The sequence below is a fragment of the Triticum dicoccoides genome, chromosome 1A, assembly GCF_002162155.2.
Source record: "Triticum dicoccoides isolate Atlit2015 ecotype Zavitan chromosome 1A, WEW_v2.0, whole genome shotgun sequence".
Classification (NCBI taxonomy): Eukaryota; Viridiplantae; Streptophyta; class Magnoliopsida; order Poales; family Poaceae; genus Triticum; species Triticum dicoccoides.
The window spans coordinates 173,740,501-173,812,589 of NC_041380.1; the positions used below are offsets into that span (position 1 = coordinate 173,740,501).

A 72,089-nucleotide genomic window follows, 5' to 3' on the forward strand; every position below is an offset into this window, starting at 1 on the left:
TCTTCGTAGGGTACTGTGATGATTCCGCCACTTCCTGGCATCTTGAGGACATTGTAGCCGTGGTGGGTCACTGCCATGAACTTGGCCAAAGCTGTATACCCAAGGATGGTGTTGTATGGCTGACGGATGAGGGCGGCGTCGAAGTCGATGAGCTCGGTCCGGGTAGTTGTCGTGCTGGCCGAAGGTGACAGGGAGGCGGACCTGCCCTATCGGGATGGTGGAGTCGTCGGTCACTCCTGAGAAAGGCTTGGTAGGCTGCAGCTCATCATATGGCACTTGGAGGCTGTCGAACATCTCGACGGATAGGACATTGAGCCCCGCGCCGCCATTGATGAGGGTCTTGGTGACTTGGACGTTGTTGATGACGGGTGAGCAAAGCATCAGGAGGACGCCAGCAGTTGCCGAGCACTTGAGCTGGTCCGCCGAGCTAAAGGTGATGGCGTACTTGGACCACCTGAGCGGGCGCTTGGCCTCGAGCCTGGGGAGGGCCGCGTTCACCTCACGAGCAAACTGCTTGAAGATGCGCTGGGAAGCTGGGGCCTGAGCACTGCCCAAGATACAGGCGATAACGCGCGGCTCCTGGAAGCCCCCAGACCCCTCGTCCTGATGGTGGTCGTCATTCCTCCTTGGTGGTGGCGGCAGTGGAGGGAGGCCAGGATTGCCCTGAGGACGGTCCTCGCGAGGCTGGTCCCTCCAGGCACCCTCACAAGGCTGTTCCTACCAGTGGTCCTCACGAGGCCAGTCGCGCCACTCCTGGCGGGGGCCGCAGTCGTCCCAGCGTCCTCCACTTCGTCCTCCTCCTCGGTCGTAGCCCCGGTCGTTGCGCTCGGGGCGTCGACCGAAGCATCCATCTCGGATGGCCCTGAGCTCTTGACAATCGTTGGTGTTGTGGATGTGTACGTTGTGGAAGTCGCAGAACGAATGTCTCCTCTTGGAAGACTCGGGGTGGTCCTGGCCACGCTTCGTGTCTGGCTCCGCCGTGAGCATGGAAACTCCCTTGCGCTTCACGTCCTTGGCCTTGGCTTTCTTCTCTTCTAGGTAAGCAGCAGGGAGCTCGAGGAGGGAGAGGCGCCCTTCCTCGGCTCTTGCGCACTTGGTTGCCATGTTGAACATCTACAGAGTCGTGCATAGCTCCTCGTGGATGGAGAGCTCCTCTTTCATCTTGACGTCGCAGACGCCATCGGAAAATGCTGAGATGATGGCCTCGTCCATCATCTTGGGGATCTTGAGGCGAACACTGTTGAAGCGATGGATGTACTTTTGCAGGGTCTTTCCTGGCTGCTACTTGATGCGGCGCAGGTCACCCGCGGCCGGAGGGCGGTCACGAGTACCCTGGAAGTTGGCGACAAAACACTCACGCATCTCGCCCCAGGAGGAGTTCGATCCCGCGGGTAGGTTCAAGAGCGACGAGCGAGCACCATCCTTGAGAGCCATGGGAAACCAGTTCGCCATGACCTTCTCGTCTTCGTTGGCTGCCTCGATGCTCAGCTCGTAGAGCTGCAAGAACTCTGCAGGGTCAGGGGTGTCATCGTAGCGCGGAGGCAGGTCCGTCTTGAACTTGCCTGGCCAAACGACGGTGCGCTGCTCGGGGATAAAGTCTCGGCAGCCTGTTGTGGTCACTGGAGCTCGTCGTGGTGGTGGAGCCCGGTCTTGGTACCCATGCACCGCTAGCACAGGCGGCACGCGGTCTTGACGTGGTGGTGCGGGGAGTGCAGGAGCGTTTTCCTGCGGTCGGGGAACTTCTTGGTAGCTTCCTGCTTCGTGCGCCGGCACACGGCGCGGCGGATCATGTCGGGGGACCGCGCGTCTTGGGGCGAGCACACCGTCTTGATGCGGAGGAGGCGGGGTGCACCGTGAGCCGTGCGTCTTGGTGTGAGGGCGCCGTCTTGATGCGGAGTCGGGGGAGGCGCTCCGTGGGCCACGTCTCCCACGGCTGGTGGCGGGAGAGGCAGCGAGAGGGATGGTGCAGGAGAGCCCCCAGCGGCGCTGACGAGCTCGGCGATGCGGTCCAGCCAGTCCTCGTAGAGGTCATTGACGGGGCGGTAACGCCGGAGATCACATGCCATGAGCAACGCGGCCTGCACATCTGTGGGCGCGCGACGAGCATGGGACGATGAGCCGGCCGGAGTCAGCGACGGGGTGGCGGTGCGGCCGTCCCGCCGCACAAAGGGGTGTAGTGACGACGCTTGCTGCTCATTTGTTCCCAGGCCGGTAGCAGCGTTGGCAACAGGTGATGGAGAACGGCGGGGAGGTCCGCCAACGGGCGCCATCTAGGCGGCGCAAGCGGCAAGGGCGGTGCGAGCTCGGCGCGATCTCGGCGGGCGTTTGACATGGATGTGATTGAGCTGTGGAACGTGGATGGACAAAGGGAAAGCTTCAGCACACCCCTACCATGCGCGCCAAATGTCGGGTTTCGGGTTCCGGTAAAACCCTTAAGGTTCGAACACTGGGGTGCGCACAAAGATCTTCCCCCCAGCTCATGCTCTCGCAACGATCTCAAAACCTAGCTCGCCGAACTCGGAGAACAAGAGGCACAAGAGTTTATACTAGTTCGGGCCACAGATGTGGTGTAATACCCTACTCCAGTGTGGTGTGGTGGATTGCCTTGTAGGCTGAGGATGAACAAGTACAGGGGGAGAATAGCCTCCTGAGGAGAGGTGTTCATAAGCTCGGTGAGATGGTGCGTATGAGGATGGAATGGATCCGATCCAAGATCCTCCCCCATGGTATTGGCTAATCCTATTTAGAGAGGCCCTGATCCTCTTCCCAAATATTAGGCCGGAAGGGATCCCACAAAGGCCAATATGAAGGGGAAAGCTAGTACAAGCTATCCTGACAAAAGGTGGTCTTCGCCTGCCAAAGGCTCTGGTGGTGACGCCGTCGTGGGCTCCGTGATGACCTATGCCCTGCCGTCCCGCTGGTCTTCATCTCGTTGCACTGATATGGAAACCTTTGCCTGATGCCTCGGGACTCCTCGCCTGCGCCTACTCCTCTAGCACCAAAGGGGCAACTGGTGCTCTGCGCCCGCTGGTGCCCGCCTGGCACCTCCTGCCCTTGGTCGTCATGGCTCACGTCACGGGAACCTCATGAGGTGCCCCTCACCTTGATCTCTCCGCTCCTCGCGAGCCAGCCTAGTGAGGCTGCCCCTGAGGAGGTCTTCGGTCATCCGCCTCGCGAGGGTCTTGAGTGTTTGCTGGTGAAGATGGGCCATACCAGGCCGCTAGAGGAGCCACGCCGTGGGCCGCAGGTAGGCAAGTCTGGGGACCCCCGTTCCCAGAACGCCAGCATCTTTGATTCGTAGGATTTCCAAAATGCGGGAATAGAAAAAACATGGGATTACAGTGGAATGTTGTCTTGAATCCTACATGATTGTACAAGTGTTTAATTGTGCATAGAAAAACGTAGTATTCTTTCACAGCGGTTTGAGTGGATGGAATGTTTCCTATGAAATCTAGTGCAAATGAATCCTATGGAAAAATTCCTATGGTTTACAATACTACGAATCAAACAACCAAGATAGGAAAAATTCCTAAGGATTAGAATCCTCCAAAATTCCATTGAGAATCCTCTGAATCAAAGAAGCCCTTAATCTATTTTATGATTCATGGAATTGTGCGTTGTAAAGCATAAAGTAAAAACAAATAATGGCAATTCAACTAGAAAAAAAGTTTGGGCAGTTATCACACGGAAGATTCTAGAACAAATGAGAAGCGCTTGTGTTTTGAGGTTTGTGCATTATGCTTAAGTTCAACCATGGAGTCTGCTAGATTGTACATGTGGCAAAATCTGGTGGGGGCTAGAAGATGGTGTGAGGGGCCAAGTGGAGGGACACTATGAAGGAGTGCACAAGTGCAAGATCGATATTTAAAGAGAGGGGGCAAGAATGTGCGTTGTTGCGCGTAGTGGCGGAGCCATGAAAAATAAATGAGCTAGGGGGCCAAGCATTGCTAATCGTTTACGAGGAGGGCCAGCCCATCAACTTAAACCATTTTGCTAGCAATTGTCTAATGATCACATTCATATTAGCCTCAATATATAGTGATGTTAGGGGGGCAGGGCCCTTACTGCCCCCTGTCTTCGCCATTGTGCGCGCGTCTGAGAGATGAAGCGGAAGGCATGGATGATGAGAGGGGGACGTTGGATATATAATTAATGTGGGTATATTAGCTACGTAATCCTATATAGAGACGTATAGATTGATTGATGTGTACGTGGGAAAGAGGGTGAGACCTCACTAGATATATAGATTGATCGGTTTGTGTGGAAAATTGGGAAAGACCTAGCTATATATACACACACATAGAAGAACCTCGATCGTTGCGCATGCACATGAGAGATAAATAATGCCCGATATGATGAAGAGGGGGAGGTGTGTTTGTGCATGCATGGGAGACCGACCTGAAGAAAAAGATTGCATGTGTGCAATGCATAATGCCGAGTGGTAGTGTGTGTGTATGCATGCACAAGAGAAAGTTAGTGGTACAATTATAAAGAGAAGACGACTATGTGGGTGTAAAAGACTAGGTGAGGTCATAATCAATGTAAAGTTGGATTCAAATATTTGAATAAGATATCATGATGTTTGAAACCCATGCATGCGTGAATATAACTGAGATATGCATGGTGTGGTTTGGAAACGAGCATGTTGTACTGTATACACATTGAACAAAGTCGGGCTGATTTGAATTTGAGATACCGATGGCAGACATCATTTGGCCACATTGCATCCATTCATGGACACCCTATTCTAATTGGAGATGATGGGTGGCTTTCGCATCACATATCTATATCTCTACCCCTATATTTTATATTTTATATTTTATATAGTGTGCGGATAACACTGCTGCAGGATGCTGCTAACACGACACTACAATCAGATAGCCTTCGAGAAACTGTGTGCGGTGCAATAATCACAAACGGTGATGTATGAAAACCATCAGAAATGATGCAAAACATTTGCGATGAATGATACATCAAACACGGTTCAGATTATAGTTGCATGTTCGATGAGAGGCATATTGTTGATCTGCATGAACTGTTTGTGATGAGATAGAACGACAGAAATGGGCAGCCAGATCAAGGTGTGTGCGATATACAGCATATAGTTCGCTGCGATGAACCGTTTGCGATGAGTGAGGTGAACACAAATGATTCGGCGTAACAAGATGTGTGTGATACCTAGCAAACAGGTCGGTAATCAGAATTGTGTGTGATCATTATAGATAGCCCATACGATCTTTTTTGTGAATTGTGTACTCTTTAGGGCACACAGTTCAACAAACCAACATGTTGGCGATAATGTAGAAGATCTCTGTCGAATACATATTACTAACCGTCTGCGATGAGATCGACAGGATAAACAGAGATATATACAGTCTGCTTAATGTAGTCCTTCATCTTCTTGTTGTTCTTGTTGGATGGCCCATGACATCGTCTTGGCAAGGACGCTTCTTGCCGCTGATCATTGGCTTTTCATCACTGCCACCGTCGTCATCGTCATTGCTGTCGTCTTCCTCCTCCTCGTTCGACCATTCCTCCTCATCATCGTCATCCTCTTCTTCGTCCTCCGACGGCTCCTTGTCCATCTAGTTGTCATCTGACGACTCTGGAGGCGGCGTCCCTTCCATGAACCGGATATAATAGAGGTCTGGGCTCGACGCCGGACTCATGGAAGATGAGCGGGATGATTCCGACGTTGACCTATCATCGGGCGCCAGACTGCTGGCCGAACTATCATCCTCGCTATCGCTCGACATGCCTGCAGAGTGTGTGCCAGTGTGTAGCGCAGCCTGCTGGGGACGATGAAGATGGTGGACACTTAAGCGGGGTATGTAGAGAAGAGGAACTACCAATTGAAGCAGGGATTGAAGCGGGGGTTGACGTATTATCTAACCACTGATATAATCAAGCGCAATTATTTGTACCCAGTCGCTCCAAATTCCCGGGGTTGCGCATGACTCCTATTGGCTATTTGGTTGGTTTCCTTTTTTAGGACAAAAACAAGGAACGAGTTTTGGGATTATGCACCGGTACCGGTACGAATGGAGTAGGAGAGTTGGCAAGCAATACATTGAGCTCTTATTATTGATAAAGCCAGTAATAATCAAACTAGAAAGGAAAAGAAAAAAGACAAAGAAAAATATCTGCACGAATCTTCGCGTAACATCAATGGCATAGGACCTAGATGTGCATTACTTACAGCACATCTAGATGTGCTATAGCAATACTGTCAAACAAAACCCCTAATCATCATTGCAAACAACGCATAGAACATGGCTAATGCGACAACCACAACTACACATGCTAGTTCCTTCTTGTCTCTTGCTTTCATATATTACCTGTGATTGATTCTTTATTGCCTCATCGTACTGATTGTACATTCCAGATCAGCCAGTTTCTTCTTTAGCTTTACGTCACTTCTGCGAGCTTTGTGATAACACTCCGAGCCCTGTCATGCCATTCTTCATCCAGCCAGTTAACAAAGGCACAAGCCTCATATCCCTGCCAATGTTAAATAGTATTCTGGATGAACGGTGGCATTAACTGAAGTAAAATGATGAACTTAATTAGCACTAACCTCTAAGGGGCAACTGAGAAACCTCCTACCAATGTCGAATCCCTCCGTGCATACACATCGAGCGGGAGTGTGCCCGTGCACACAACTCAGCTTTTGGTACTTCTCGGTGGCACAAAACTTGGAGTCGAACTCGTGTTGCGGGAGTCTGGAGTCAAGCTCCGGATCCGGTGGCAGATCGCTTTCCTGGGGGGTCATTCAGCAAGGATCTATACTTTGGACATGCTAAAAAAGATCGGGATAGATTGGAACCTGACAGGACGATTCAGATCCGTAGTACACCTACCTTCTGATGACCTTAGGAAAGTGCTCGGCGGCGATCGCCGTCATGGCGGCGATACGAGAAGGAGCAGCCGCACCGAAACCATCAGTACCACTCGTCCGCATTCCCCCAATGTCAGCACCACACGAGGGAATTTGGAGGCTATGTAGGGATTTGGGGGGAAATGGGGAAACTGTGGAGATAAGCTAACGGTCGGCAACTACTAATGGCACTATATATATGTTGTATACGACACATTGTTTGTACATGTCGTTTGTGTTAGGTATTACAACGTCACACACGATTTCCACACCAAACCGTGTGAGAAGAAAATGTAGGTTAGAAACGGTTGTTGTTACATAACCGTATGTGATGTACTACCCTGTCCATATAATTGAGTTATGGTGAGATACCATGTAAACAGCCGCTCCGCAGATATCCGTCAAAAAAATAGCCGCTCTGCATAGATGGTGTCGGCGGCCTAGGCAGCGGCTACCGGAGGGGAGGTCAATCCTCAGTCGGTGGGCGATGGTGGCGTCATAGGACGTCAATCCTCGGTCTGCAGCGGGAGATAGGAGGAGCTTAACCATCAAGGTTGGCGACGGCGTGATTCGAGCACATCCATCGCGGTCGATGGCGGGATAGTGGAGGTCAAACTTCAGGTGGCAACCACACTAAGCTTTGCTCCTCGACCCTGCTGTCTCGGCGTGCCGCTGCATCGCGCTTGTCTGTCTGCTGGGTGGAGGTCGCCGCGCGGCTAATTAATTAAGGTATTCTTTTCGTGAGTGGCTTAATTAAGGTATTCAATTCCTAAGTGTAGTGTTGTACTAGTACTCTGCTTGTAAATTGACTGGCCATTAATTTTTGTCATGGCACGTCTGGATAACAACATGGGGCGCCCTCAGTAATTATTAAAATAAAACCTTGTGATTTATGCACGCATCTCCGGGCAGCAGTTAATCCGTGTATTAATGTTGTTGTTTTGTTTTTAGTTTCCATTTGTCTGCTGCAGATGGAACGATCTCGATGGATGAAGAATCGGAAAACCGCAGATTTTATTAGTGGCATGACAGAGTTCATGAATTTGGCTAAAAGTACAAAGAGGAGAATTGGTGATGTGGCTTACATCATGTGTCCATGTATTGATTGTGCCAATACAGAGTCACATGAAGTTGCTGATGTCCCGATGCACTTAGTCTCTAGGGGATTCATGGATGGATATACACGTTGGACCAGACACGGTGAAGAGGAGGTCATGGATGAAGATACCCAGGGCAGCGAGATCCAAACCCCGATCAGTGTCACATGGATGTTGAATCTAACATCGGGGCAGAGGCGTCAAGCTACCCATGGAACAATGGAAACCTGAAACGCCCACTGGAAAACCAAGACATCCACGCAAATGATGACAATCTTGATATGCCAGATTTTGCTGCTATGATTGCAGATTTCGAGGGCCCAGAAAAGGATATGATTGGCTACAAGGATCTGCAAACCATTGATGCGGACTCCAAGAAAGAATTGTATCCAGTTTGCAAAAAGAAATATTCCAGGTTGAGTGCCACCTCGGCGCTTCTTAGATTTAAAGTAGCAAACGGTCTATCAAACAAGGGCTTCACAGAGATGTTAGGTCTTTTGAAAGAAATTCTTTCAGAAGATAATGTGCTCCCCAGAAGCACGAATGAAGTGAAAAAAATTGTTTGCCCATTGGAAGTTGAAGTACAAAAGATACATGCTTGTGTGAATGATTATATATTCTACCATGGTGAGTACAAAGATTATCATGCATGTCCCACATGCAAGCATGCACGATACAAACGCAGGAGAGCAAAGGACAAGTACAAATTGGACGATGAGATCAAGACAGGAATCCCATTCAAGGTTATTTGGTACTTGCCTTTAATTCCAAGGTTGAGGCGCTTGTTTGCAAACCCTAGAGAGGCAAAGAGGTTGCGATGGCATCATGATGAGCGAATTGTGGATAGGTCTATGAGGCACCCGAAAGGTGGGGCTTAGTGGGAATTAATCGACAACAAGTTTGAAAAATTTGCCAAGGATCCTAGAAGTGTAAGGCTCGGGGAGTGTACCGACGGGATGAATCCTTTTGGCGTTATGAGCACCAATCACAGCATGTGGTCGGTGCTTTTGTGCATATATAACATAGCTCCTTGGTTGTGTATGAAGAAAAAAATACATTATGATGTCAATGATTATCCAAGGTGTGAAGCAACCTGGAAATGACATCGACATTTACTTTAAGCTACTAGTAGAAGAACTACTGACAGTGTGGACAGATGCGTCTGTTGTAAAATGTTATGATGCTTACAGAAAGGAGATTTTTGATCTACATGTGATGCTGGTGCACACCATTCAAGATATGCCGGCATTAGGCAACACATTGGGGCAGAAAACAAGGGGAGATGTAGGGTGTGTCACATGCATGGATAGGACAGCTAGCAGAAGACTTCCCAACTCGTGCAAAACATTGTATTTGCGTCATCGTAGGTTCTTACGGAAAAATCACCCATACCGAAACATGAAAGATGAATTTGATGGTACGGTAGAGGCAGCTAAGGGCCCAAGACCCTATGAAGGGGAGGTGGTCCACAACATGGCTAAAAAAATTAATGTTGTGCTTGGCAAGAACCACCCTTTAACGGTGAAACTAACACCCAAGGATCAAGTGTTTAAGAAGAAATCGCTGTTCTGGAAATTACCTTACTGGGAGAATCTACATGTACGTCACTGCATCGATGTCATGCACATAGAGAAGAATGTATGTGAAAGCATCCTTGGTACTCTTCTCAAGATTAAAGGTAAAAGAAAGGATGGTGACAGTTCACGGCTTGATATGCTTGCTGATCAATCACAACTCAAAAGTGAAGCAGAAGATGATGACAAATTCATCAAAGCTCGGCAGAGTTACAATTTCAGTACAAAAGGAGTAACACAATTCTTCACCTATTTGTTGTCACTTAATACACCCTCTTCCTACTGCGCAAACATTAGAAGTCTCGTGGATGTGAGCTCAGGTAAAATGAAGTTGGGACACATGAAGTCACATGATTGCCACGTATTGTTGACACAAATCCTCTAGGTGGCCATCAGGAATCTGATGGACAAAGATATAAGAAACACACTCATTGACCTTTGTAATTTCTTCAACCAACTATGGCAGAAAGTTGTAAATCCTGAAGAGTTGGATCATATGCAAGATGATATTGCAAGAATATTGTCCAACCTAGAGATGTATTTCCCACCATCATTCTTTGAATTCATGGTCCATCTCACGGTGCACCTTGTCGACGAGATAAAGTATTGTGGTCCTGTGTTTCTTCGCAACATGTATCCCTTCGAGTGGTTCATGGGAATACTAAAGCGCTTTTGTTGGAACCGAAACCATCCAGAGGAAAGCATCCTACAAGGTTATACCGCGGAGGAGGTGGTTGAGTTTTGCACCGAATACAGGAAACAAAGACCTATAGGTTTGCCCCTCTCTCTCCACGAGGGAAGGCTGAAAGGTAAGCCAGTCCTTGCTGGCACGCAAATGGCTGCACCCAGAGAATTGGCAGAGAAAGCCCATTTGACGGTACTACTTAACAGCCCAGTTCTCATCGCTTATGCCGAAGAACACTTGGCAGAGATACGCCAAAGCTTCTTACCAATGGTGCCTTCATCATAAGTGGAGATGAAGGAGCACACTAAGAAGTTCGCCGAATGGTTGAAGAATCATTTGGCACAAGGATCCATCACCTACGGTGTTGACATACCAAGCATATGACATAAATGGATACACGTTCTACACTGAGGAATGTGATAAGAAGACCTCGTATCAGAACAGCTCTGTTCGAATAGAATGCATGACTGTAAATGAAGCTGATAAAAGGGTATACTATGGAACCATCAAAGAGATTTGGGAGCTTGACTATGTGAAAGTTAAGGTGGCATTATTTAGGTTCGCATGGATCCCTCTTGGTCAGCTAAGGATTGATGAGTACAGGAAGACTTGTGTTAATAGGACAATGATGGCATATCACGCGGACCCATTCATTCTTGTCAGCGATGCTACTCAGATTTTCTTTGTGGAATACCTCTTGCATAAGAACGGCCATTTAGTGATGCATGGGAAGAGAAGGGCACTGGGTGTCGACGATGTTGCCGATGAGGACAAGTACGATGAATTTGATGAGTTGCCAACCAAGGAATCGCGCACCCATGTAATAGAGCAGCGTAAAATCATCAAAAAACCCATGTTCATTCGGGGTCAACTTAATGATCCCAGTTCCCCATGTACATGGGAATTAAGCCATGAGACTAGTCTTTATGCCTTCCCTGCAACTTAATTCGTTCAATTTAGAACTGTCGCGTGTACTGAATTTGTGAGTTATGCCCGGTTTTCTGTTGATGTAAGAATCGTTAATATGTTGACCTTGATATGCTGTCAGCTCAGGCAATGAATATGAACTGTTTTTTGTTATTATTATTATTATATCATAGAGGTAGCACACTCAATCAATCTCACTACAGTATATATGAACAAAAATATGCAATCTGGTTTGCGAATAGCACACGGTTCGTTGATGAAAGTCGTGTGCCGACCAAACCCCGCCACCTCGCCCATGATCTGAGTCGTGCTTTCTGATTGGCCACAACCCAAACCCTACGGATCGTACGTCTGCACCATTGGATGCTCCCAGATCGAACGACGATCCTCATCCCTTTTGACAGCACATGCAGTTCCGGTTGTAATTTTATTTTTATGCACAAAATGCACATTAATCTCAAAAAATGTCTTAAATATAGATAATGATACCTGAAATGCACTAGAAAATTGAACCTGTGGTATAATGGTGATTGCGTACCGTGGAAATTTTTATGAGGTCAAACGATGAAGTCACAGGCCACCGGAGTTTGAATTAACATGTCTCCTTTTCGAAAACCATGATCCTTCATGTGAGATGCTCCGGTTTGGAAGGAGCGGTCATCAAAACGTGTGCCAAACTTTACCAATTTTTTTCCACGGGGTCGTGAGAGCACGCCACAAGCACACATCGATTTTGATGATGTCCGAACTCCATCTGAATTTTCTGTAATTAAAATACCAACTAGGCCTACGCCACTACCCGCACCTCGCGGCCGAAATGTTTGAAACTTCTCCCCGCTTCTCGAACAAACGGATGAAAACTCACAAAGCGACGCACAAATGATCTATACACCTTTGCTAGGCTGATAGTAAGGGGGTATCATAGCTAGTATCATGCATGCCAACTAGGCAATTTTGATGAGCTGTCATGGAATTAATTAAATGAAGAAAGAGAGGGTTAAGTATCATATCATGAAACCGTATCATGATAAATGTTATGATACTATGTGTCATGCATGACAATATAAATAAAGTACTACATGTGATACTAGCTACTCCATGATACTATGCATTAGAGCAAGTAAGTACACAATAGAGTGACATAAGACTAGCCACAACGGGTAGTAACATAGAATGTTACTAGTCTATGTTACGTCAAGCGAGGAGAAAAGACTAGTTTGCAACATTGGCTTAAATGACCATTAGTTTCTACCTTGGTACCTGTAATATGGGTTTGTGGCCTTGTATACAAAAATGGAGGAAGTACTATAGTAAGACTATACCCACAGTGGGAGTAACATAGGTAGTAACACCACGCATATCCACTTTCCTCCATTTCTTCATTTATTGCTTGCCACATCATCTATTTTATCTAGATATGTGTGATGTTACTACCTATGTTACTCCCACTGTTGGTAGTCTGGCTATAAGGAATGGAATAATATATATGTGCTTATTAGTTGGAGGAAAGAGAAGAGAAGCGGGATCTTGGTTAGTACAGCCAGCTGCAACACGAGACCCAAGACACTTTGTGAGGATGTAAGGTGGGCCAACTATTGATAAACTAGTATGTATATAAAAGTTATTATTGTACATGCCAGATAAGAGGTTGGATGTATATGACATGGCAACTTCCTATAGCCGACCCTTGGCTGTATTATTAACCATGCTCTTAGTGAAGTAGCTAGTATATCATAGACGACTAGCTAGTATCAGACTAGCCACACTGGGAGTAACTTCAGTAGTAACACCGACTCCAACTCAGCAAACTTGCTTATGTGGCAATAAGTTAGTGAGGAGAGATATAGTTTCAGTAACTTAGCTAGTTACTATAGCATCACATGTCCTAATGCAATATGAGTCTGTAACCTAAGAAATGAAGCTTTGCATGACACTACACTTATGTTACTACCCACTATAAAGGTAGTAACATACATAGTCTAGGGATATGTGTATGTTACTAGTGTACTACTCTCCATTGTGGCTAGTATCATACTCCCTTCTTTCCGGTTTATGCTAGTTCTATTGGTATTATCATAAGCGGTATCATGCATGCCAACTAGACTTTCTAGATGATGTGGCACACAAGAGAGGATGTGGTATCATATTGTAACTCCCGGATAATTAGGCTACAGTAAATCTCTGCTAAATATGCCAAGTCACCTCCGTCATTGTTTAATCTCGCGTCGGTTTGAAAATTTTCAAATTCAAAATTTAAATCTCGCGGTGCCGCTCGAACGGGAGCGCCGGCGAGGAGGGCGGCTGCGGCGCGGGCGGGCGGGGCTGGGCACTGGCTGGCCAGAGCAACGACGGCCAGTGGCGTGGTGGTGGTTGTAGGTGGCCGTGATAGCGGGCGCTAGCGGGGCCGGCGATGGTGAGTGTGGGCTGGCGGGATGCCCAGGCGCAGGCCGGCGTCCTTCGGCGAGCAGCGAGGCGCGGCCGGATGGAGCGGTCGGGCCGGCGAGCAGCTAGCCACGGCTGGGCAGGGAGGCGCGAGGGGTGGCGCGGTTGCAGCCGCGGGCAGCAGTAGCGGTGGCAGCGCGACAGTGACTGCAGGCCGTAGCAACACGAGACGCGTGAGGCGCGCGGTCGAGCGCGGTGACCGCGGTGCAGGGGCGAGGTCCGCGGTGGTGCGTGCATGCGGCACACGAGCACGCAGTAAGAGCGAGCCGGGCGGTGGCCAGTAGAGGCAGCAGCGCACGGCGTGGGCATGTGTGGGGGAGGTCAGGGCGGAGCGGCCCGTGCTAGCACGCGGGGATGAATGGGAGGCGGCGCCGGACAGAGAGGAGGGAGTGGAGGTCATGGCCTCACCGGGGTCGTAGGGTCAGGGGCAGTGGGGCGTGGGGAGGAGACGGAGACGACGGTGACGCGGTGACGAGTTGCAAGCCGACGAGGAGGAGTAGGCAGGTCGGCGAGGTGGTGATGGCGTTCGATGGCGATGTCGTGATCCTCGGGCGGCGGTGGGCGCGGTTGACCCGGGCGGCGTCGGGGTCGGACCCCTCCCCAATCCGGATGAGATCGAGAGGAGAGGGGGAGTGGGAGTGAGTGGGGTGGGTGTCGGTTAGGGTTTCGATGGTCTGAGGGGGATAAGGGGAGTGGGGGGCGCCTGGGCCGGTTTGGGCCGGCCTGGCTAGCAGCTGGGCCGACTGGCCTAGTGCGGGGGTTCCCTTTTCTTTTCTTTTGTTTTGTTTCTTTTCACCTTTTCTTTTTCTTTATTTTCTTTTCTGTTTTAAACCATTTTAAAATATTTAGGCATTTTCTAAAAAAGTATTCTCTTCACAATAATTACCTATGTAATATTTGAAACCCACCGAACATTTATGATTCAATGTTTGAAACCATTTGTTGTTTGACATTATTTAAATTTTGAATTTGAAACATTTCGAACCGACGCGAGATTAAATAATGCGGAGGTGACGTGGCATATTTAGCAGAGATTTACTGTAGCCTAATTATCCGGGCGTTACAAAACTCCTCCACTACAAGAAATCTCATCCCGAGATTTAGGAGGTAGAAGGAAACAGTGCGGGGTATTCATCACGCAGGCGATCCTCGTGTTCCCAAGTGGCTTCTTCTTCTGAGTGATGTGACCACTGGACCATGAGGAATTTGATCGCCTTCTGACGTGTGCGGCGTTCAGCTTGGTCGAGAATGTGGACCGGATGCTCTTTATAGGAGAGGTCCTATTGCAATTTGAGCACTTCATGATCCACTGCTCAGATTGGGTCCTTGAAGCAGCGGCGGAGCTATGACACGTGGAACACATCATGAACCTGAGAAAGGTTTGGTGTAAGCTCCAGTTGATATGCCACTTTTCCACACCTTTCGAGAATAGTGAAGGGGACGATATAGCGAGGAGCTAGCTTGCCCTTGATCCCGAAGCGATGAGCACCCTTCATTTGTGTAACTCGAAGATAAGCCTTTTCGCCAGGTTGATAGACCATGTCTTTGTGATGATGGTCATACTGGCTTTTCTGACGTGACTGAGCAGTCTTTAGATTCTCGCGAATAATACAAACTTGTTCTTCGGCCTATTGGATGATATCCGGACCGAAGAGTGGACGTTCCCTAATTTCTGACCATTTCAGAGGGGTCCAACACTTTTGTCCATATAACACTTCGAAGGGGGGCATCTTCAGACTAGCTTGATAGCTATTATTATAAGAGAACTCGGCATATGGAAGTGATTCCTCCCATTTCTTGCCAAAGGAAATTACACAAGCTCGAAGCATGTCTTCGAGAACTTGGTTAACACGTTCAACTTGTCCTTGCGGCTGAGGATGAAATGCAGTACTGAACGACAAATGAGTTCCCATAGCTTCTTGGAAACTTGCCCAGAATCTTGAAGTGAACAAGCTGCCATGGTCTGAGCTGATAACTAGTGGAATACCGTGAAGTGAAACAATTCTGGACATGTAGAGAGTTGCAAGCTGACTAGTAGTGATTGTTTCTTTGATCGCTAGAAAATGTGCAACTTTAGAAAGCCGGTCAATGACGACAAGACTAGCATCATTACCTTTCTGCGATTTGGGAAACCCAGTGACGAAGTCCATTTCAACATGGTCCCATTCCCATTCTGGTATAGTGATAGGTTGAAGAGTTCCAGCAGGCCTTTGACGCTCTGCTTTGATACGGCGGCAAACGTCACACTCAGCAACATAACGAGCAATTTCTTGCTTCATATTAGACCACCAGAATCTCTAACGGATGTCTTGGTACATCTTTGTACTACCGGGATGAATAGACAAAGGCGTATCGTGAGCTTCTTTCATAACCTTTTTAGTCTGATCCAGGTTTTTCCTTGAACATGGTACCACTAGGAGGCCTTTGAAGTACAAGGCGCCATCATCGGCGATAGTGAAGAATGAGGGCTTTCCTTCTGCGAGATGGCGTTTAATCTTTTGGACTTCAGAGTCATAACCTTGAATAGTCTTTATACCGTCTACGAGATCTGGTACGACAACCAGGGTATTTAGAGAACCCTTGGTAACAACACGAAGATTCATCTTTTGGAACTCTGGGGAGGGGGAGTGAGTGCACCAGGAGGAACAATATGAAGGTTCAGCTTTCTAAATTCTTCGACAAGCGAGGGCTGAACTTTGTGAACCTGGAGGTGGTTGCAGTAAGACTTGCAGCTCAAGGCATCAGCCATTACATTAGCCTTGCCTGGGGTATAGGATATATCCACGTCAAAGTCTGCAACAGTCTCCATTCATCTTTGCTGGTGGAGGTTCAGGTCTGGTTGAGTAAAAAAATACTTCAGACTTTGGTGGTCGGCGAAGATCTCGCAATAATTACCGAGAAGGTAATGTCGCCACTGCTTCAGAGCATGAATGACAGCAGCAAGCTCGAGGTCGTGAACTAGGTAGTTTTCTTCATGAGGGCGCAGTTGACGAGAGGCATAAGCAATCACTTTGCGCTCTTGCATTAGGACACAACCTAATCCTTGACGGGAAGCATCACGGTAAATGATAAAAGTCCTTCTTAGTATCAGGTGGAGCAAGCACTGGGGCAGAAGTCAACTTGTCTTTGAGCGCCTGGGAACTTTCCTGACACTTGTCTGTCCATTGGAACTTGATGCCCTTATGCAACAGGTTAGTCAAAGGCCTGGCTATCTTGGAGAAGTTCTCGACGAATCGATGGCAATAGCTGGCGAGACCGAGAAAACTTCGGACTTGCTTGACATTCTTTGGAGGAGTCCAATCGAGAATAGCCTGGACTCGTTCAGGGTTGACGGATATACCATCATTGGAGATGACATGCCCGAGATAGGTTACTTCGGGAAGCCAGAATTCACACTTGGAATACTTAGCGAAGAGTTGATGCTCTCGAAGCTTTTCCAACACAAGGCGAAGATGTTCCCTCCATTTTTGTATACAAGGCCACAAACTTGGATTATAGGTACCGATGTAAAATTTAATGTCTGCTTTACAAGTCAACTTTTCTTCTTGTTTACTGGGATCATTAATACTCCGCATGCATGCAAAGAAACTGAGTGGAGGAAGTAGTTGACCGTCATTATGACTGCATGCATGCAAGTATTAAACAGGTTGTTAGTACGAGGAAATAGCATTTACTTTTCCTCGATTACTGTTGTGGGTTTGTCACGGCAGATGTCCTTGTGAAAGGACTTAGTCGTGGAGCCATCACAACGGGTTAGCTTAAAGGGGTTAAACCGGACAAGGGACATGGGGAGTTTATACTAGTTCGGCCCCTTCAGTGAAGGTAAAAGCCTACGTCTAGTTGTGATTGGTATTGCTAGGGTTTCAAAGGCCAGGGAGAAAATCCGCTTTGTCTGGCTCTCAAGTTGTTGTCTGTCGTCCCTAAACCGCTGCCGGGTCGTCCCTTTATATACATAGGTTGACGCCCGCCGGTTTACACAGTCCCGAAGCCGGATCATAAACGTGTCCGGTTCAGTCTCTATCCTTCCTATCTTACAATGCAAGTTACATAACAAGGTCGGTTTACATCTACAGTCCTTAACTCGCCTCTGGGCCTTGGCCCTTCATAAAGCGCCATCATCCTTACGTCTTCATGGGCTTCTAATCTTCATAAGGTTAATCCGGCTACCCCTGGCTGGTTTATGTCCAGTAGTAATATCCCCAACATTAGGCCCCAGATTGGTTTGAACTTGTTCATGTCAATCTTCAATACTTAGAAAAATTCCTCCCTTGCATCTTCACCTTGATCTTGTAAACCACCGTGACGTCATACTTCAGGATCATGATAAACTGCCCTGACATCATCTATCCATTGAAGCTGAAGATTACCTTCATTAATGCATATCCAGTCATCGAAGCGGCACCATTATTAACTATCTGTTTTTGAGCTCCTCGATTCCCGCACTTGTCGCCTTATCGCTTCACCTTATAAATAGGGCCACGAGTCCTTATCATTTTTTCCCTCGTATTGTTCGCTTCTTCTTCCTCCTCATGACACCTCCGCACCTGAGCGTCGCCGCCATCGTCAAGCCTCGCCTCTGCCTCACTGTCGGCCGCTGCATCGACCTGTTCGTACCAGAGTTTCGCAGCACACCTTCGCTGCTTCTACGGCCGCAGTAAGTCCTTTCCCCCTTCCTTTGTAGATCCATTAGGGTTTCCTTGTTCTTCGTGGTTCTTTGAAGTTCATCGGAGCTTCAGTGTTGTTCTTCCTTAGACTATAGATGAACACCTCACACTTGATGTATCCTATGCCATGGCTAATCTTCTGTTACCATCACAAACCCTTATGTGCAAAAGACTGATCTAGTCTTTTATGAACTGTTTTGGGACCAACCTTTTTTCCTTTTAGGTCTAAATCTTTTTCTTTTCCCTACTTGTGGTAGATCCAAAATGCCCCTATGATCCTGTGAAACATGTTTTTACCTTACTTAACCCTCTTCGCCTTAGATCTGTATCTTCCTTACCATCTAGGCGGTTTACCTTTGTAAAAACAATCTATCTCATACCATTAGTCCCCTAGTAAACCGGCAACCCTTCTGCACATTGATGGTAATAGCCCAGTTTAACAACACATGTATGCCCTTTATATGACCTTGTCATTCACTTTTATATTAGTCTCCAGTTTATGCAAATTCACATACCGGTATATGTTTATTCTGTTGCATCTTTGCTCCTCCATGAATGACTCGTAACCCGACATTTCCTTTTCAGCTTTTCATTTCACAATGGCCAAACAGTTTACCGCTTGCAGCTAGGCCCGCTCCCGGATCACCGAAGATCAATTGAACGAAATGGTTAATATCGACACCTTGCCAAAGAAGACGGAGATCCGGCGGTGAGTTCCAGGAACAGAGAATCCTCCTACCCCGAGGCAGGGTGAGGTTGTGATCTTTGTCGACCACAAAGGTCGTGGCTTCAAACCGCTAGGGTCAAAAAAATTCCAGGGTGTTCTTGCCAATTTGCAACTTCATCCTCATGATATTGGACCCAACTCGGTGTCCAATATAGGCAATTTTCAAGTTTTCTGTGAAGCGTACCTGCAAGAAGAGCCCACTGCTGAGCTTTTCCGGGACTTTTTTCATCTGAACCGGCGTACATAGTTTATAAATGGCCCCAATACTGAACTTGGTGGTGTCTTGATCCAAAAACGGAAGGAAGTTGAATTCCCTCATGCCAAACTGCACATCCACCCTAAGGAATGGAACCAAACTTGGTTTTACTGCAGAGATACTTCTCCTAAAGATGAGAATCCCCTTCCGGGCTATCGTGATCACCGGCTTTCCAACACCCATCCAATGTCGCAATGCATAAGTTCTACAGAACGGGCCAAATATGCCCCTCAAATCGCCAAGCTCCGGGCCTTTATGGCCAACGGTTTAACAGGCGTTGATTTCGTGCGCTGTTGGATATCTTGGAGCGTCTTGCCGCTAAGCCACCGCCCCTGTTTAATGTGTGAGTACACCGGTGATGTTGAAGACCCTCAGTGCCATATCAACATTCAGGTGACCGATGAAGAGGTTACTGAAAGCGTAAAGAAAATTTTGAATGAATCAGAATCAGTCTGTAGTCAAACCGGCTTGAACCCCTTCTATACTAAGAACAAACTACCTGTTGTAAGCACTATACTTCCTTTGCATCTTTGATATCTTTAACTTGTTCAATTAATAATCCTTATTCTGTTTATGTATCAATAGGGTGAAGATCCCTTCCGGAAACGGAAATTCGTAGATAAAGCGGTAAAGGCAACCGGGGATAAAGCGGTCAAACCATCTCGTCCCAAAACCAAAGCCGTCAAACGGACCTCAAAGCAGAAAACGGCTGACGGGATCAACATGGAACTTGATGAAGATGTTGACGATCCGGAAGTTGAGGTAGAACTTGACTCACTTGGCTCCCTTTTCATGCACCTCATTAACAACGATCTTTATCAGGAGGACGTAGAAGGCAGCCAAGCTAATGATGTAGAGGTAATTACCCTTTCCTCTGGTTCAGACTCTATGCCAACACAAAAAACCCATCAAGCAGTCCAGAAAGTAAGCTTTTCTCATCCTCTTGCTTACTTGGACCCAACATTTATTTCGAAGACACAGCAGCATGGAGCTCGCCGGACAACCCGGCATAGTGGCCAACAAGTCACTTCAGCCGGTTTACCTGATACCCTGGTTCGGAAGCGCCGGTCTGAGGTCTCTTCCACTTCTGACCATTCTTATCCCAAGGCAAGTTATTTCAAACAACCTCTTAATCCGTCTGATTCAAATTATCAGGTGACACCTCCCTCATCCTCTGTTGAGACGACAGCAACCCAACTCCCTCCTCTAAAAACTGTGGTTGGGTAAGTTTTCAAACTCCTTCTTCCAATGCCTTACAAATCTTGAATAAGATGCTAACCCTCTTTTAACTTATTTGCAGAGCCAAAGCCAGACCCAGCAAGAAAGCTCGGGTCAACAATCCGTCAGAAGACCAGGCAGTTTTTGAAGAAGAGTAGAGAGGTGAACCGGACCAAACTCGAGGGTCATCATCCTGAAGCCGCCTCTGATGAACCGCCCCTTCAAGATTGGAATACTGATGAACCACCAGAAGCTGACCCTGCCGTGCCTGACACTGAACCGGCAACGCCAAACCGGGCTAGTCCGATGAAAGATACTGAAACTCCGTCATCACCCACAAAAACCACTGAAGGCCAAGGAGATGATGTTATCGTTACTGGCATAGGCCACAGTTCTCCTGGCCATCCGTAATCTTGGCCCAACATAGTGCCAAAGAAGAGCGTGCTGCTAGGGAAAAGGGCAAATGGAGTACTGACTTATCAAGTTATGCCCATCTGAACGCTGAAGAGCTTCACTCCGGTTTCTTAAACCGTTTGCACTCAAACCGTGACTATGAAGCCGGTTTGGTTAATTTGATGAAGGAACGCTATGAGGTATTTTCATCTCCTTTTACTTCTTACTTCCGAAGGTGAAATGCTAGCCCAAGTAGCCCCCAAGGGCCGTTTTAGGATGTTAATCATAAACCGGGTCATTGTAATACTTTAAGTCTCTCCCTCTGACCCTCAAGATGTTAGATCCTTAGCTAAACCCGAGGCCGATACTTTACCAATGTATAGCTTTTCCCAGGGTAGCCCCCAAAGGCCAGTTTAGCTTTGCAAGGTAATCCGGATTTTAATCCATACGGCCATTTTGAACAGATGTACATTAGCCCCCAAGTGTCAAGGATAATGCTTGCATTTTTCTAGAGACTTTATAAAGGATGTAGTGAAGCAGAGCAAATAGGCATTAGCCCCCATGTACGAAGTGCATAACTTGTTATACGCTTTGTACTTTAGAAAATATATATTCTATTGTTTGACATTTCTACACTGTTGTAGGCCGAACTAAGCAATAGAGATGCCCGGACCGCTGATTTGCAAGAGAACGTGAAGTCCCAACAAGCAGAAGCTGCGAAAGCCAAAGAAGAGCTGACCAAAGCCCTCGTAGCGATGGAAAAGCTGAAAGAGTCTTTTAACAAAGACCATGCTGACTGGGAAACCGAGAAAATCGGTTTAACCAAAAGAGCTGAAGATGCCGAAGCAGCCCTGAAACCATTTGTAGATGAACTAGCTGGTTTGAAACGGCAAATCAACGCCATGACTTCCGCTGTCTTTGGTAAGTATCTCCTTGTGCATTTTATCCAATTCATTGAACCTTATCATTGATCAGAACACTAATTTTAAACCGTCACAGGCACTCGTATTACTCATCTGAGCACAGATATGCGGATGAAGCTTAAAGCAGCGTATACTTTGATTGAACAGTTGTACTCCGGATCCCAGCAGGCTATTTGCACTGCGGCTTATAATAAACCGGCACCATCATTGATAAAGGAAAATCTTGAGAAGCTGGCGATGTTACCAGCCCGGATTACCAAACTGAAGAAGGCAGCTGTAAGAGCAGGCGCATTAACCACACTAATCCAAGCCAAGGCATGGATTCCAGACCTTGAAGCAGAGGACATCATTAAAGGATACCCAGGTGTAAAGGAGGATGGTTCAAACTTCGACAATGATGACCTCCGAAGGATGACCAAAGAAATGCGGCCAATAGCTAGCAAATTGGCAGAGGACACAGACTTGTCTCATTTCCAGCCGGCTTATGACGCTGAAGGGAAGAGACAGCCTGCTGAAATCCATGAAGTCGAAGAACTGGTGCCTCCAATCTGTAAGCATACCTTTGCTCCTGATATTAACCCCTCCAGCCTTATCTATGAAGAAGCCGTGTTTCAAGCTTTAACTGGAATTGATTGGTCAACGGTTGATTTCCAGCGTCTGGGAAGGGATGAAGAAGAAGTGATCGCACCAACTGACCCTCAACCGTCAAACCGTCCAGACGAAGCATCTTAAACCGGCAGCCGGTTGACCAGTTATTGCGTGCCAATGTTTAAGAACAACTATTCAATTAGAGCCGTTTGGAAGCTTCATGTAATAGGATAGCAAAACTCCTTTATCTGTCATGCCATCGAGCATGTTTGGTGATGCTTTGATAATGTGAAAACTTGCTCTACTTTTGGGATTAATTTATGCTTAACCCAGAAGGAGTTGTGTTCCTGGATACAAGAACTTGAAAAGTGTCCTAGCGGTTTACCACTGGACGGGTTATGATGCTTCAACAAATATACAATACTTAGATGAATGATCAATGTTTTTGTATAAAAAGTAATATGTGCAACATACCTCGTTGGTTGACCAACTACTTGTATGGTAAAGGTGTTTAACACCAATCTGAAGTGTTGATAACTCCGTCCTTATTTTGCCGGATTATGATAATAAACCGTACTGGGATATAAGAATCACCGGGTTTTCTTTATAGCACTGGCGATTTAGTCAAACCAGACCGGGGTAAAGAACACCGGCTTGTAACTGATCATTTACTGACAACGTGTAGTTGAAAGTCAAGCCGGGCCAAAGACACTAGTTTATCAGAACATATTATGAACCTCAATAAAGGCAGAAAACTTAGCAACTAAGACTCCAACAAAAGAAACATGCAAGGCTTTTTACGAGCTGCCAGGCTCCAAATCCAGGCTTTTCATGGGCTGTCAGGCCTCTGAGTTAAACCATTTAACAAAGCCTTTTAAGATGGGCCTCCAATTAACCAATCGTCGTTTTAACTTTGACAAGTTCAGGGACTATAAAAGATTGACTTATCAAACGTTCAGCGGGTCATACTAGGATTACCTGGACATGAGTGGATTACTTGATGAAGGTAGGTTAACCCGGGGTTTTAGGTGAATACACCAGGCTTTCGAGCCGTGGCTTGATAACCAATTACAAGGGTCCTTTCAAACTCTTTGTTGCTTTGCACAAAGAGCCCCCTAGTAACCTTGTGAGCTATGCTCAGTGGGTGCCCATGTTTGAGTTTGTGCTTTGTGCCACACTCTCTTTGGCCCCACATAATTTCCTTTATGACTAAACACCTATCAAGAGGTGTAGCTATGGTGCGATAACAACCAAGCCCCCTAGTGATATCCCTTTGTGGTTTCAAACCGATCAAGAGGTGTAGCTATGGTTCAGATATGACTAAGCCCCCTAGTGATTTTCTTTATATTCGTGCAGCTGTAGAGACCGGTTTAACAAAAAGCTCCGCTTTGTCAGTAGAAACTCTTGTAAGCACACACATGATATAAAAAGAACAGAGACCTCGCTTTAATGGAGGCTCCAGTTTATTATATAATATATACATTGTCATAAATATGGACATATGAAGAGCCTATGGCTCAAGTATAGTAAGGCCGAAGAAGAGCTATGTTACATGGCCGCTTGGTCTCCTCCTCCGATTTACATGAGTCTTGGTGCTCTCGAACATCAATAAGGTAGTATGACACGTTGTGCAGATTCTTGCTGACCACAAAAGGTCATTCCCAAGGTGGGGATAATTTGTGTATATCAGTTTGATCCTGGATGAGCTGGAGCACCAAATCACCCTCTTGAAAGGTTCTGGTCTTAACCCGGCGGCTGTGATAACGTCGGAGATCTTGTTGATAAATCACCGAACGTGCTGCTGCAAGATCACGCTCCTCATTTAACAGGTCCAGAGAATCCTAACGAGCTGTCTCGTTATCCGCTTCAACGTAAGCTGCCACACGGGGTGAGTCGTGATGGATGTCACTAGGGAGAACCGCCTCCGCTCCATAAACCATGAAGAAAGGTGTGTAACCAGTCGATCTGTTAGGCGTGGTGTTGATGCTCCATAACACAGAAGGTAATTCCACCACCCAATAACCCGGTGTCCGGTTCAAAGGAACCATAAGCCGGGGTTTAATACCTCTCAAAATTTCTTGATTTGCCCTCTCTGCTTGACCATTAGATTGGGGGTGAGCCACCGATGCTATATCAAGCCGGATGTGCTCACGTTGGCAGAACTCCTCCATCTCTCCCTTTGACAGATTAGTACCATTATCAGTTATAATACTGTGTGGAAAGCCAAACCGGAATATCACCTTTTTGATGAATTGAACCGCCATGGCCGCATCACACTTACTGACTGGCTCTGCTTCCACCCATTTGGTGAATTTATCAACTGCCACTAACAAGTGGGTCTTTTTGTCCTTGGATCGCTTGAAGGGTCCAACCATATCAAGCCCCCATGTCGCAAACGGCCAAGTTATTGGAATCATCCTCAACTCCTGAGCCGGAATGTGAGCATTGCGTGCGAATTTTTGACAACCGTCACATCTCTTGACTAAATCCTCCGCATCAGCATGCGCTGTTAACCAGTAAAAGCCGTGGCGAAAAGCTTTAGCCACCAAGGACTTTGAACCGGCGTGGTGACCACAATCCCCTTCATGGATTTCTCGCAAAATCTCACAACCCTCCTGAGGAGAAACACAACGCTGAATTGCCCCTGAAACATTGTAACGATGCAATTCTCCGTTGAGTATAGTCATCGATTTGGAACGCCGGATTATCTGCCGAGCCAAGGTTTCATCCTCTGGTAACTCGCCCCGGTTCATGTAAGCCAGGTATGGGATTGTCCAATCCGGTATAACATGCAAAGCTGCCACCAATTGAGCCTCCAGGTCAGGAATAGCTAACTCCTCCACTGTTGGTACTTTGAACGATGGATTATGTAGCACGTCAAGAAAGACATTTGGTGGGACCGGTTTACGCTGAGAACCAAGGCGGCTTAAAGCGTCCACTGCTTCATTCTTTCACCGGTCTATATGATCCACCTGATAACCCTTGAAGTGACCAGCCACTGTGTCCACCTCTCGTCGATATGCAACCATGAGTGGGTCTTTAGAATCCCAAGTGCCAGACACATGTTGGGCCACAAGATCTGAATCCCCAAAGCACTTAACCCGTCCGGCTTAAGTTCATCACCTTAGCCATCCGAAGACCGTGGAGCAAGGCCTCATATTCAGCTGCATTGTTAGTACAAGGGAACATTAAATGGAGGACATAACAAAACTTGTCACCTCGTGGGGAAGTTAGTATGACTCCAGCCCCCGAGCCCTCCAACTGTCTGGATCCATCAAAGTGAATAGTCCAATACGTGTTATCCGGCTTTTCCTCTGGTGCCTGCAATTCCGTCCAATCATTGATGAAGTCCACAAGTGCTTGGGACTTAATTGTTGTATGAGGTATGTATTTGAGCTCGTGAGGTCCAAGCTCAATAGCCCATTTGGCAATCCGGCCCGTTGCTTCTCTGTTTTGAATGATATCTCCCAGAGGGGCCGAACTGACCACTGTGATAGGATGGCCCTGAAAATAGTGTTTAAGCTTCCGGCTTGCCATAAACACTCCATACACCAGCTTCTGCCAATGCGGATACCTCTGCTTTGACTCAATGAGCACCTCACTGATATAATAAACCGGCCGTTGAACCGGATATTCCTTGCCAGCTTCCTTGCACTCCACCACAATAGCCACGCTAACAGCTCGGGCATTAGCAGCCACATATAGCAATAACGGCTCCTTATCAATCGGTGCTGCAAGCACAGGCGGTTCAGCTAACTGCCTCTTCAGATCCTCAAACGCTTAATCAGCTGCCTCGCTCCAGACAAAAATATCTGTTTTCTTGAGCATCTGATATAGAGGGATAGCCTTCTCCCCAAGACGACTAATAAACCGGCTCAGAGCTGCAATCCGGTCGACCAAACGTTGAACGTCACTGATACACGCCAGTTTAATCAAAGATGTAATTGCTGAATTTTTTTCCAGATTAGCCTCAATGCCTCTATTTGACACCAGAAAACCCAAGAGTTTGCCTGCTGGAACACCAAAGACACACTTTTCCGGATTGAGCATCATCTTGTAAACCCGGAGGTTGTCAAAGGTTTCTCTCAAGTCATCTATCAATGTTTCCTCTTTTCTGGACTTTATCACAATATCATCCACATATGCATGAACATTGCGCCCAATTTTCTTATGAAGACAATTCTGAACACAGCGTTGATAAGTCGCATGGGCACTCTTAAGCCTGAAGGGCATGAAGACATAACAGAAGGCTCCAAAGGGAGTGATGAAAGCTATCTTCTCATGGTCCTTAACTGCCATTTTGATCTGATGATAACCGGAGTAAGCATCCAGAAAAGATAAACGGTCACAACCCGCCATAGCATCAATGATCTGATCAATGCGAGGGAGGGCAAAGGGGTCTGCAGGACAAGCTTTGTTCAAGTCTGTGTAATCTACACACATACGCCAAGTGCCATTTTTCTTAAGGACCAGCACCAGATTAGCCAACCACTCTGGGTGGAAGACTTCCACGATAAACCCTGCGGCCAACAACCAAGCTACCTCTTCACCGATAGCCCTACACCTTTCTTCATTGAAGCGACGGAGAAACTGTCGGACCGGTTTAAACTTAGGATCAATATTAAGTGTGTGCTCAGTGAGTTCCCTCAGTACACCTGGCATGTCAGAAGGTTTCCATGCAAAGATGTCCCGGTTCTCACGGATGAACTCGATGAGCGTGCTTTCCTATTTGGGGTCCAGGTTAGCGCTGATGCTGAACTGCTTGGATGAATCGCCAGGAACAAAATCAACCATCTTAGTATCTGTGACCGATTTAAATTTCAACACTGGATCATGTTCCGTAGTTGGCTTTTTCAAAGAAGTCATATCTGCCAGATCAACTTGGTCCTTATAGAACTTCAATTCCTCCGTGGCACAAACCGACTTAGCATAAGCCGCATCGCCTTCCTCACATTCCAAAGCGATTCCTGCTCCCATGTACTGTGATGGTCCCCTTATGACCTGGCATTTTAAGCTGTAGATAAACATAACACGGCCTCGCCATGAACTTAGCATAAGCCGGTCGCCCAAACAAAGCGTGATACAGACTTCTGATTTTCAACACCTCAAAAGTCAATGTTTCTGACCTTGAATCATAGTCATCTCCAAAAGCCACCTCTAAGGCTATCTTGCCTACTGGATATGTAGACTTGCCAGGCACCAGACCGTGAAAAACAGTGTTTGATGGTTTAAGACTCTTATCTGTCAACCCCATACGACGGAAGGTATCATAATATAGAATATTGATACTGCTTCCCCCATCCATGAGTACCTTCGTGAATTTATATCCCCCAACTTAAGGGGCCACCACTAGGGCCAAGTGACCCGGATTGTCAACCCAGGGTGGATGATCCTCTCTACTCCACAAAATGGGTTGCTCGGACCACCACAAATACTGAGGCACCGCCGGTTCAACAGAGTTTACTGCCCTCTTGTGAAGCTTCTGATTACGCTTACACAAGCTAGTGGTGAAGACATGATATTGCCCACTATTTATCTGCTTAGGATTGCTCTGATAACCCGACTGCTGCTGCTGCTGGTTCCCCTGATGGTTGTAACCTCCTTGGTTGCCTTGGTGCCCTTGATTGATGTGTCTGGTTTGATTACCCTGAAATCCTGAACTGGAACTGCCACCTTCGTAACTCGGCCCGTGGAAACCACCTCCTGAACCGCCAGGCAGGCCATTATCATACGGGAACATATTGGAGTTCTTGAAATCTCGCATGATAAAAAAATCCTTCCAAAGATGCGACGTTGGCTTCTCCTTTGATCCATGCTTGGGACATGGTTGATTTAACAGGCACTCCAAATTGGGGCCTGAACCTCCACCCCTCTAGGGCTGCTTGCCCTTACGGCGCTGTCCATTGTCCTGAGCATTGGTGTTAGCGACAAAGTCCAAGCTGTTGTCAGCTTTGCGCTTACCACTGTTCCCATGGCCTGCCGGATTATGCTGCTGACCCTTGGTGTTGCCGTTCTTTTTCCCTTTCCCCGGTTTATCCTCCTTTGAGTCAGGGTCTTTGGTATTATCTGAATCGGCGTACTTAACCAAAGTGGCCATAAGCGTTGACATATCATTGCAGTGACGTTTGAGCCTTCCTAACTTCTGTTTGAGCGGCCGAAAACGGCAATTGCCTTCCAACGTTAATACTGCGGTATCTTCATTGATACGATCCGATGAATGCAGAATAGCTGAGACCCGCTTGACCAAATGGGTCGTGGAATCCCCCTCCTCTTGGACACAAGCGGCCAGATCCACAATTGACATGGGTTGCTTACAAGTATCTTTGAAGTTCTGGATAAACCAGTGCTTCAATTCGGCCCATGATCCGACAAAGTTAGTTGGCAAGCTCTTCAACCAAGTACGAGTTGTTCCTTCCAACATCATGGTGAAGTATTTAGCACATACCGCTTCATCCACATCTAGCATCTCCATTGCCATCTTGTAGCTTTCCACCCATGCTTCTGGCTGTAGATCGGCGGTATAATTGGGTACCTTACGAGGCCCCTTGAAATCCTTGGGCAGTCTCACATTACGCAAAGCAACTGAACACCACACCTGGCTCTACTAAAGCGGTAGGGTGAAACGGAGTAGGTTGACGGGCTCCGTGCAGAGCTGCTAACTCGGCCTCTTGATGCGCGCCACCATGGTCTACCACATCCTGTGCATTAGCACCTCCCCCTGCTGGGTTCTGCCCTCGTGGAAGATTACGGTGACGTGCGCTGCTTGATACGCCCGGTTCCTCCTCAATGTGTCTGCTGTAGCTCCTGCTTGGGCGGGGGGTGGAATGAATCCTCTCGCGGCTGTGTGAATACGCCTGCTGCTGGTTTAGAGCTGTTTGAAGGAGATCTCTGGCCCGTCGCGCCTCAATTGCAACTAGTGATTCGCCGTCGGTCGGGATGGCTGCCAATCTTGAAGCGGCGGCCACAATGTTGTCCAATGGGTTGGAGTAATACCCGGGAGGTGTTGGAACATACTGTGGCACAATGTTGTTCTGAAAGGGCGGGTCCATCGTGTGCGGCTGAACCAGCGCTCCTGTTCCTGGCGCCTCCGTCTGGTTTAATATTGGTTGGTTACTAGTTCCTGCTCCTGGTGTATTGAAGAGATTTCGTGGCTCATAACCCGACCGGAGATGTGATCGGTACCTTCTTCTCATGACTTCTTCGGAAGCGTTCTGATCCAGCCTAATCCGGTAGGCCTGGGCTTCCAACTCGGCCTGTTCTGTAGCCATCCTAGCGTTCTCTGCCGCTAGGTACGCTTTAGCCTGAGCTATCTGATCCTTCACCTTTGCAATCTCCGCGTTGTGCTCATCCCGGGCTGCTGCATCCACCTCTGCAGCCATCAATGTTGCCAAAGCGTCGAACAAGTCAGACAGGACTTGAGCCGGAGGCGGCGCAGAACTCCCTGCCCCTGTCGGCGTGGCCGTTCTTGAACCGGAGAGTATTGCTGCGGCAGCTGGCGAATGAGGCACCGACTGTGTACCGGCCATGAAGATGGCGGCCCGGTTTGGCAGATCAGGGGAGTCCGAAATACTGTTGCCCTAGGATCCTCCACCAATCCGGTCATCCTGCAGCTGATAAAGTGATTCGGTCTCTCCGGAAGACTCATCATCGGAACAGACAACGGATTCTCCATCGGACGCTGGTCCGTCCTCGTATTCTGCTCCATGGATGACGCCTATGAAAACATGCTTCGCCACGGGCTGAACCAGCGAAGGGCTTGCACGCTGAGCAGTCTCGATGATGTCGGTGCAAATGTCCGGCTCAGGGGCCGGTTCGCCAATTTTGCCGATGAAGACGTGAATCCCACCAAAGGGGACCCGGTACCCGTATTCGATTGAATCGGCCTCGGGACCCCATCCTGCATTATCGATGTAGAGCTTGCCGCGACGATCTTCATCATCCGGCCCACAGCGTATCCCTTGAGTCCATCAAAGCTGCCCTTCAAGAACTCGAAACCATCATGCGAGAGCCCCACGGTGGGTGCCAACTGTCGTGGGTTTGTCACGGCAGATGTCCTTGTGAAAGGACTTAGTCATGGAGCCATCGCAACGGGTTAGCTTAAAGGGGTTAAACCGGACAAGGGGACACGGGGAGTTTATACTAGTTCGGCCCCTTCGGTGAAGGTAAAAGCCTACGTCTAGTTGTGATTGGTATTGCTAGGGTTTCGAAGGCCAGGGAGCGAATCCGCTTTGTCTGGCTCTCGAGTTGTTGTCTGTCGTCCCTAAACCGCTGCTGGGTCGTCCCTTTATATACATAGGTTGACGCCCACCGGTTTACAGAGTCCCGAAGCCGGATCATAAACGTGTCTGGTTCGGTCTCTATCCTTCCTATCTTACAATGCAAGTTACATAACAAGGTCGGTTTACATCTACAGGCCTTAACTCGCCTCTGGGCCTTGGGCCTTCATAAAGCGCCATCATTCTTACGTCTTCATGGACTTCTAGTCTTCATAAGGTTAATCCGGCTACCCCTGGCCGGTTTACGTCCAGTAGTAATATCCCCAACAATTACTGTTGGTGGCCTTGTATAAATGCAAAATGTATATTCCATATTGGCCTTGTGTATAAAAATGGAGGGAGTACTACTACTTTGTGTGATGCATGACAATTAGTAAGGCAACCTAAGATGTTAACTTATGATACTATGCATTATGGAAGTAGTATCCTAGCTACACTATCATATATATGCATGATACTACTACTACTATATGTATATGTGTGTGTGTGTGTATGATACTCCCCATTACAACCAGCCTTCAATTCAAAAATCTCACCAACCAAGGTAGATGGTGAGTGGTGGAATACTTTTTGTAGTTTGCAAAAACACCCAATTAATGCTTTTGTTTTCCTCAAAAAAAATATGTTTTCCAATGTATTAATTGCAATACATGCATGCATATATAAAGTACATGCATTGGTTAACTTTATCTTAATACTTGCATGCAATGATTTAATGCACCGTGGAATCTGGACATGTGATGGGGAACAACCAAATTGAGCCTTATAAAATGGAAAAACTAAAATTTGAGATAAGCCTATAAACCGGAAAGGAGGGAGTATATATGCATGATACTAGTATATGATCGGCAATACCTCAGTAATGCGCGCATGCATAGTATCATAAGTTAGTATCTTAGGTTCCTTATTAATTACCATGCATGACACAAAGTAGTACAACATTTAATATGATATGGTATCATGATATGATACGGTATCATGATATGATACCACACACCCTCTCTTTCATCATTTAACTGTGTGCCACGTCATCCAAAAAGTCTAGTTGGCATGCATCATACCACTTGATACTCCCATATTACGACCAGCCTTATTAGGGTGGCCATAGTGGTGGTATCATAGCCGGTATCATGCACCCGGGAATAGAAAATATGATGATGTGGCAAAGAAGCTGTTATTACCATGGAAAAAATATCATGGTGGTCCGGGAAATAGTTAGGGTATTCTAGCTGCTCTAACATTCCTTCTGAATGTTAGAGGATCTGGTTAGGTAAGATATTAGTTGCATGTTATATTAGGTCAGATATATCTGTTGCACGTTGGTATTTGGTAAGATATCAATTATTTTTTCGTGGGAATGGTAGGATATTAATTACATGGAAGATTTTAAGGGATAGCGTTGAGTCAAAATATGTTTATAACCAATGGAAGTGATGGGTAATTAGAGTGTTAAACATGTTTCGTGCTCAACATTGGAGCGATTTCAACCGCTAGATAACATGATTTGACGGCCGAGATGGTTTGGATCTGCCCATTTGGGTCTTTTTATATTGGTATAGATGTATTATACTACGCGCTATAATTAATTAAAGGTAGTATCATACACTAGTATCATATGTACTGTATATTGATGATATTAGTATATGACACTCTCCACTACACTCATGATTTCTTAGCATGGAAAAAAATTGGAGGCGAAACGATGAACTCATGTTTTCATTCGAACAAAAATATGATGTTAGGTAATGTAAATGTTTTCAAAGAGCACACGGTTCACTCACGAAAGCCGTGTGTCCACTAAACCATGGCCGGTGCACCCCACCCCCACCCCTCTGCCACGTGCGCGATCTGAATCGTGTGTTTTGATTCACCAGAACCCAAACCCCACGGATCGTATGTCTGCACCGTTGGATTCTCCTTGATCGAATGGCGATCCTCATCCATTTCGACAGCACATGTACATGTTTTCAAATAGCCCCTCCCAATTTTTTTCAAATAGCACACGGTTCACACACGAAAGCCGTGAGCCTACCAAACCGTGGCCGATGCCCCCCCTCCTCACTGTGCGCATGATCTGAGTTGTGCGTTCTGGTTGTCCATAACCCAAACCCCATGGATCGTATGTCTGCACTGTTGGATGCTCCCAGATCGAACAGCAATCCTCATCCCTTTCGACAGGAAATGCAGTCCGGCTAGGAATTGATTTATATGCCAGCATGCACGGTAAATGCCAAAAAAATGTCTTACATATAGCACACGAGACCTGAAATGCGTCGGAAATCAAAACCATGGTAAAATTGTGATTGGTTTATGTGCGAAAAATTTAGAGGCGAAACGATGAACTCGCGTCTTCATTTCAAAATTAGTACGTCTTCCTTTCAAACGAAATTATTCTGTTTGTGCACATGAGCGCTTAGAGGCAACCATTTGCATAGGCCTTTTCGCGCGCGCGGTGACCGGGGATATTTTTCACCCTTTTCACCTAGGCCGCCAACATCCCCCACCGTTCGCCCGCGTTTCACCCAACTAGTCCACCCAATCTCCTTCGCCAGCTCCCCCATCCCCCAGATCCATAGCAGAACCCTCTCCAGCGCCATCGTGCTCACTCCGACCGTGTGCCCGCTCTTCGGCGTCAAGCCTACCTCCACTGTCGTTCCCAACACGCGGTGACCCACGCCTCGCCGTCTTCGTTTGCTCACCAGCCACCCTCGAGCATATCAATGTAGTAACCCTCGCCTCTCCTATGGTCCGGCCGGGTTTGCATTAAGAAGCCTGTTAGTTACTGCTCTCCATCGTAGTGAGGCATATTTCCTTGCAATCCCTCTACCAATTTCGTTTTGTATGTCCCCAAATTGGCTATTAAATAGCGAAGAGCGTATATATGTTCATTATCTACCTTCCTTACTACATATAAGATGTATTTGTTCCAATAAGTTACTGCCTATTTACAGATCGCGGGCGCCCGAGTCACACAAACTTAACAAATTAGCCGTACATTTTCTAAATTATTGCATGGCATGTTTAGAAAGCTTGATACCAAGTTGTTAGTTTTATGCTTATCCTCCTTTCCTCAGTTCCGCATGTGTTCTCTGTAGATGCCGAGTAGCAGCGACAGCACTCATTCAGGCCATGTATCTTCATCTGATTCGGACAACCCCAGGTCTTCAGCAGATTGTGAGGGAGCAAGTAGTCTTGAACGGGATAGAGCTACAGCAATTACCCTTCCGGTCAGGACACGGAGGAACGCTCCAAGGAAGCCTTCATGCATGAGGTTTAGGAGTGTGTGTGGATTTGTTGGCAGGGCAAGGCTCAACATTAATCTGCCGGGGTTTCGGAAGGCTGACACAGAAGGACTAATTTCATAACCAAAGAAAATTACCATGCTGTTCTAACTGACTCTCAAAATAATATAAGTGAAGCATGAGAGATCAATAATTTCTATAAAATAAAACCACCATCGTGCTCTAAAATATATAAGTGAAGCACTAGAGCAAAATTATCTAGCTCAAAAGATATAAGTGAAGCACATAGAGTATTCTAATAAATTCCAATTCAAGTGTGTCTCTCCCAAAAGGTGTGTACAGAAAGGATAATTATGGTAAATTAAAAATCAAAGACTCAAATCATACAAGGCGCTCTAAGCAAAACACATATCATGTGGTGAATAAAAATATAGCCTCAAGTAAAGTTACCGATAGAAGAAGACGAAAGAGGGGATGCCTTCCGGGGCATCCCCAAGCATAGGATTTTGCTTGTCTTGAATTTTACCTTGTGGTGCCTTGGGCATCCCCAAGCTTATCCTCTTGCCACTCCTTATTCCATAATCCATCAAATCTTTACCCAAAACTTGAAAACTTCACAACACAAAACTTAAACAGAAAATCTCATGAGCTCCATTAGTATAAGAAAATAAACCACCACTTAAGGTACTGTAATAAACTCATTATTTATTTATTTTGGTGTTAAAACTAATGTATTCCAACTTATCTATGGTTCATAACCTCCGATACTAGCCATAGATTCATCAAAATAAGCAAACAACACGCGAAAAACAGAATCTGTCAAAAACAGAACAGTCTGTAGTAATCTGTAGGTTTCGTATACTTGTGTAACCCCAAAAATTCTAAAATAAATTGCTAGATGTGAGGAATTTGTATATTAATGATCTGCAAAAAGAATCAACCTAATCGCACTCTCCAGTAAAAAATGGCAGCAATCTAGTGAGCGCTAAAGTTTCTGTTTTTTACAGCAAGATCGCAAAGACTTCCCCCAGGTCTTGCCAAAGGTTCTACTTGGCACAAAAACTAACTAAAAGCATAAAACCACATCCAAACAGAGGCTAGTTGAATTAATTATTGAATAACAGCAAGGAAAAATATTGGGTTGTCTCCCAATAAGCGCTTTTCTTTAAAGCCTTATAGCTAGGCAAAAGATTTCAACGATGCTCACATGAAAGACAAGAATTGAAGCACAAAGAGAGCATCATAAAACACGTGACAAACACATCTAAGTCTAACATACTTCCTATGAATAGGCATCTTATAGGCAAACAAATTATCAAGGAAAGCAAAAACTAGCATATGCAAGGAAGCAAAAAGAAACAATAGCAATCTCAACATAACGACAGGTAATTTAGTAACATGAAAATTTCTACAACCATATTTTCCTCTCTCATAATAATTACATGTAGGATCATAAGAAAATTCAACAATATAGCTATCACAACACATATTCTTAACATGATCCACATGTATGCAAAGTTGACACTCTTCCAAAATAGTGGGATTAACATTAACTAAAGTCATGACCTCTCCAAACCCACTTTTATCAAAAACTTCATAAGATTGAACATTCTCCAAATATGTGGGATCTAAAGTTGACACTCTTCCAAACCCACTTTCAATATTATTGTAAACATTATAATCAATCTCATATTCATCATGGGGCTTAAATAAAGTTTCAAGATCATAAGAAGAATCACCCCAATCATGATCATTGCGACAAGTAGTAGACATAGCAAAACTAGCATCTCCAAGCTTAGGGTTTTGCATATTATAAGAACAATTGACATTAATAGAATTTATACTATCATCATTGCAATCATGCTTTTTATTCAAAGATCCCTCATGAATTATTCCATAAAGTACTTCATCACAATTTTCAGATTCATGAATTTCAAGCAAAACTTCATAAAGATAATCTAGTGCACAACACTCACTAGCAATTGGTTCATCATAATTGGATCTCTTAAAAATATTAGCAAGTGGACGCGGATCCATAGATCTTAGGTTCTCTGTTTAGCAATAAATAAACAACTATTCCAACCAAACGAGCAAACGAGCCAAGTAAGACATCAAAGCAAATGGAAAGACGAACAGAAGAAGGGAAAATAAAATGGAAAGGGTGAAGTGGGGGAGAGGAAAACGACAGGCAAATGGCAAATAATGTAATGCGAGGGATAAGGGTTTGTGATGGGTACTTGGTATGTCTTGACTTGTGAGTAGATCTCCGCGACAACGGCACCAGAAATCCTTCTTGCTATCGCTTGAGCACTGCGTTGGTTTTCTCTTGAAGAGGAAAGGGTGATGCAGTAAAGTAGCATAAGTATTTCCCTCAGTTTTTGAGAACCAAGGTATCAATCCAGTAGGAGACTACACGCAAGTCCCTAGTACCTACACAAACAAATAAGAACCTCGCAACCAACGCGATAAAGGGGTTGTCAATCCCTTCACGGTCACTTATGAGAGTGAGATCTGATAGAGATAATAATAATAAGATAAATATTTTTGGTATTTTTATGATATAGATTAAAATATAAAGATTGCAAAGTAAATGGTAATAGAAATAGCTAGTTGACAGGAGATTAATATAATAGAGGATAGACCCGGGGCCATAGCTTTCACTAGTGGCTTCTCTCAAGATAGCATAAGTATTATGGTGGGTGAATAAAGTACTGTCGAGCAATTGATAGAAAAGTGCATAATTATGAGAATATCTAGGCATGATCATGCATATAGGCATCACGTCCGCGACAAGTAGACCGAAACGATTCTGCATCTACTACTATTACTCCACATATCGACCGCTATCCAGCATGCATCTAGAATATTAAGTTCATAAGAACAGAGTAACGCATTAGGCAAGATGACATGATGTAGAGGGATAAACTCAAGCAATATGATATAAACCAAATCTTTTTATCCTCGATGGCAACAATACAATATGTGCCTTGCAGCCCCTGCTGTCACTGGGAAAGGACAGTGCAAGATTGAACCCAAAGCTAAGCACTTCTCCATTGCAAGAAAGATCAATCTAGTAGGCCAAACCAAACTGATAATTCAAAGAGACTTGCAAAGATAAAAAATCATACATAAAAGATTTCAGAGAAGAATCAAATATTGTTCATAGATAAACTTGATCATAAACCCACAATTCATCGGATCTCGACAAACACACCGCAAAAAGAGTTACATCGAATAGATCTCCAAGAAGATCGAGGAGAACTTTGTATTGAGATCCAGAGAGAGAGAAGAAGCCATCTAGCTAATAACTATGGACCTGAAGGTCTGAGGTAAACTACTCACACATCATCGTAGAGGCTATGGTGTTGATGTAGAAGCCCTCCGTGATTGATTCCCCCTCCGGCGGAGCTCCGGAAAAGGCCCCAAGATGGGATCTCTTGGGTGCAGAAGGTTACGGCGGTGGAAATAGGGTTTCATGGTGCTCCTGGATGTTTTCGGAGTATATGGATATATATAGGAGGAAGAATTAGGTCGGTGGAGCCATGAGGGGCCCACGAGGGTGGGGGCTCCCCTCCTTGCCTCGTGGCCTCCTTGTTGATTTCTTGACGTCCACTCCAAGTCCCCTGGATCACGTTTGTTCTAAAAATAACTCTCCCAAAGGTTTCATTCCGTTTGGATTCCATTTGATATTCCTTTTCTGCGAAACACCGAAATAGGAAAAAAACAACAATTTGCAATGGGCCTTGGGTTAGTAGGTTAGGCCCAAAAATAATATAAAAGTGTATAAATAAACCCATAAACATTCGAAACAGATAATATAATAGCATGGAACAATCAAAAATTATAGATACATTGGAGATGTATCACTTACACATTATGAAGGTACATGAAAATGTGCAACAGCCTGGGTTTGCCCACCCTTCTTGGAAGATGGCCTCTTCTTGGACAATGTGCCATTGAAGTCGGGTTGTGTGAAGTGCTACATGACTGAAGTAAAGCCTGGATTCAATGAATTTTCCCTGAAGAATGTCCTAGGAGACTTCAATGAGCAAAGGACCTTGGGAGAAACACTGTTACATCACATCTAGTGGCCACAAAAGGAAATAGAGTTCATCGATGAGATTCATGAAGCCCCGCCAAGAGCAACCACTGTTGCCACTCAACTTGTGATGCTCTCCTTGCCACAGCAGCTCTCGCGGGCTGATGCATCAACCTGTGATCAGCCGGCCCGACTTTGTGGCGTACAGGCCATGTCATCCTCTGCCCCAAAGCAGCCAGTGGAAAGGCCTACAACTGCTGATGATGCACCACCGGTTCAGATGCCGGCCGCTGAAGCAGCGGGGGAGACCCAGCTGCAACACATGCTCAGCAGACCAACCTGGTGGAATAGACTGCTAAGCAGTCTGATGCTTCGGAACCGCCTGCTAAGCAGTTTGTAGGTCCAGAACCGACTGGTCATCAGTTTGTCGATCCGCAGGCATGTGATCAGCATACCAATGCGTTAGCACTTCCTCCTCAGCAAACCAACGCATTGGCACGGCCTCCTAAGCACACCAACAAGTTGGCACCACCTGCGCAGAAACCCAACATAGCTTCAACGCATGGTCGGCAGTCTGATGCCTCTGCTCCTACAGTCCAACAGTCCATCACAGCAGCACCGCAAGCTCAGCGGTCTGGCATAGATAAACCATCTGCTAAGAAGTCTGTCCAAGCTTCACCATCTCCTCGGCAGTCTACCTTGCAGGCAACTAGATGTTCTGTCACAAATGCTTCAAGTACCAAGAAGGAAGTGGCCAAAAAGGCTACAACCACGACCACAAGGAAGGGCGGCGGGAGAGTGAAGAGGAAAGAGAACGATTGCCTCTTACTTAAAGCACTCATCGCCCAGAACCAAATTAACAACAACTTGTTCGAATCGGGCAGTAATATTATTTCTGACGCCATGGATGATGAAGAAGTAGAATTGTTGCTTGCTAAAAGAAAGCAGGCGTACTTGAAGAATGCAATTACGTCCATGGCCAGCCATTTCTTGTTGGTGAATACTTTGATGAGTGCAGCTCCAGTTGCCGTGAGTTACATGAATATTGCATGGATCAAATGTCAGCATGTCATCATGCTTTGCTAGTCCACTACAATAGAGATCATCTCCGACACAATGCTGGTTCCATCAATGTGAGTTTCGAGGACTTACATCTCTTCTTCAACTTCAACGTGCTCGATGCCACTCTTGTTAGATGCCTGATTTTGTAAGTACTTAACAAACTCTGATCAACTTCTCCATACAAAGCTGTAAATGATAAACAGCTAACTGCATTTTATTTCTCTTAGGGGGCTAAACACGCGGAGAAGAATAAGGGAGAGTGTGTATTTCATAGATCCTGCATTAGCAAATGGCACAACATTACATGGTAAGGACCGACGGGACTAGGCCGCTAACACGGTCCTCCATATCTTCGAAAACATGTCCCATGCACAATCATTTCTCTAGCCATATCATGAACCGTAAGTCAAGTAAACAACCACGCATACACTGATTGTCTTTCAGATTTCGACATCATTCGTAAGTTCATATCTTTCTTAATATGTAGCAATCACTGGATATTGGTATTCATTGTTCCAAACAAGAACACAGTTACTACATCGATTCTCTCAGAGAGTCAACAAACGCTCAGAATCTGACGCATGTTCAGCAATTCTTGGATAGGTATTGAATTCTATGATTTTGAAATTAATTTGCATTCATATATGGTTCAACAATTGATGTTGTCAAAATTCATCATCATTTGCAGTGTGCTCGCATTGTGGAAAACTAAACCAAGGAACCTATTCTAGATGGAACAACCCGTGCAGCACGAGATCGTTTCTCCGGTAACACACCGAAATCCATTATTTTTGGAAAATTTATCCAACAGTCTGCAAATACCTTTCCTTACGCTAGTCAAATGTTCAAGCTTCTAAATAAACCTCTTTCTATTTTGTCCAAAGAAAAAATAATACATCTAACACGGGTTAGGTTGTTCCAAACAGCACAAATACATGACTAATTTTGTACAAAAAATTTCAGTGTCCTCAGCAAGAAGCAGGGACCAACCTTTGTGGATACTATGTTTGCAGACTCATGATCTTCATCTGCAAATCTGCTAATAGTTGTGATGATCCTCATAAATTAGTACCAGTAAGTATATCTTAATTAATATCTTCTACTCCACTCATATGGCACATTCTGATCTTAAAAATACTGTAGCTCATCTTAAAACCAAGGACCCCTGAACCGCTCCCGGCTGGTGAATTGCTGATGGTTAGAAGATTTATCAGGGACTTCTTCCTAGATCACTACATCAATCCCACTGGTGATAATGAAGATTTCAGCATGCGTTCTCCTGAAACATTGAGTAAGAGTTAGCCGCTAAACATATAACACATGGATCCATTGTTTTCCATCTAATGAGGTCTTCGTATTTCATACACTATGATTAATTATGTAAGGCGTATATGTGTGGACAAATCATTGGAATTTAGCTACCATATGTTCAATTGCAATTGTTGTGAAATCTGATGAATGTTCTTCTGGTGAACACTATTTGTTCAATTGAATATTGTGGCGAATTTGCTTTTTGCGTGCCAATTCAAAATGGGGTATTTTTGTTTATTTCTTCAATTGAATATTGTGGCAAATTTGCTTTTTGCGTGCAGATTCAAAATGGGATATTTTTGTTTTAACCTGGCAATTGATCTACACACGGTTCAAAGAAATGAGTGTGTGCGATCCACATCGAAAAGCATATGTCAATCGTAGCGGAACCGTCGGTGATACACAGCAGATCGCAAACGATTTGTAGCGCTACTACATGTGTGTAGGTTCTCCGGAACCGTTTGTGATATCGCGTTATCGCACACGAGAACTGGGAGTAAGCCATGCCCAATGCAAAATACAATACCAATCGTAATTTTTTCAGGAAACGTGTGGGATCCCAAACGAAAAGCACACGTCACTCTTGCGGCAACCGTTGGTGATACCTAACAAATCAGAAACGGTATCCAGCACTTGAATGTGTGCGAAGGGACTCCCAAACCGTTTGTGATAGAACATTATCGCAGACGGTAATTATTGGAAAACATGTGCGATGGAATCTAGCATGGAAGGCGGCTTACACAGAAAACTCGTGTGTGATGGGGCACAAATCGCACACAGTTCATATGTTGGCCTCTGTGCCCTACATACTGTTTCCCAAACGGTTCGTTACGACAAACCGTATGGTTTCACTGTGTCCTTAGAAACGCTTAATCACCGATACCACACGTGCGAAAGAATTTAGTGTGTGCTGCATCGCACACGATTACATTTTGAAAGGCCTCTAGATCAGTGCTCCATATCCCCGATGATTTATGGGTGGTGTGGGAAGGACCCCCTTATCGCCCACACTCACTTGGCGACGGTTCCAAATGCCATCGTGGAAAGGGGTTAAAACCGTTTGTTTAGGACCGACACGCACCACTGTAACTTTAACTTTGAAAGATGGTCGTTGGATGAAGCCAATCCGATGGTGCAGAGATGGCAAATTCGAGCACTATTGGCCATTGGATATCATCTAGATTCCACCATATTTTGCCACATGTACAATCTAGAAGACTCCATGGTTGAACTTAAGCATAATGCACAAACCTCAAAACACAAGCACTTCTTCTTTGTTCTTGAATCTTCCATATCAGAATTGCCCAAACGTTTTTCTACATGATTTGCCATTATTTGTTTTTACTTTATGCTTTACAGCGCACAATTCCATGAATCTTAAAATAGATTAGCTTTCTTATAAAAACTATATGATTTTGAATGAAATGAACTATAAGATTTAAATGAAAATCTACTTCATGCATATATGACTCAAAGCTTACATGATATAATGTGGTATTTATTCATAATTTGGTTGCCAAATCTCATGCATGCAATGCACGTGTACCTTACTAGTCTAAATGGTGTTTGCTTGTGTGTTGTGCGTGTTAAACACATTGTACATAGTATCATACATGGTTTAGATTCCGAACATCTAGCTAGAGCATACATGTACTATGATTTGAATTCAACATAAAATGGATACATATATTTGAATTTGAGATCGTATGTACATGTAGTTCGTATTTATATAGGAATTTACTTCTCCTATATTCATATCATGTGTTGTGAAGATAATATTTAGATGGTTGTATAACTAACCCGAGTACAATCCCATTCAAATAGGGAAATTATACTCAAATTTAGTCCATATGCTAGGCGTTATGTTGAGGGAAGTGCCAATTGTTTTGGTACTGTACCCGTTATGTTTGTTGTCCCGATTTTTTTAGTTTTGTTGTTGTTATATTTGAATGCATTTCTAGTAATATAGTAAAACGGGACATGGCTCTCTCTAGTGATGAGGTGCGAATTGTCTTTTCTTTGGTACATGTTAAGCTTGTTCTCCTGAAATTTCAAGTCGCGCCTTGTTATGTCGAAATTTCAAGTTAGCATCTATGTCTATCGTGTCGTGAAACTCCCGCCTCTTCAACCCACACCTTGTTACACTGAAATATTTAAGATATATCTTTGTCTCGTTGTGCTCCGAAAACTACCTCCATCTCAACCCGCGCCTTGTTATCCCAAAATTACAACGCGTGTGAAAACTCCACCTCCTGCGATATCCTAACACGTGACATGCCCGTAATACCCCTGAACCAAAAGAACCGCCTAGCTCAAATCGGTGGGGGTACTTTTGTAACTTACCCCACATTTCAGACAAGCATGTCCCTAAGCCATGGTTCCCCACTCCCATCTCATCCGCCCACCCATTCATGCACCGAGGCCGCGAAATCCCGCGAAGCCCACACCCTCCTCCATCCGCCACCCAGCCGGAGCCTCTTCCCCGACGACGTCGTCCACCGCAACACCTCGACGTCCCTCATCCACCATACCGGATGAGGATCCGTCGTCGATCTCGTCGTCTCGCCGGTTCAGCCACCCCGTCCACCACCTCCAAGGAGCTTCCCTGACGTTCCCCTCATCTTTCACGCCACCTCCATTCCTACACTGTTGTCTTCACCTGCACCACTGGAAAAGAAGCATCATCACCGTTTTCTCGAATGAAGCTGAGGCCTAATTGGCGCCACCAAAGTGGTTGTACACTAATCGCCACATTTTCTTCTTGATTCGATCTCATGGTGCTGCCGGCGCTCGGTCCCGAACCAACATGGCGCGGCTCCATCCATAGCGGCATCGTCGGCCACTTCCTCCACGGCGGCGACGTCCACATCAGTAGAAGTTGCTGCTGCTTTAGCTTTCACTCGCGCTGCTGCTCTGCTCTTACTCTTGGTCCCCTACCTGGTCTGCTCTTGCTCTTGCTCTTGCTCTTGCTCGCGCTGCTGCTCTCGCTCTTGCTCTTGCTTGCGATGTTGCTCCGATTTAGCTACACTTCAGTCGACTGAATCGACTTCTGGGTTAGTCGATTTTCAGGGGGTGGAGGGCTCGCCGGAGTTAAGGAAGAACCAGACACAGTGGGGAGGGGGACTCGCCGGAGAGGTACCCCACTATCTATCTTAGGGTTCAGGGTGGGGCAGTGGTCGCCAGCGGTGGTGGGGCGGTGGTGTGGGGATTGTCGGAGAAAAAACTCGGCACGGGGGGCCTAGAGTGATGGCTGGGGCGGCGGCGGATCAGCGGTGGGGAGTGGTTTCGGGGCGGGTGGGGCGGTGCACTGCCGGCCGAGGGCGGCGGGGGCGGCGGTTTGGCCAGTGGTGGCCGGCGGCTCAGGGGGGGAGGTTGAAGATGAACTGCAGGCCCTTGATTTCGTATCCAATGGCTGCAAAATCGATTGACGAGAGATGAAAAAGTCAGTGACTGACGTGTAGCCTCACCCTGATGCTGCTACATGACCAGCTGCCCCGGCTCTCGCACGCGTTGCTGCTCCGGGCGCTGCTGCTGCTACTGCTTTTCTGCTACTAGTGTGTTAAGTTTACAGTAAAATTCAGTTTTGACAGCAAAATTCAATTTTGAAAGTTAAATTCACTTTCGACAGTTAAGTTCGGAGATGAGCGGCTGATGTATTTTACATCTAGAACTTGTGTGGTTATGTATTTTACGTCATCTATTGGAGATGCTATTAGAATTCCACTCAGGTTAACGTTGTCTCTCTTGTCCTGCGTCAGCCTCGGCGTCGTACAACTCACGGAGTGCTCCAATGATGAAACCCTCCATCACAGCAGAGCAGTACCCCGGGCTCCATCTCCAGATGCCTAAGATCTTCTTCCCCTCCTCCGACAGCCAAGTCAGCTGGAGCATCCTCACCAACCAACCCAGTCACGCTAAGACCGACATGGCTTCGCCAAAGAGGTTGTACACTTGTTGAATCTCTTTTTACTCTACATGGTATATATATTGTCCACTGAGCACACATAGTAATGTGAAAAACGATTATTTTATCCTACTATATGATAAGTACTGAGGTACCAGGCAACTTAGCTATCCGTGATGGACTCTCTTCAACGCCATCATTATTTATCTCTACGTGTTTGAGCTGTGCATTTGTCGATGGGACTGGGAGTTGAGCTAGTAGGGCAGTGGCATGGGTCCAAAGTAGTAGAAGTAGCACAAAAACATTTTTTGAGTGTAGGCTTTCCCTTGCTCAAGCCTGCCTACTAGAATCGCCAGTGCTTGAAAGGAAAAGTGAAGGGAAAACATAGTAATTGGAAAGTTTCCTATGGTACTACTATTCATGCATTTGGTTCAAAGGAATGGAGCAGAGGAAAATTGTAGGATTGTTCCTTTAGTGTCTCCTTGAAAAAAAAACAGTAGAAATTTTAATATCCACTTGTCCTCCTTTTCAAATTCCTATTCATGAAGCACAAGACTAAGAGATACTAGCATCATAGCATTATAACCGTACATTTTCTTGTGGTTTGACTTAATATCACCATGCTTCTTTGCATCTTGTGATCTTCCAATTCTTGTAAACCAAACACCCAGATTGGCAGAAATCATGTGTTTTTTAAATTCTTTGTTTTGCTCGTGCATTCCTGTATATTTCCTATCCCTGCATTGTTAGAATCCTCGAATTCAAACAAGCCCTTACACAATTACTTCTGTTACAGATATGTGTTAAAGAAAACCTTGTGTGGTTTGTCCAACTCCTGCTGCGCTGTGTTCCACCCCAGCTCAACTGCTTCAACGACGGAGGGGTTCACCACAGCAGGGATCCGCTCTCCAGACTGTCTTTCGCCGCCTCAGATCTTCTTCCCCGCCACCGGCAGCCACGACAACTGCATTACCATCATCAACTGAGCAGATGACCTTGAGGAGTACACGGGTCCGCAAGAGAGGTCGCACTCTTTCATGTCTGCTTACGTTATCCATCACTTAATATGATGACATGCTACTTTATCGTCGTGTTCACCTATTAGACTCCGAGTCAGGTCCAAACTAATGTTGAAACTTGAGTTCTTAAATGGTTGTGGGGTTCATATTGGGGCAGCAATCAGTACTATCTGTCTACTATCTGGTTAATCTCGAGTGTCTACTATGAGTTTCATGTTGGGTGCAAACAAACATTAAAGGAGCAATTATTTGTATTTTTAACTAAAGCTATTATCTGCCTACTATCATTGGTTTTGGGTATATCCATAGTTTGCTACCATCACTCTGGATTTGTGCATGCCCTCCTTACATAATCTCACTATGTTTTACTCATATGCATGTCAGTTATTGTACACAATGGAACTGAACATGTAGAGCAAAAGAGACAAGCCTTGCGTGGCAATAAAATTTCATGCAGACGTCGCTCCATGGTGGGTGCAAAGGCAGCCCCCCTCCACCCATTTCGGATTGTAATCAAGAGGAAGATAACTATTCTGAGGGGGATTCGGAAGGAGAAGACCACTCCTATTTACCTCCTAAGGTCTTCACTCTAACTTGGCATGCTGATGTTGGTAATATCATGCATATGGTGCCTTGCATTACTTACTTTATACATCAAACTAGAAGGGTCACCCGCGCATTTGCGTGGCTAGATTATTATGTGTTATATTTCCTTCCTAAATATATCTGATTACACAATTAACTATCTTACAATGTAATTCAAATACACAACACATTGACACTCGATTGTATGCTGGTCGAGATATTTTGATAAATATTATTGGGTTGATGGTGAGTAGCAACAACAAAAATAAAGAAAATTTTATTATTTGGGTCGTCATCTTGGTGTTTAAAATGATGGTCTTTCATGTTAGATCTTTATCTTTCATACTTACACATCGCGTCCTTCGTTGTCCTGGTTGGTATATTGTTCTTATGTTTTTTACGAACATTGTGCTTGTGTTTATTGTCCGGTATATTGTGATTACATCAAATTCATACACACATGTTGTTTTAATATGAATTATATTCTCGAGCACAACCAAAATGTCTTAATACGTATCTAAATGGTTTGTTGCTTGCAATTTCTTTTTTGCCAAAACATTTACCCACATCACAATCATTAGAGTTCGTTATTTTTGATCGTAATGGTCCTATTTCACTTTATCATCTATGGCAATGTAATTATTGATGATAAAGTAAGCCGGACCAAGGGGACTTAAAATTTGTATCACATGGCGACCAAATACTTGCCCATCGTCTGGGTTTAATTAGCATGCACTCAAAATTAGGCTCATATTTTATCGTACCATGACGACAACCCCTACTATTTTGCTTCTAAAATAAAATGTAACCGTGGATTAATGTTTGTTACGATTTTTCAAAAACAAATCGTATTTCATGAACACTTGTCATCACCGTTGTGTACCCAAATGCACAACCAAATTATATTAATATATGTTTATATTGGAAAAATCATTTATATCTTATTCCTGGCTCCATTATATGCTCTATCAGGCTGATATCAAATTGTCCACTAATATAATAGACCAACGACCTATTGTTGTAAGTATTTTCTTTTACAAAATACTATACTCCAGAGTATTTGTTTTCGGTCGCTCCCCACAAGTCACAATGGGTTAATTAGTCAACTTCATTTGGAAATGGAGGCTAATTGGTCAACTTGCTTCCCGTCTCTACATCTTCTGTTCTAAAAGGGAAAATAGATCCCCTTTCCCTTTCTATGCTCTATCGTGGTAGTCTTGGAAGTTTGGCTGTATACCAAATCGGTGGCATGCCCTGCACCGAAGCTTTCGAGGAGATGCTAGGCCAGCTCTGAGCGAGGAGGGGACGGGCGTTCAAGCCGCCCATCTTGCGCCGCCCACCGGCGAGGTCGCATCTTGCCGGTTTGGATTTGGTGAGGCAGACCGGCCACCAAGGAGTCCACAGGAGAATATGAGCGATAACTACTTGTTAGCTTCCTCAGTTTTCTGCTCTCCTACTCATGGCACCAGGAGTGAGATATGTGTCGTCGGGCTGGATGACCATTTTCTCTGTCGTCGTCTGAGCGGAGCAGAATGTGAGGCTATGAATCTCTTACTACTCTCCCAATACTCTCTGCATTCTCCTCTTGCCTGGCAGTATATATGTACTTTGTAAGTTGCTTTTACATATTTGACACTTAAATTAATAAAGAGTTATGGATGATATACTCTTGTTCTGCTAAATTATAATTTAGGAGATAACCTCGTACATTTTGTTTTCTTGTAAGGATTAGTTATACAATAAAGATTATAGTTACTTGACTTGCTATGGATGTCCCTGTTGGCGCCGCATCCTCGCGTTGCAGCGCCGCTCTTCTTCTTCGTCTATCTCACACAACTCAACTCTCTCTTCTCTGTTGCTTTGTTCTTCTCTCAAGAACACACGAACGCACACGGTGGGAAAAACTCATAAACTCATACACACACACACACGCACGCATATATCAGGGAAGAACACATAGCTTTGCCAAGTGACTCTCCCTTGGCTACCACGAAGGCTACATTTTGCCACTGCCCTCTCAGCCTCATTTCTCATTCCTTTTCTTGACTTATATAGCAGTACAAGAGACTCATGTGCGCACGACGCTAGCCACCAACATCATGACCTGCCCACTAACTAATTCCTAGCTACATGCATGCCCACAACCAGCACTTGCGCAACCTCCAACGGCCACAAATTCTGGCCATGCACTCAGGACTCAACAACCACTAAGACCTTTTCTCTAGGCCACTAACAAACTCCACGACTTGGCTAATCCTGCACGCACTAACCAACACTACTAGCTTTCCATGCAAACGTGATCACGTCTCTACGTTGGTACACAGCCGCAGCTTTTAGTGTCACATCTCAACTACATGCATGACTCATCAATAACAAGATTAGTTCTAACATTCACTTCTCTAATCTTGTTAGCTTATTTCTCTCTTGAAGCACGTGGTCGTTAATGTCGTCGGTGCAACACCGAGATGGCCGCCAATGCCATCTTGTCACACCGATTGCCGCCGTCGCCGCGAGCTTCAGCGAGAGCCGCACCTCGTGCGCCTTCACCACGAGCGCACCGCCGTACGTGGCACGCTCGCTGCCGCATGTTTGCCACCGGTGCCGCAACTCGCCGGTGACTCATCTCCATGTTGTCGACGATGACACACCTTATTGAAGACTCGGACATGGAACTTCTTATGGCGATGGCATCCACACATGGCCATCACCACCTTGCTGCCGGTGACACAACTTACCGGGCAGCACCTCCTTGCTGCCGGTGACACAACTTACCGGGCAGCACCTCCTTGCTTTGTATTTTTCTAGGAAATTGTTCTGTTGGCATTCTACCTAGATTTTGATTATTGTCTCTTCAACACTTCCATAATTATTATATGAAACTTCATATAGCACAAACATACTCACTATATCCATCTACTATGTATAATTCCAATATTGTAAGTCTTGTTTGTGATTATTACCATATAATCATATATACAAATGAAAGCAGTTTTAGAATGTAGTAATATGCATTTGTGATTAGTCTCTTTGCTTCTATAGAGAGTCTGCATGTGGAGGCGAGCTATGGGCTTCCTCATTGTTGGTGTTGTCGGCTTCCAGCTATGTAAGGTGCTACGGATTTGAATCATTCCTACTTCCTCCATAGCGGCTGATTGTCTACAGGTATTTTTATTTCTTGTTACCATATATTAGCAAGTTATATTACTTATATGTGTATTAAGTCCAAGAAAGACGGCTTACATGTACTAACTGAAATATGGGTTCATGCAATGGATTTTTCACATGTGCTGGCTATATGTGGGAGCTAGCTTTCCTCATGGTTCTGTTGACCTGAAAAAACCGTGGGAGAGGTGAACTGTTACGAGGAACATAAAACTCATGAAAGTGCATGTCCCAATGTATTTAAATAAATACAATGTGGCATGCGTCTAATAGTGCTTATGTTACTACTGTTATCACAGTTTTGGCCTAGTTTTCTGCTGATTAACTTGGCAATTCTCTTCTGCTTGATTAATTGATTGAGGCCTTTGGCCTCCGCTTTCGAAAATAAATAAATATACCACTGTTATCTAATAAGTCTTCCTTATATTAATGGATGCCAAGTACTCCTACTCTATATAAGTAAATACAAATAGTATGTCTTCCTACTTACTTTCAACAATTAAGATATAATCTTCCGCGCTTCTTCAGATTTCACATCCAATGAGTTCATCAAGTTCAAGACAAATGTATTAAGATTCTTTTATCACCCTCATTAAAGAAATTGAAGCTTGTAGTAGTTGTACAACCACTAATTTGGAGTTGAATACTAAGCCTACGATACAATTATATTTTGTGCAAAAAACTATCACCACATGGCATATACCAACATCAAATATATTTTTGTAACATATCTATTGTAGATATTGGCACGGATGCAAAATCCTGAGTAAGTTACGCAAAAAATTAAAGTTAGCAATCTGAAGAAGTTCAGACACATTACTAAGTCGAATATGGCTCCATAAGGTTATAACCTCTGTTTTTAAGGCGTCCGTAAGGCGTCGCTTAGGCGACGCCTAGGCGTCAGGGCGCCCTCCAGGCTCAGGGCGTCGGCCTTGCCTTAGACAGTCGTGTAAGGCGTCCGCCTTAGGCTGTAAGGCGTCTGAAGCGTCCGCCTTAGCGCCGCCTTGCACGCCTCAGACCAAATCGGACGCCTTAGCTTGTCAGGCAGGGAAACAGAGATTGCAGGCGGGAAAACTGACCTGGGCGGGAACACAGGCGCGGGAAACATTGGTTCAGGTGCGACCAGTTATGAGAAGGGGAAAGAGAGAGTGAATCGACGCGAGAGGTCTCTCCTGTCTCCTCTCTGGACCATTGACGGAGGCTTCCTCCTCAGATCTGCGGCAGCCGCCAGCCTCCTCCCTCCGGCCACAGTTCCTCCCCCTCCTCTCTGGCTGCAGCTCCTCCCCATCCTCCTCTGGCGCAACCCTCTTCCAGCAGATCAGCACCACATCAAGGTATGAATTCAGCCCTCTCTTCTCCCCCCTTTCCCCCTCTCCTCTTTCTTCCATCCAGCAGTGTAGCTTGCCATGCTTGCCTGCTCTGCTATGCACAGCTCCTCTACTAACTGTTAGGTGCTGCCTCTCTTATGCACAGCAGTGTAGCTAGATGTGCTTGCCCGCTCCTCATCTGCATCTGTTTCTTCCCAGATCTGCTTCTCCACCCACAAGGCAGCAGCCCCACCACTGCTTCTCTCCTTCCCCATGCTTGATCTGGCTGCTCTAGTGATTTGGCTCTTCTCTCTTTTTCTTTGACAGTAGCCAGGTGTACCTGCTCTGATGGATCTAGCCAATGATCCTAGGAGAAGAGCTACATCAGATGATCCAGCCTGGAAGTATGGGTTCTGGCCAGATTTAGAGAGGAAAGATTTACTCCAGTGTACATTGTGTGGCAAGATAGTCCATGGTGGAGTGAGAAGGCTAAAGCAGCACTTTTCTGGGGGTTCCAGTGATGCGGATAAGTGTCCCGAGGCATCCATGGAGATTAGGATAGAGATGCACAATTCCTTAAACACTAGAAAGTTTAAAGCTATGGAGCGATATATTGATGAGGAGGATGAAGCTGAACTTCAAAGGCGCCGTTCTGTCATATACACAAGATGATTTGAGGCCTATGCTTTGGTAACAGTTTATATGTTAATGTTAGTTGTTAAATCTCCTAATTGGTGGCCATCTATTATATATGTATGTACAATTTATTAAGTTAATGCTAGTTGTTAAATCTCCTAATTGGCTGCCATATATTATATATGCACGTGTCTAAGGCGTCGCCTCGCCTTATGCTTTAGCGCTTAGGCGGTGAGGCGCCCCCCCAGCGCCTCGCCTCGCCTTACCGCCTTAAAAACATAGGTTATAACTGATATAACTCAATTGTTCGTACAGGTCTTAGAGTCTTGTTGTTCTCGAAAAGTGGTGATATCATATCTTAGAAGAAGTCTGATGCCTTACCTGATTTGCTTGGTTTCCATGCGCCATTCCAGTAAGTTCGTTAAAACATTTGTTCTTCTGGTGTACCTTGCATACTTTTCTATCTATCTCGGTCATTTTTGGCGAAGTTTCTTCTGCTGAGTGTCTCCATATATGGAGTTAGTCAAGTATAACTATTAGTTTACATTGGTTAATAAAAATGAGTCATGCTTCATTAGTTCATAAATAATAAAAGATAGTGTTCCATACCTGCTAAGAAGTTTGTGAGTTGCAGATATATCTAGATCTGTATATACTTGCAGCAGTGGTTGACTTTGGGCAATATCCTATTTAACCATGAAAAACTTTTTAAAAAGTAACAGAAGATGTTGTGACTTTATTGGACTTACTGCTAAACTCCACCATTGTGGATGTCACAATAAGGATAGTTTGGCTGTCGACTACATCCTCATTCAAAAGATAAGTAGAATTTCCCCATAGTGTAACTCTGAGTTTATCACTCATGAAGAGTTTAAGCTGGAAAAGATAATGTTAATGCAATGATGGAAGTCAAATTAAAGTCTTTGTTATTATACACTTACTCTGTCAACGTCGCCTAAATAGTTCATCTCCCATACACCCAATTCTCTCAACATGCAGCCTTCCACATCACCAATATGCCAAATCAGCATTTTTATTTTTATTCTTCTATTTTTTGTGCAGACCTATCGTCTTGATTCCACATGCTTCATTTGGGCGAGTAGTCCAAAACGGCATGTGTAAAACTGGTGATTAATTACTCCATAGCTAGAAAGATTAGTTATTTGAGTCTTATTTGGAACTATATAGTATAGGTAAACCTGAGCATTGCTTATCTTTCCCGGCATGTTCTTGTACAGTTTCCTTGGAAGCAAACTCGAAGTAGTAATCAGGAAAACATTCTGATGATCCTTACCTTTGTATTTCATTGGTCGAATGGTGATACTTTGTTGCTTTCACAACTTTAAAATTGTAAATGCATAAACATAATTATCTTTTATCTTTGATCAACAATTGTGTATCAACCTCCTCCACATTTATAGTATCATGATCTTTTAGGGTCACAGTAAAATGCATTGCTTGGCCCTGTCAAACATTTACAATATATTAGCACTTGTGGTTCAAAACAATAGAACAATCAGCATGTAAATATATACTCCCTCTGTTCCTAAATATAATACCTTCTAGATATTCTAATATCTTCTACATACGGAGCAAAAGGAGTGAATCTACACTCTAAAATATGTCTATATACATCCGTATGTAGTCCGTATTGAAATATCTAAAGGGATTATACTTAGAAACGGGGGGAGTAAATATATAAAGATTTTCATCCATCGAAGCTCATACGCTCATCAGTCGGAGGATTGATTGAATATATATTCTCGTACTTTCACTTGAGTGTCGTTTGTCCTATCATTGTTAAGGCACTAAGATTCTTACACGCCATGGTGCTTTGGCTGCAAAACCGTTTGAAAATTGTTTGTCAATTGATAATATCTCATAGATTTTATCCTCATTAAGTGAATTCACTAAATAATATTTATGAACCTTGATTATTCAGCAGAGGCAGCAACTCAGAAGGTTTGCCTGGCATCGTGACATCTGTCATAGTTTTGGCTGATTTGCGTTGCATCGTTTGTTTCATCATGGCGGCAACTCAGAAGGTTTGGCTGGCGTTGAGACATGTTCTGTCACAGTTTTGGCTGATTTGTGTCGCATTGTTTGTTTCATCACGGCATCGGCAGATTTCTATATTGTAGGTGGTCTGTTTGTCGGGCAGATTTTGCTTCCTGGATCTCTCGCAAAAAGCAGCCCTATATCTATGGAGCGAACTTCTGGATGTACTTTGTCCATCATGATGCTCTCCAGCACAGTCCGGTCCTACCCTGATTGCATCCATTGCACTTTGGTGTGGTGTTTGCCATGCTCTCGGATGCCGTCCAATCACGCCCTTTTTGCATCCATCACACTTTGTCATGGTGTTTAGTCTCACGTGGAGCATGATATGGATCGTGCCCGATCTCACTTGTGTTGTAGTACATGGAAAAAAAGTTTTGCCTTCTTGGGCGTTGTGACGCCTCGAGACCGTTGCGCCAGGTGTCTCCCAGTTGTTCGCTGTTGTTGCCTTGTCTTTTGCTTGCGTGTCGCATCTTGTCATGTCATCATCCGCATTGCATCATCATGTTTTCAAAATTTGAATTCGTTCGGGTTCCCAGTTTCGTCCGTTGTCCGTTCTGAGCCCAGTCACACTTGTACACGCCCACGGCACGTCCGAAATATTATTTTATAAGTGGTCGGAAAATGTTTTTGGAATGGGTTGAAAATTGGCGTGTGGTCTTATTATAGTGTAGATAGGCCGCCTACCAAGTTTCATCGCATTCGGAGTTCGTTTGATAGCCCAACAGATAACTACAGCGACAATATAGTCGGTCAAATCGTCGGACGTTTTTGGTCTCCGAAAACTGTTGTCAGTCGTTTCCTCTCTTTCCTCTCTAGACCGTCTACAAAGTTCACTATCTATCGCCAGGTCAAACCTAACCTCTCTCGTCAGCCCGCGGCCCTCCTCGCGCGTGCGTCTGAAAGTTGTCCCGTACCCGACTCGGACTGTCCCTACCATTGTGTTCGGATCATCCCCAAATATCTACAAAACATCTTCGTTTTTCTTTTTGGACTCCCTACCTATTTTTTTCTCGAACGTCCGATTTCGATCGGAGGGACGAGCTAGCCCCTACCAAAAATCCATTGGCTATATATATATATATATATATATATATATTCGGTCCAACCCTATATTTTAGGCGAGTTGTCCCATCTTTCCCTCACTTGTCGCTGCCACACTCCTGCATCCACCTCGGGATCCTCCCAGATCGGATCGATCCAATCTGTCAGATTTCGGGTTTCGGCTGACCCTTGAGGTTCGAACACTGGGGTGCGCGCGGAGATTTTGCCTCCTACCTACCTGCACCCCTCCGCCTCGCTAAGATCTAAACTGTGGAAAGAACAACACAAAAGACACAGGGTTTATACTGGTTTGGGCCACCGTTGTAGTGTAATACCCTACTCCAGTGTGTGGTGTGGTGGATTGCCTTTTGGGCTAATGATGACGAACAATACAAGGAAGAACAGCCTCGCGAGGGTCTGTTCTTGGCTGGGGCGATGAACCGCGGGGAGGAGTTCAGTCACACTTCTCTCTTTCTCTGATCCTTTCTTTTTCTCTCCTCCGAACCCCCTTGCTCTGTGGGTGGCTGGTCCTATTTATAGAGGCCCTGGTCCTCTTCCCAAATATCGAGCGGGGAGGGAGCCAACAATGGTGGGCTAATTTGCAGGGGGATAGCTAGTATCAGCTATCCTGACAAAAGTAGTCTTCGCCTGCGCAAAGCTCTGGTGATGACGCCGTCTTGGGCTCCACGGTGACCTCCGTCTCGTAGTTCTCCTGGTCTTGGTCTCGTTGCACCGAAATGGCAACCTTTGCCTGACGCCTCAGTACTCCGCAACTGCGCTTGCCCCCTTTGCGCCAAAGAGGAAGGGAGGACACTGCGCGGGCTGGCACCCGCCTGGTGCCCTTGGTCGTCATGGCTTGCGTCACGGGCACCTCGTGAGGTACCCCGCCTTGATCTCTCCGCCTCCTCGTGAGCCAGCCTGACGAGGCCGTGCCTGAGGAAGCTCCGCGTCGTCCGCCCCGCGAGGCTTGGCCCCTCGCGAGGGTCTTGGGTTTGTGTTGGTGAAGATGGGCCGCGCTGGGCCCCCTTTTGAGCCACGCCGCAGGCCGCAGACAGGCAAGTCTGGGGACCCCCGTTTCCAGAACGCCGACAGTAGCCCCCGGGCCCAAGGCGCGCCCGGACTTGACCCTGCGAGGAGGCGGAAGGGCAAGAGCGAAGCGCCGCGGGCCCTAACAGCCTGCGGCCTTGGGCGCCACATGGCGGTTGATTGGACGTGGGCGCCTCCACTTCCCCATGGCGCCTCGGCAACTGCACGGATTGGAAAAGTCCCTGCATGCAAAGCGGGTCATAATTACCTGTGATCGTGGGGGCCGTTGGTTGGCCCTCGCCAGCTATAAGTACGGACCGGCGCGCGCCCTTCCAGTTCATCCCCCCTTGCTTCTCCTTTTTCCTGCATAACAAAGACAGTAGTGTGGAGCCCCGCGGGGGCGTGTTTGGGTTATTGCTGTTAATTATCGTTTTTCTTTCGTTATCGTACCTTCCGGCTACGTGCCCGCGCGTGGATAATCCCCGGCCCCGGCCGTGGGGGGCGACCGACCCAGGCCCTTTGTTTGTGTCGCGGTGCCCGTGGGGCACGGACTGGAGGGGTGCTCCTGTAATGGGCCCAGGTCGCGAACCCTTTGAATGACTAGGATAGGAACACTCGCGAGGGCGCTCGGCTGCGCCCCCTCGCGAGGCCTTGCACAAGAGAAATCGAGGCAGGAGAGTGAAAAGTCGAAGAACCACAAGCCAAAGACGGCAACAACTTCAATTAAATTTCGAATGAGAAGGAACAAGCCAACTGCGGAAAGCAAATGAAAAGCCGCGTCCGGCACCTAATCTAGTCTTCGACGTCTTCTCACCAGCGCGGAGCTAAGTGCTGCCACTGGACGTGGGAGGGATCCCCAGGGCCTGAGGCCGGCGCTCCTGAGACTCCGGGGCGTGTACAGCCCCAACTCATTATTACGTGAGAGTGTCACGGGCGGCGAGCTTCACAGGCGTTGGCCTTCTTCACAGGCTCCGGGCTTTTTCCAAAACGCGATAGCTTCACAGGCATTCGCCTTCTTCACAGGCTCTGGGCCTTTTCCAAAACGCGATAGCTTCACAGGCATTCGCCTTCTTCATAGGCTCTGGACCTTTTCCAAAATACGATAGCTTCACAGGCATTTGCCTTCTTCACAGGCTCTGGGCCTTTTCCAAAACGCGATAACTTCACAGGCATTCGCCTTCGTCACAGGCTCTGGGCCTTTTTAGGGGTAGAACCTCCGGAGGTGCTGGATGTTCCATGAGTTCTGGACTGGCACCCTCTCCTGAGTCTCCAAGCGCGCGGAGCCGGGCCTGGAAACATGAACAACTTTGAACGGGTCCTCCCACATGGGAGAGAGCTTGTGTAGCCCCTCCCTGGAGAGAACCCGCCTGAGCACGAGGTCTCCTACCTCGAGAGTTTTGGGGCGGATGTTGCGGCAGTGATATCGCCGCAGTGCTTGTTGGTACCTCGCCGCTCGTAGCGCGGCTTCTCGGCGATGTTCCTCCCCTAGCACGAGGTCCATCCCCCGCATGGCGTCCTGCTGCGCCTCGTCGAACGCTAGGACCCGCGCGGAGCGACTACTGACCTCGTGAGGGAGGACCGCTTCGGCTCCGTAGACCAGGAAGAATGGGGTCTCTCCAGTCGGCTTGGTCGCGGTTGTGCGGATGGACCGCAACACGGACTGAAGCTCGTCGTACCAACCTCTGCCGCAAGCCTCCAGCTTCTTCTTGAACGTCCTGGTCTTGAGGCCCCTCAGGACCTCCGCGTTGGCTCGCTCGGCCTGGCGGTTGCTTCGGGGGTGCGCCACCGAAGCGTAGCATATCTGCGTTCCAAGGTTAACACAATATGTTTTGAAGAGGTTACTAGTGAACTGCGAACCGTTGTCCGTGATGATGCGATTTGGCACCCCGAACCGGCTCATGATGCCCTTGATGAACTTGACCGCGGAACCCACGGGAATGGTGCGGACAGCCTCCACTTCAGCCCACTTGGTGAACTTGTCCACGGCGACGTAGAGGTAGCGGTAGCCCCCGGGCGCCCGAGGAAACGGGCCTAAGATGTCCAGCCCCCAGACTGCGAATGGCCATGAAAGGGGGATAGTCTGCAAGCCTCCTGCTAGCTGATGGATCTACTTGGCGTGGAACTGACAGGCCTCACAAGCTTTCACTAGTTTGACGGCGTCATTGAGCGCGGTGGGCCAATAAAACCCACTGCGGAACGCCTTGCCGATGAGGGTCCGTGATGATGAATGATGTCCACAGTCTCCGCCGTGTATATCTTCCAGCAGGTCCTTCCCTTGCTCCCTGGAGATGCAGCGCAGGGATACATCGTTTGGCCGCTTCCGGTAGAGCTCTCCATCCTCGATGCAGTATGCCGTGGCCTGGCGTGCCACTCGCTCCGCTTCCTCCTCCTTCTCCGGCAGGGTCCCTTGCGTTAGGTAACTCCGGAGCTCCACGATCCAACATCCCTCTTGAGGTTCCATTGTCAGGAACAGGCGTGCTCCTGAGGCCGGGCCACAGGCCGGAGCCCTTGAGGCAGGTGGCTGGGGGAGCTCCTCCCGGGGCTGAGCCGTGTTCGATAACGACGGAAGGGCTGAGGGCTTGAAGAGCCGCTCCTCGAAAACGCCAGGCTCCTGAGGTAACCGCCTGGACGCCCGTTTGGCGATGTCGTCGGCCTCCTGATTGGTGCCACGGGGCACATGCTGCAACTCCAACCCCCAGAACTGCTTCTCCATCCTGGGGACCTCCGCTAGGTAGGCTTCCATGTGCTCATCCTTCGGCTCGTACACCTTGTTGGAGAAATTGACAAGGAGCTGCGAATCGCCCTTGATGGTGAGACGTTTCACCCCCAGGGCAGCCGCGGCCTTCAAGCCCGCTATTAAACCTTCATACTCCACTATGTTGTTGGAGACCTTTTCACCTTGCTGGAAACAGAGTTGCACGGCGTAATAGAGCTTGTCCTGAGTGGGCGATATAAGCACCGCCCCAGCCCCCGCGCCATGCCTGGAGAACGCCCCATCGAAGTACATGACCCAGCCTTCTGGCGCCTCGCTTCCCGGGGACAGGGACCGATCCTCGTCGGCCTTGAGGCCTGGCGCCTCCGTCCATTCTGCCACAAAATCCGCCAACGTTGCTCCCTTGATGACTCTGGTCATGCTGAATTCGAGCTAAAATGCTTGCAGTTCTATATTCCACTCAGCGACCCTTCCAACTGAATTAGGGCTCCTGAGCACTCTCTCTAGGGGGTATGACGAGACGACCTTGATGGGGTGACCCTGAAAATAGTGCCGCAGCTTGCGCGAGGCCACCAGTAGCGCGAGGAGGAGTTTCTGAGGCATGGGGTACCGTGCCCTTGCATCCCGCAATACCGTGCTGACGAAGTACACTGGGTGCTCAACGAGGTGGAGTGCGTCAGTGCTGGTGGCTCCCTTCGGAGACCATGGCGCCTCTTGAGGCAATGAGGCCTCCTGAGACTGGCCATCTGGGAGAGGGGCCTCTTCCGCCTCCGGTGCGCCTCTCTGCGGCGGCTGATCCTCCTCAGCCGCAGTGGCAGTTTCTGTGGGCCTTCCTTGTCCCTGTTCTGCCTTGTCCCGGGCTGCTGCTATGGTTTTGATTCGGCGCTCCTCTTTGACTGCCACCAAGGCTGCGCTGGCGGAGTAGGGAGTGGCGGCGAGTTAAAGAACCAGGGGCTCTTGAGGGCGCGGAGCCACCATGACCGGTGGGCTGGTCAGGTATCTCTTGAGATCCTGGAACGCCTTGTCGGCCTCTTCAGTCCACTCGAAGGGCCCCTTTTTCTTCATTAGCTGGAAGAAGGGCAGCGCTCGTTCCCCCAACTTGGAGATGAAGCGCCCTAGCGCGGTCACGCGTCCCGTGAGCTTCTGCATTTCTCTGAGGGTCTTTGACGGGCTCATGTCTTCCACCGCCTTGACCTTCTCCGGGTTAGCCTCGATGCCTCGGTGGGACACGAGGAAACCCAAGAGCTTGCCCAAGGGGACTCCGAACACACAATTCTCTGGGTTGAGCCGTAGGTTCACTACATTGAGGCTCGCGAAGGTTTCCTCCAGGTCTTGTATCAAGGTCCTGGCCTCCCGAGACTTTACCACAATGTCATCGACGTAAGCTTCAACATTCTTCCTGAGCTGCGGGCCCAAGGTGGTGTGCATCAGCCGCTGAAAGGTCGCCCCTGCGTTACGCAGCCCGAATGGCATGCATGTGTAGCAGTACATCCCACACGGGGTTAGGAAGGCTGTCTTCTCGACGTCTTCTACCGCCATCTTGATCTGGTGATACCCAGAGAAGGCATCCAAGAAGCATAATAGGTCGCATTCCGTAGTGGAATCGACGATCTGGTCGATGCGGGGGAGCGGGAACGGATCTTGCGGGCATGCTTTGTTGAGGTTGGTGAAGTCGACACACATGCGCTCCTTCCCTCCCTTCTTCGGCACAACGACAGGGTTGGCTAACCAATCCGGGTATCGGACCTCGCGAATGACCCCAGCGGCTTCTAATTTGCGGGTCTCTTGGACGATGAAGGCCTGCTTTTCTGTGGACTGCTGCCTGGCCTTCTGCTTCACAGGGCGCACGTTGGGGCACACGTTGAGGTGATGCTTCATTACACTCCTAGGGATCCCTGCCAACTGGTCAGGCTCCCAAGCGAATACCTTCTTGTTTGCGCGCAGCAACCCGACCAGGGCCTCCTCCCGCTCGGGTTTGAGGTGGGCGCCTATGGTGAAAGTGGCGTTGGTGGACCCGTCCTCATCGACGGGTATCTGTTTGGTTTCTGCCTTGTCTTGGGTGAACAACTGTTTCTTCCTGGCGGATGCAGCCCCCTTGGGCTCGGGGGTCTCCAAGTCGGCGGGCTGTGCCGGCGCCGCCGTCTTGAAGGCGAGCTTGAGCACCCGCAGCGCGTCCCCGATGTCCCCGTGCACAGTGAGGACACCGCTGCTCCCGAGCATCTTCATGAGGTTGTACGCCGGGTGCGTCGCGGCCATGAACTGGGCCAGCGCTGGGTAGCCAAGGATGGCGTTGTAGGGGAGGCCGATGGGGGCGATGTCGAAGTTGACTAGCTCCGTGCGGAAGTTGTCGTAGGTGCCGAAGGTTACTGGGAGCCGGATCTGTCCCAAGGAGCTGGATGACTCGCCCCCAACGCCTGAGAAGGGCCAGCTGGGTTGCAGCCGTTCCAGGGGTATGCAGAGGAGGTTGAAGGCCTCGACCGAGAGCATGCTGAGGCCCGCGCCGCCATCAATGAGGGTTCTGGTGAAGGCCACCTGGCAGATGGTGGGGGTGCACAGCATGAGGAGCGCACCCGAGCAGGCCGAGTTGGAGGGGTGGTCCTCCGAGCTGAAGGTCAGGCCAGTCTTGGGCGCCGCCCGGTCCAGGGGAGCCCCTTGCCGCGTGGAAGCGGTGCTGACCCGACGGGTGAACGGCTTGACGTGGTGACTTGTAGGCGGCGCCTGCGAGCCGCCCAAGAGGGCCGCGACGACCAGGGGTGTTGGTGCAGCGCGATGGGCGGGGAAGAGGTTGCGGGGCTCTTTCCGAGAAGCCACGGAGGCTGCCGGCGGGTGGAGCGGCCATGTGCGCGGGGCGCCAGTGAGGGCCATGGGGAGCCAGTTGGCCACAACCCTATCGTCACCTCCGGCTTCGAGGAGGGCCTCCTCGCTCGCCAGCAAGAAGGCCAGCGGATCTGTCGTGCCGCCGTAGCGCGGCGGCGTCGTTGGCTTGAGCTTGTCCGGCCACCGTGCCCGTTGCAGTGCTGGGGCCAGGGCTCGGAGCCCCCTGGCCCCCGCGCTGGCGTCGGCGGCCGGAGCGGGCAACGCGCTACCCATCTCGAGGCAGGCCGTGGCGGTGGCGGAAGAGAAAACTCCGGTGCACCCCTACCTGGCGCGCCAAATGTCGGATTTCTGGTTTCGGCTGATCCTTGAGGTTCGAACACTGGGGTGCGCGCGGAGATTTCGCCTCCTACCTACATGCACCCCTCCGCCTCACTAAGATCTAAACTGTGGAAAGAACAACACAAGAGACACAGAGTTTATACTGGTTCGGGCCACCGTTGTGGTGTAATACCCTACTCCAGTGTGTGGTGTGGTGGATTGCCTTTTGGGCTGATGATGACGAACAATACAAGTAAGAACAGACTCGCGAGGGTCTGTTCTTGGTGGGGCAATGAACTGCGGGGAGGAGTTCAGTCACACTTCTCTCTCTCTCTGATCCTTTCTTTTTCTCTCCTCCGAACCACCTTGCTCTGTGGGTGGCTGGTCCTATTTATAGAGGCCCTGATCCTCTTCCCAAATATCGAGCGGGGAGCGAGCCAACAATGGTGGGCTAATTTGCAGGGGGACAGCTAGTATCAGCTATCCTAACAAAAGTAGTCTTCGCGTGCGCAAAGCTCTGGTGATGACGCCGTCTTGGGCTCCACGGTGACCTCCGTCTCGTAGTCCTCCTGGTCTTAGTCTCGTTGCATCGAAATGGCAACCTTTGCCTGACGCCTCGGTACTCCGCGGCTGCGCTTGCCCCCTTTGCGCCAAAGAGGAAGGGAGGACACTGCGCGGGCTGGCACCCGCCTGGCGCCCTTGGTCGTCATGGCTTGCGTCACGGGAACCTCGTGAGGTACCCCGCCTTGATCTCTCCGGCTCCTCGTGTGCCAGCCTGACGAGGTCGTGCCTGAGGAAGCTCCGCGTCGTCAGCCCCGCGAGGCTTGGCCCCTCGCGAGGGTCTTGGGTTTGTGTTGGTGAAGATGGGTCGCGCTGGCCCCCTTTTGAGCCACGCCGCAGGCCGCAGGCAGGCAAGTCTGGGGACCCCCATTCCCAGAACGCCGACACAATCGACCAGCGCCACATCGCCTCCTCCTCCATCTACAGCCGCCCTCCTCTGCTCGTTCTTCCCCAAGCATCTCCTTCTCGTCAGTGCTTCCCCGCGCAGCAAGCAGGAGCCGCAACCCCTGCATCCTGTCGTGCTTCCCGCGCGCCGCCGCGAGCAGCACCAGCGCCTGCATCCCTGTCAGCCTTCGGCCATGTAGTTGCCTTCGTTCGCGAGAACTCGAGGCCCCGTCCTCCCGAGCACACCTGCGAGTGCAGGTCCGAACCCCGCCGTCCTCATCTTCTCGCACGGCCAATCGCCTCGACAGCGACCTCTAGGACCACCACCGCGCCCTGCTTCTTCCTCCTCCTCGAGGAGATGCCCCTCACCTCGAGCTCCAGCGCTACAAGGCCCGCCTTCTGCAGTTCATCGTCGCTAGAGTTCCCCACCACCAACAGAGCCGTCGCCTGAGAGGCTCCTCGTCCGCCGCCACCTTCAACCAACGCCGCCGCGCCCAAGCTCCTCCGTCCGCGCTGCCGTCTGCCCGGATCAGGCGCCAGCTGACCGGATCCACCCGTCTTCATGTTCCCGGCACTGCCGGAGCCCCAAGTTCCCACGTCGCCATCCTGCATCAAGCCCATGGGCCTGCGCCGCCCGCCAAGTCCCCTGCTTCACCCGCTGCCGCTTGCTTCGTTTTGGTCAAGCAGAATGCTCACCCGTGCCTGTTGACCCGTTGCCCGCATCGCCACCTCTGCTCCATCGCGTGGACCGTGGCGCATGCCCCCTTTGAGGCCCACCTCCAGATCCGGCCGGGCCAAGGCCCATGGGTGAGGCAGCACCCGAGCCCCCCTTGCACTGTTGGGCTGCCAGATTCGGCCCGATTAGTGTTTAATAACTCATTAGCCGTGCATCGTATTAATTTGTTTTATATATGGAACATGACTAGAATTTCATCTAGTTTCACAATATCCAACTTTCATGTATGTTTGAGATGTTTAAATTGTTGTTTGCATTAATTTGCTTAAATGCCATATTAAAATGATTTAATTCATAACTAAATAACCGTAGCTCCAAACCTAACAAACTTTATATGGAAATGGGGTAGAAAAATGCATAGTTTAACATGTAGCCCTACTTTGCATGTTAAATAACTCTAAAATTGTGTATAGGGCAGAAAAGAACCAAACCTAATATATTACATGTGGGGATTTACCGGAATTGTTGTTTGTTATTTCCAGCCTCATTTAATTTTGACTAGATAGCTAGTTTCCTTATGCTTCACCTCTTGCCATGCTTCATTAAACCGGACATGCATCATACTTGGTTGTGCATCAGGCCATGTTGATGTTATGGTTGTTTACTATGTTGTTTGCTTCTTTCCGGTGTTTCTTCTCCGGGTTAGTTCCGATAACGTCGCGTTTGTGAGGACCCGTTTGACTACATCCGTTTGTCTTCTTCATGGACTCATTCTTCTTCCTTGTGGGATCTTAGGCAAGATGACCATACCCTCGAAATCACTTATATCTTTGCTTGCTAGTTGCTCGATCTATTGCTATGCCGCGATACCTACCACTTGCTATATCATCCCTCCTATATTGCCATGTCAAGCATTTAACCCACCATTCCTAGCAAATCGTTGTTTGGCTATGTTACCGCTTTTGCTCAGCCCCTCTTATAGCGTTGCTAGTTGTAGGTGAAGTTGAAGTTTGTTCCATGTTGGAACATGGATATGTTGGGATATCACGATATCTCTTATTTAATTAATGCATCTATATACTTGGTAAAGGGTGGAAGGCTCGCCTGGTGTTTTGTTCCACTCTTGCCACCCTAGTTTCAATCATACCGGTTTTATGTTCCTTGATTTTGCGTTCCTTACACGGTTGGGTGTTATGGGGACCCCTTGATAGTTCGCTTTGAATAAAACTCCTCCAGCAAAGCCCAACCTTGGTTTTACCATTTGCCTCACCACCACCTACTTTTCCCTTGGGAGTCGCGCTCTCGAGGGTCATCTTTATTTTTAACCCCCCGGGCCAGTGCTTGTCTAAGTGTTGGTCCGAACCGGGCAACCTGCGGGGCCACCTCGGGGCAACTTGAGGGCTGGTTTTACTCGTAGCTTGACCTATTCAGTGTGTCCTAAGAACGAGATACGTGCGACTCCTATCGGGATGTTGACACATCGGGCGGCTTTGCTGGTCTTGTTTTACCATTGTCGAAATGTCTTGTAACCGGGATTCCGAGACTGATCGGGTCTTCCCCTTCATTGACCATGAGAGCTTGTGATGGGCTAAGTTAGGACACCCCTGCAGGGTTTTGAACTTTCGAAAGCGGTGCCCGCGGTTATAGGCAGATGGGAATTTGTTAATGTCTGGTTGTAGAGAACTTGACAGTTAACTTAATTAAAATGCATCAACCGCGTGTGTAGCCGTGATGGTCTCTTTTCGGCGGAGTCCGGGAAGTGAACACGGTTCTTGTGTTATGCTTGAACGTAAGTAGTTTTAGGATCACTTCTTGATTACTTCTAGTTCATGACCGTGCGTTGCTTCTCTTCTCGCTCTTATTTGCGTATGTTAGCCACTATATATGCTTAGTGCTTGCTGCAGCTCCACCTCATTACCCCTTTCCTACCCATAAGCTTAAATAGTCTTGATCTCGCGGGTGTGAGATTGCTGAGTCCTCGTGACTCACAGATACTTCCAAACAGTTGCAGGTGCCGATGATACCAGTGCAGATGACGCAACTGAGCTCAAGTGGGAGCTCGATGAAGATCGTGTTCGTTGTGTTGTTTCGTTTCCTGTTGATCAGTAGTGGAGCCTAGTTGGGACGATCGGGGATCTAGCATTTGGGGATTTCTTCTTTTATTTTGGTTCCGTAGTCGGACCTTGATTGTATTCTGGATGGTGTATGTTTAACTTGTATTTGTGTGAAGTGGCGATTGTAAGCCAACTCTTTATCCCTTTCTTATTCAGTATATGGGATGTGTAAAGATTACCCCTCTTGCGACATGCCTACCATGTGGTTATGCCTCTAAGTCGTGCCCCGACACGTGGGAGATATAGATGCATCGTGGGTGATACCAAGTTGGTAATCAGAGCCATCCCTGACTTAGTAGCCCCCTGCTTGATCGAATCGCTGACGTTGTTGAGTCTAGAACAAAATGTTTTGAGTCTTAGGATTATATATATCGAAGAGTAGGATTCTTTTTACTCCTCAGTCCCTTCGGCGCTCTGGTGAGGCCTCCTGACGTAGAAGTTTTGACTCTTCTCTCCTCAAATTTCACTAATTTTTTTAGGATCAGCGGGTATCTTGGAATCGTTATGATGGTTTTGTGATTAGAACATTGTTCTTGGTGCCTCCTGACATTTAGGGGTTGTGGCAGTGTCCCGGCGAGTTGAGCTCCGAGGTGTTGTCGTCACAATTTTATCGTTGCAGTTCTGGAATACCTGAGTTCACTGACATTGAAAATCTCTTTTATACAGTTGTTGGTGAGATAACCTCGACGCCACCCAGTACTGGGGCGGGAGTTTGGGAGTATTGCCATAACTCGTATAACGGATGCTTTTCGAAGGTTGAAGTAAATGATTTCCGAAGGTTTCTTGGTTATGTGTTGAAGGATGGATACAGCTGGATGTAGGAATTGTTAGTTTGGGTGAGATATTATGCTTCCCCTGTATCCTCAACACTTGATTGGATAACCAAAAAGTTTCGGGAGTTTATAAGTGGGAATTCAAGTATCACGTAGGAATTCTTTCCAACAAACACATGATACGATATGGGATCTATCATATGTTTGTTTCCGGCTTATTTTGCAAGCCAATCCTTTGTTTTGTTTTTCAGTTGTGGTATTCGAGTTGCTTCAATGTCAAATGTGTTTCCATACCTTTCCTAAGTGATGCCCTCATATTTCTATGTGGATGATAATCCTTCTTGATCATCAAGGTTGTCTTTTCAATTCTTTCCAACCGGTGTGCTTCTTTTTCAAGTGGATCCGATCATTTTAAACATCCGCAAGTTCAATTCTAAGTTCTCTCAACGGTGTTCATTTCATCTGCTCCAAGTTGCCTTTGTTTTCCCGCCCCCTCCTACCCTTTTTCTTCAAGGACTCAGGATCCTTAATCAAGTATTCATCTTATTGATGGTAAACCTCTCCATTCTTTTCTGTCAATGTTCTTATCCGGTGATTCTCAGGAAGATACTAATGAAGCTTCAAGTTCATCATTCATCATTCTTTTCTTCTCCGGTGGATTCAATTCAGGCTTTGTTGATCATATCATTTTCCTCGTTCCAAATGCTTTCCCATGACGTTGCACCTCTTAATCGCTCACCTCTCTCTATTCATGTCCGAAGTGCTGAAGATATCCCAGAAGATTCAAGTTTCTATTCGTAATCCTGTCAAGCTATTTTGAGGTCTTACCTTATTCAAGCCTTTTAATTCAACTGGTGCTTTATCTCTTTTAAATCGTCAATGTTGTTTCTTCTGAGTGGGCCCTAACCCACAGGTCTTTTTCCAGGATCTTACCTGACTCTTCTAATCTTTCCGGAGTGATTCTCAAATCCTCTTCAAAGTTTGTCATAAGAATAAATTATCATCAGTCATATGTATTTCTCCATGATCTTTCAAATTCTTTTCATCGTTGGCTCAACCGTTCCAATTTTCATTTCGGAGTGCCTCAAAAATTCTCATTGGTGGTTCTCGTCATCATTCTCAACATTTGAAGACCGAAGAAGAGTTTCTCTGCAATCGTATCCGTTCTCTTGAAGATTCTTGGTGCTAGCTTTATGCCATCCTCTCATAATTGTTTTTGATTGTGAGAATTCTTTTCACCCATCCGAAGCAATTCAGGAGTCTTTTCAGTTTGATTCTCCGAAGGCCATCATTTCGGATTATTCATTCCAACTTTCAGCTCTTGTTCTCCAAATCTTACCGGTGCATCATTCAAGTATTCTCTCATAAGTTCGTGATCTCTTCGTTCTCATGTATCTAAATTCCCTCAAGTATCATCTTTCGTTTTCCAATTCTTCCCCGTGTATTATGCCTTTGCTACTTTCATTTTCAATTCTTACGGTGGTTTGCTCAAGATTCTATTCCATGGTTATCATATTAATCCATTCGTTGTTTCAATCCTACCGGTGGTTCGTTGAAGATTTTCCCAAGTTGGCGCTACATCTATCTTAATCCTTTCCACGAGAATAAATAGTACGCCAAATCCATTGCTTGTCATCAATTTAATGGGTGAAGGATGAGCATAAATAAATTCTTATTCTTGTTTCACCCAAATGATTAATTCCTTATTCCGGAGGCTCGTCAAAATTCTTGATTTCATTTGTTCATCTTTCTTTCCGGAGTTTCAAGCTCTCTAAATTATATCACCATGAAGTTTCATCTAAATCATTACTAGGCCTCAATCTTATTATTTTCATCCTTCACTTCTTTTGACCATTCTTTTATTACCGGAGTTCTTCATGTAGGTTCTACATGGTGGTTCATCAAGGATTTAATTCCTTCTCGAAGTGTTCATCGAGATTCTTTTCAGAGGAGCTCAAGTATTCTTCATCTTGCATTCCAAAGTGAAATTCCTTCTACCTTAACTTTTCAGGTGGTGTTATGTCTTCCTTGACAATTTCCATCCATGTTTCATGACTCAAAAGTTGTCAGGAATGAGATATTTAAACCCATCATTTTCTTCATTGGAGTTATCTTGGTATAGATTTCACCTAAAGCCTTCCCTAAGGAATGTTGTTATTGTGGTGCTTATCAATTATTCAAGTTATCTCTCTATCATCTTGGTCGAAGAAGTTTTCATCTCTTCTTTGTTCCCGATCAATCATTGCTTTCGATGGCAGAATTTCACCTCAGTTTTGAGATGTCTTCCATAAGCCCTTAACAAGCCTGTTCTTTTCGTTGTTGATTTCCCAACAACTCCATTCAATCCTTCTTTTTAAGGATGCTTTTCAAATTCAATTGTGGTAGAAGATGTCATTTTCCTCTTAATTCTTTCCTTTCCAACGATCCAACTTCTATTCTTTCATTGCGAAGGTAGTGTGTTGTTGATTTCATCAAGTATCATCCAATCTTCCCAAGATCATGTTCGATTCCTTCCATTTATAGTCGGAGTGCTGTCCAAATTATATCATTCTTATTCCGTCTTTATCTTGTTTTAACCGGAGTGTTGTGTCTACCATTCCTCTTCTAATCGGAGTCTCATCCAAGTGCTTTCATTTTGCCAAGTTCATATTATTGCCTTCCACTTCCAACCGGAGTGTTGTCGCAATTGATCTTTATCGTTCCTTGTACATCTCATTTCATCTGGAGTGCTTGCACTTACTTCTTGTCCTTGGTGACACTTTTCTTATGTCTTTCAACCTACAAGGTTCTAGTAATGTTCTTTGTTCCTCTTTTCTAACGGGGTGTTTTCAACTTTGTTCATCTTCGTTGTATTATTTCTTTCAATTTGTTCAACCTCACAAGGTTCTTTGGTTTCACTCATTTGTCAAAGAAGCAACTTTGTTTTACCTCTTCATCTTCCGTTTCTCTCCGGTGCCATCCTAGATCTTGGGACGAGATCCACTCGTAGTGGTGGAGTGTTGTGACGCCCCGAGACCATTGCGCTAGGTGTCTCCCAGTTGTTCACTGTTGTTGCCTTGTCTTTTGCTTGCGTGTCCCATCTTGCCATGTCATCATCCGCATTGCATCATCATGTTTTCAAAACTTGCATTCGTCCGGGTTCCCCAGTTCCGTCTCTTGTCCGTTCTGAGCCCAGTCACACTTGCACGCTCCCACAGCACGTCCGGAATATTATTTTATAAGTGGCTGGAAAATGTTCTCGGAATGGGTTGAAAGTTGGCGTGCGGTCTTATTATAGTGTAGATAGGCCTCCTGCCAAGTTTCATCGCATTCGGAGTTCGTTTGATAGCCCAACGGATAACTATAGCGACAATATAGTCGGTTAAATCGTCGGACGTTTTCGGTCCCCGAAAACTGTTGCTGGGATTTCCCTCTCTTTCCTCTCTAGACTGTCTACACAGTCCACTACCTACCGCCAGGTCCAACCTAACCTATCTCATCAGCCTACGGCCCTCCTCGCGCGCGTGTCCGAAAGCTGTCCCGAACCCGACTCGGACTGTCGCTACCGTTGTGTCCGGATCATCCCCAAACATCTACAAAACATCTCCGTTTTCTTTTTGGACTCCCTACCTATTTTTTCTCGAATGTCCGATTTCGATCGGAGGGACGAGCTATCCCCTACCAAAAATCCACTAGCTATATATATTCGGTCTAACCATAAATTTTAGGCAAGTTGTCCCATTTTTCCCTCACCAGCCCCCGCCACACTCCCGCATCCACCTCGGGATCCTCCCAAATCGGATCGATCCAATCGACCAGCGCCACATCGCCTCCTCCTCCATCCACGGCCGCCCTCCTCTGCTCGTTCTTCCCCAAGCATCTCCTTCTCGTCAGTGCTTCCCCGCGCAGCTAGCAGGAGCCGCAACCCCTGCATCCTCTCGTGCTTCCCGCGCGCCACCGTGAGCAGCGCCAGCGCCTGCATCCCCGTCGGTCTTCGGCCCTGCAGTTGCCTTCGTCTGCAAGCACTCGAGGCCCCATCCTCCCGAGCACACCTGCGAGTGCAGGCCCGAACCCCGCCGTCCTCATCTTCTAGTGCGGCCAACCGCCTCGACAGTGACCTCCAGGACCACCGCCGCGCCCTGCTTCTTCCTCCTCCTCGAGGAGATGCCCCTCGCCTCGAGCTCCAGCGCTACAAGGCCCGCCTTTTGCAGTTCGTCGTCGCCGGAGTTCCCCACCACCAGCAGAGCCGTCGCCTAAGAGGCTCCTCATCCGCCGCCACCTTCAACCAATGCCGCCGCGCCCAAGCTCCTCCGTCCGCGCTGCTGTTTGCCCGGATCCGGCGCTAGCTGACCGGATCCACCCGTCTTCGTGTTCTCGATGCTGCCGGAGCCCCAAGTTCCCGCGTCGCCATCCTGCATCAAGCCCATGCGCCTGCGCCGCCCGCCAAGTCCCCTGCTTCACCCGCTGCCGCCTGCTTCGTTTTGTCCAAGCAGAACGCTCACCCGTGCGTGTTGACCCGTTGCCCGCATCGCCTCCTCTGCTCCATCGCGTGGACCGTGGCGCATGCCCCCTTTGAGGCCCACCTCCAGATCCGGCCGGGCCAAGGCCCATGGATGAGGTAGCACCCGAGCCCCCTGGCACTATTGGGCAGCCAGATTAGGCCTGGTTAGTGTTTTTTTCCTTTGGGCGCATTTAATCTTTTATCCCAGGTTTTACAGATTTGTAGAAAAACCCCTAAGCTTCATGCATATAATAACTCATTAACCGTGCATCGTATCAAAATGTTTTATATATGGAACATGACTAGAATTTCATCTAGTTTCACAATATCCAACTTTCATGTATGTTTGAGATGTTTAAATTGTTGTTTGCATTAATTTGCTTAAATGCCATATTAAAATGATTTAATTCATAACTAAATAACCGTAGATCCGAACCTAACAAACTTTATATGTAAATGGGGTAGAAAAATGCATAGTTTAACATGGTAGCCCTACTTTGCATGTTAAACAACTCTAAAATTGTGTATAGGGCAGAAAAGAACCAAAACTAATATATTACATGTGGGGATTTACAGAAATTGTTGTTTGTTATTTCCAGCCTCATTTAATTTTGAATAAATAGCTAGTTTCCTTATGCTTCACCTCTTGCCATGCTTCATTAAACTGGACATGCATCATACTTGGTTGTGCATCAGGCCATGTTGATGTGATGGTTGTTTACTATGTTGTTTGCTTCTTTCCGGTGTTGCTTCTTCGGGTTAGTTCCGATAACGTCGCGTTTGTGAGGATCCGTTTGACTACATATGTTTGTCTTCTTCATGGACTCATTCTTCTTCCTTGCGGGATCTCAGGCAAGATGACCATACCCTCAAAATCACTTCTATCTTTGCTTGCTAGTTGCTTGATCTATTGCTATGCCGCGATACCTACCACTTGCTATATCATGCCTCCCATATTGCCATGTCAAGCCTCTAACCCACCATTCCTAGCAAACCGTTGTTTGGCTATGTTACCGCTTTTGCTCAGCCCCTCTTGTAACGTTGCTAGTTGCAGGTGAAGCTGAAGTTTGTTCCATGTTGGAACATGGATATGTTGGGATATCACAATATCTCTTATTTAATTAATGCATCTATATACTTGGTAAAGGGTGGAAGGCTCAGCCTTATGCCTAGTGTTTTGTTCCGCTCTTGCCACCCTAGTTTCCGTCATACCGGTGTTATGTTCCTTGATTTTGCGTTCCTTACACGGTTGGGTGTTATGGGGACCCCTTGACAGTTCGCTTTGAATAAAACTCCTCCAGCAAAGCCCAACCTTGATTTTACCATTTGCCTCACCACCACCTACTTTTCCCTTGGGAGTCGCGCTCCCGAGGGTCATCTTTATTTTTAACCCCCTGGGCCAGTGCTTGTCTAAGTGTTGGTCCAAACCGGGCAACCTGCGGGGCCACCTCGGGGCAACTTGAGGGCTGGTTTTACTCGTAGCTTGACCTATCCGGTGTGTCCTAAGAACGAGATACATGCGACTCCTATCGGGATGTCGACACATCGGGCGGCTTTGCTGGTCTTGTTTTACCATTATCAAAATGCCTTGTAACCAGGATTCCGAGACTGATCAGGTCTTCCCGGGAGAAGGAATATCCTTTGTTGACCGTGAGAGCTTGTGATGGGCTAAGTTGGGACACCCCTGCAGGGTTTTCAACTTTCGAAAGCCGTGCCCGCGGTTATGGGCAGATGGGAATTTGTTAATGTCCGGTTGTAGAGAACTTGACACTTAACTTAATTAAAATGCATCAACCGCGTGTGTAGCCAAGATGGTCTCTTTTCGGCGGAGTCCGGGAAGTGAACACGGTTCTTGTGTTATGCTTGAACATAAGTAGTTTCAGGATCACTTCTTGATTACTTCTAGTTCACGATCGTGCGTTGCTTCTCTTCTCGCTCTTATTTGCGTATGTTAGCCACCATATATGCTTAGTGCTTGCTGTAGCTCCACCTTGAAAGTGCGTTATATCGACTAGAGGGGGGGGTGAATAGGTGATTTTTATGAAAGTCTTCAAAACGTGGAAGTCATGAAGATAAACGATAGAAATAAACCTATTACCATGCAGCGGAAGGTAGACTACACTAGGCAAGCCATAGTCAAGTGTTCAATGAAGTGAAAGCACAATGACTTAATAGCAGCACTGTAGTAAGGATCAGGTAGGAAGATATTAT

The 72,089-nt window shown here is 47.0% G+C and overlaps 1 protein-coding gene across 1 annotated transcript; it reads left to right on the forward strand.

Moving 5' to 3' along the window:
• Positions 1 to 18,131: 18,131 nt before the first annotated feature.
• On the forward strand, positions 18,132 to 51,141 carry LOC119352449. Its single transcript, XM_037619082.1, has 3 exons — positions 18,132 to 18,256; positions 49,957 to 50,305; positions 50,609 to 51,141. The coding sequence occupies exons 1-3, from the start codon at positions 18,132 to 18,134 to the stop codon at positions 50,948 to 50,950; spliced, it is 816 nt and encodes a 271-aa protein (XP_037474979.1). The 3' UTR covers positions 50,951 to 51,141.
• The last annotated feature ends 20,948 nt before the right edge of the window (positions 51,142 to 72,089 follow it).

What these genes read in the sequence shown, in the direction of transcription:
- LOC119352449 (XM_037619082.1), top strand. Translation starts at nt 18,132, where the DNA reads ATGACACCTCCGCACCTGAGCGTCGCCGCCATCGTCAAGCCTCGCCTC. An exon ending in TCGCTGCTTCTACGGCCGCA is followed by an intron (nt 18,257 to 49,956) that starts GTAAGTCCTTTC and finishes AGGCGTCTGAAG; the next exon opens with CGTCCGCCTTAGCGCCGCCT. An exon ending in CAGATCAGCACCACATCAAG is followed by an intron (nt 50,306 to 50,608) that starts GTATGAATTCAG and finishes CTTTGACAGTAG; the next exon opens with CCAGGTGTACCTGCTCTGAT.